The 64,094-nt window shown below is 43.3% G+C and overlaps 6 protein-coding genes, 1 long non-coding RNA gene and 1 pseudogene across 9 annotated transcripts; 3 read left to right on the forward strand and 5 right to left on the reverse strand.

Annotated features, from left to right (window-relative positions):
* Positions 1–9,517: 9,517 nt before the first annotated feature.
* LOC4348379 (uncharacterized) lies at positions 9,518–12,202 on the reverse strand. The gene is made up of 2 exons (XM_015758556.3): positions 12,107–12,202; positions 9,518–12,008 (listed from the first exon to the last, which is right to left on the reverse strand). Exon 2 carries the CDS (start codon positions 11,995–11,997, stop codon positions 9,814–9,816), a length of 2,184 nt encoding a protein of 727 aa, XP_015614042.1. The 5' UTR covers positions 11,998–12,008; positions 12,107–12,202; the 3' UTR covers positions 9,518–9,813.
* Positions 12,203–18,451: 6,249 nt separating this feature from the next.
* Positions 18,452–23,676, forward strand: LOC4348380 (uncharacterized). Of its 2 annotated transcripts, none has more exons than XR_010737130.1 (4): positions 18,452–19,122; positions 19,374–19,436; positions 22,362–22,463; positions 22,975–23,676. It is a non-coding gene; the product is annotated as an uncharacterized lncRNA (long non-coding RNA). The 2 variants fall into 2 exon arrangements; XR_010737129.1 differs by having other exon boundaries at positions 18,488–19,122; positions 23,364–23,676.
* A 3,478-nt stretch (positions 23,677–27,154) lies between these two features.
* On the forward strand, positions 27,155–29,947 carry LOC136353730 (uncharacterized; annotated as a pseudogene).
* Positions 29,948–32,844: 2,897 nt separating this feature from the next.
* Positions 32,845–36,062, forward strand: LOC112936611 (uncharacterized). Of its 2 annotated transcripts, none has more exons than XR_003238895.2 (7): positions 32,845–33,732; positions 33,824–34,900; positions 34,989–35,125; positions 35,212–35,280; positions 35,382–35,454; positions 35,550–35,648; positions 35,748–36,062. XR_003238895.2 is itself a non-coding variant. In XM_066304601.1 (7 exons), exons 2-7 carry the CDS (start codon positions 34,892–34,894, stop codon positions 35,925–35,927), a joined length of 567 nt encoding a protein of 188 aa, XP_066160698.1. In that variant the 5' UTR covers positions 33,253–33,732; positions 33,824–34,891; the 3' UTR covers positions 35,928–36,062. The 2 variants fall into 2 exon arrangements, 1 of the variants encoding a protein (XP_066160698.1); XM_066304601.1 differs by having other exon boundaries at positions 33,253–33,732.
* A 5,957-nt stretch (positions 36,063–42,019) lies between these two features.
* On the reverse strand, positions 42,020–42,750 carry LOC4348381 (cortical cell-delineating protein). The gene has a single exon (XM_015758400.3). It carries the CDS (start codon positions 42,667–42,669, stop codon positions 42,256–42,258), a length of 414 nt encoding a protein of 137 aa, XP_015613886.2. The 5' UTR covers positions 42,670–42,750; the 3' UTR covers positions 42,020–42,255.
* Positions 42,751–45,204: 2,454 nt separating this feature from the next.
* On the reverse strand, positions 45,205–46,168 carry LOC107275873 (cortical cell-delineating protein). The gene has a single exon (XM_015758459.3). It carries the CDS (start codon positions 45,807–45,809, stop codon positions 45,396–45,398), a length of 414 nt encoding a protein of 137 aa, XP_015613945.2. The 5' UTR covers positions 45,810–46,168; the 3' UTR covers positions 45,205–45,395.
* A 3,505-nt stretch (positions 46,169–49,673) lies between these two features.
* LOC107277678 (cortical cell-delineating protein) lies at positions 49,674–52,889 on the reverse strand. The gene is given in 3 exon segments (XM_066304530.1): positions 49,674–49,985; positions 49,988–50,222; positions 52,592–52,889. Coding segments are annotated over 3 exon segments (684 nt in total). The 5' UTR covers positions 52,838–52,889; the 3' UTR covers positions 49,674–49,782.
* Positions 52,890–57,243: 4,354 nt separating this feature from the next.
* On the reverse strand, positions 57,244–57,930 carry LOC107277753 (cortical cell-delineating protein). The gene has a single exon (XM_015758427.3). The coding sequence runs from the start codon at positions 57,861–57,863 to the stop codon at positions 57,471–57,473; it is 393 nt and encodes a 130-aa protein (XP_015613913.1). The 5' UTR covers positions 57,864–57,930; the 3' UTR covers positions 57,244–57,470.
* Positions 57,931–64,094: the final 6,164 nt, after the last annotated feature.

Raw genomic sequence — 64,094 nt, forward strand, 5'->3', positions numbered from 1 at the left:
TAAACCTGTGATTCACCTGTAAATCCAATCATCTCCAAAACCACTTCGTAAATAAACTCCAAATAACAAAACCAATAATCTCCTATGCCAATTGTTCATCACAGAATAATAATCAAAAACACCTTTGATTTTACACATGTGATTTAAAATACTCTGGATAATAATTGATAGTGGATGATATGTGACACATTTGCATGTTGAGTTTTAGAAGTTAGTGGGCATCAACTTTATAAGAAGATAATATCTACTACACGTTTTCTGCTAATGAGGCCACTTTAAGGACTTGTCCATCTTTCACATTCTAGTTTTGAGGAACTATCATATTGATAACATAAGGTTGCCTTTTTTATAAGATAACATGACAAGGTTGTTTTTTTAAAAAAAACAGGAATATTTCATAAAAAAATGAAATTAACCTAGTCTCTATGTTTACTAAGAATATACCAAAAAAATGAAACAAAAACAAAATAAATTAAGATAACAAGAACAAACCAGCTACCTTGGGGAAGCTCACTGATATGAACCCGTGAAGGTTTGTTCCCAATCTTTCGATGAGAGGTGGTGGATAACTCGATTGATGGATGGAGGCGACGTTCACCGATATACCTGTTGATATTTATACCTGTTGATATTTCTTAACGACATTACTAGGAATATGATCACCAACAATGGTGGCAGAAATATTAGACGGTATTCTTATGGTTACAGAAATAAATCCGCAAGCGCACGATATACCGCTATAGCATTTCACCCGTAAGTATTTCCAAGGTATCATATTTATTTAATTCCATGGGAAGATATGGTAAGAGAGTACTATGCTATAAATTCTTATCTTACTTATGTAAATCAAAGTCTTATGCATGGGTTAATCAGTTGAGGATAAGGATAGATTTGACACATAGAAGGTTCAGTTTAAAATACTCTTTCTAAAATATAAGTCTAGGTTAAGCAGAGAAGAAGTAATAAAAGCACCATTTATGTACTTCTAATATATATAGTCATTTTAGTATACACTTTCTATGGTACAACTATGTGGCTAATACCCCCTAACTATGCCCACCTGGTATATCAAGAAACCACCCCTGATTGCCGAGTTCCTTACGACAATCCATTATGGCTATTCAACCAATTAAAGATACAGAGGAATACCCGCACCATGAATCTTGCTTAGCCCTATATACACACGTCGACGAATACTCGTACTGAGCTGTCAACATCAGCGTCCTGCCTCTACAGATCCGTGGCATATAGAACCATTTAATGATACTTAGTAATCTAAGCACCATGCTTACATTACTAAGTACTATTCTACACCTCTGCAGATAACATAGAGCAATCAAATAAATGAACACTAAGCCAATACCATTGCATATCTCTGGTAAGCTAGCCGCATAATTAATACGAGATAAGTGTAAACCAAAGTTGGTACTCAAATAATTATGCAAATATAGTAAAGGACCAAATTATATAAAGAAGAATATTTCATTATCGGATAAAGAGGGAAGAGTTACTAGAACCATACTTGAATTCTCCAGAAGACTTGATGTGGACCCCCGATTTTGGAAATCGGAAATCATCTGTGTTTATCCGTACCAATCCCTGGATCAATAGTTGGTACACACATACATAGTTGAATCACAACATATCACGAATGAATTCAGGCTAAAAAAGTTAAATACTTACATTAGGGCCAGGTAGGCCAACAACTATCAGAGAACAACAGCGGAAGACAAAATAATATAAGGGCCCGGTTAACATGCCACAGGCAGTCGACTGGGGAACGAGACCTAGAACAAGACCGCACTCCGATCATCTTGTTGGATACGCAAGCGTACCGACAAGGGCTTTTCTTCAACACTCTCCTAAAAGATATATGAATAGCAAGGGTGAGTACCAACCGTACTCAGCAAGCCACCACAACAATGCATATGATAGAGGGTATTTCAAAGAATGGCTTCAGGTTCTTTTGCATAAAGCTAATTTTACAATTCTTTTCACAAGCCTAAAACCTAGCATAGACTGATCAAATTTTAGTACCAGTGTTCACTTTAAACAACGACGGTTCTGTCCACCATCCATTGTGATCCCAAGGATAGCTTCCCGCCATTGAATCGTCATGGTTTTCTGAGGATGTCCACCTTCCCTCCTCTCGGGATGTGGCTCCATCAGCATAAAATTCATCATGCAATATCCCATCCCCCACAAGTTAAGAATTTAGAGTCTAGCCAAGTGTAATACATGTCCCGGTGCTCAATAACCGCGAGCACGGCTATTCGAATAGATTTGGTTTACTCACACTGCAGTGGATGTACACTTTACCCGCACTCCGCGACTGCCCAACACATGAGCCTCGTCCCAACACATGAGACGCGTCACGGCAAAGCTTTTCGATAACCTCGCATTGCCAGTACCCGCTCCATGAACTTAAATCCTCATGCACTCTAGGCGTCCATGTTTCTAGCAGTGTGAGGAGTTCTGGCGCTCCCGAGAAAGAGAAATCTCACACATATTAAATTATGGTTCAAGTTAAGTTCTCTCTCTCACACACTCATGGCAGTCCTACCAATGGTGACACCGATGTAGGGCACGCCTCTCAGCCCTACCTCAACGGCTGTCCCATCATAGCGCACCTGCCTCACTCAGGGGTGAACCATCTATGCAGGGATACTGCCTCCGCTCGGCTATCTAATCCGCTAGGTCTATACCCATTTGAGAAGTACGGTTGTACGGGGGATCGTTTCATGCTTAACTTCATGGCTCGGTCCTTAATTGACCGGGGACGGTACTAGCCTTTCCCAGATACCACCCAAATCCTCCGTCCGCCCCAGTCGAAAACAATTGTTTAATTTTATTTCTCCTTTCACAAATCATGTCATCAACATCATGGCAATGTGGCGCTCATGTCTCCACATGCCGCATCTCAATTACCTTCCCAAAGGTAATTGCCCAAGCATATAGCATTTGATAAATATGAGTATGCATGATTCTAGAATAGCATTTCTAAGCAATTGTCATAGTTGACTAGGGACTCATACGTAAACATGGTTACAAAGATTTAAGGGTAAACAATAATCAAGGCATGGCATAATCACAAGTAGGATGTTCATCATTGCATGCAATTTTATTTGTAAACAAAATAATTTCGCAATTGGGATCAACATGTTCAAGGAATAGTGATGACTTGCCTTGCTCAGGATAATCCTTATTATTGATATAATCTTGATCAACCTTCACCTCCTGGAAGTTGCAGACGTTGCCTCACGACTAAGCGATACACAAGGTCTATAATACGCGAGAAAAACCAATATTCAAACAACAATCAAATATGCGCAACAAAATGTACTATTCGTGTTTGCTAATGGATCCCAATCATGCTAAGGCTAAAGTTTCGTAATTTTTCTATTGTCATCGTGGCCTATTTAGGAGTTAACCAACATAGCATTTATGGGATACATATATATTTGGCTAATCGGTGGTTTAGTCTATCAAATGGCTATGGAAGGATTATGGCTATGTATGCATCTATCTAAATAGGACGGTTATATACTAGAGGTTCTGTTGTTAGATGGATTTAGGATCAATCAAACAATTATAGTGAATTATTTGTATTATTATTTTATTGATGGAAGCTTTACTTTAATTATGAACATATTTTACTTGCCATTATAAATTATAAAAGGGCTAATAATTATCCATGCTCTATATGTTAAATTCGGGAAGTTTATAATATTATAGTTACAGATTATCTCTTAATGAACAATCCGGAGTTACAATTGAACTATGAACATATGAGGTCAAGATTTATAATTAGTACTTATCTACTATTCATGTTTCTTATATACTCCCTAGTTTAATATATGAAAAAGATAAATTAATTGTATAACTATAATGGGATGTACAATATATGTGTGCAACAACGTATAAGGTTTTGGTCGCCTACTGTACATGAGCTTATTTAGAAAGTGTACTACCCAATGCTCCAAGTGATTCCTGAATATATTGTAGTTTAATTATACATTAGCTAGTTTCTATGAGTGATATTGTATATGTGATGCGACAAGTTTAAGCACTGGTTCTATTGAGTTACTAATAAGTGGTAATCAATTTAGGCATATATATGCTATTCTATATGGTATTGCATCGATTAATTTACTTAGTGATTCCTCCACATCTAGCTCTGTTATTATTCTCCTAAACAGGTTAAAGATTCATCTATGTGTGTTTATATTTTAGTTACATAATCATAAGGCTATACTTGATTTAAATAACCTATAAGCCATGGATTTAATTATATGGCCATCGAATATTAAATAAGTACTAGTATTTTCCTATACATCCATTCATTTGAGACATCACATAAAATTAGTTTGTGTGGTTGTTACAGTGGCAAGACATGTTAGAGACAAATATTATTACATCCACTCTACTGTACAATACTAATTTTATTTATTAGCATATTTTTAAGTTGACTATTATGCATCATCTTGATATTAATTATTTAATATTTATAAATATATTTTATCAAATAGTGAATTATATATCATTGGAAAGCTTATGAATTTAGGTTCAAGTTTCACTCAAATCGGAGCTGAAATGAATAAGTTATGCTAGTGTAAAGATTCAAATTTGAATTAATTCTAATAATTGCGAAATGGTACTGTTCCTAATTCATTTATTTATAATACAACCTTATCCACAAGCTATAGTGACTGACAGGTGGGGTCAAGGTCTTGATTTTCTTTTCTACAGAATTATTTTTCTAAGGGAAATTGGATGGAATTAATGACAGGTGGGGCCCACTCTAACCTCTCTCCTCCATTCTCTTTTCTCTCTCTCCTCTCTGTTTTCTCCTCTCTCTCTCACGGCCTCGGCTAGAACCGGCGGGCGGCACGGCGCGACGGCAAGCGGTGGGGGAGGGGGAGGCTCACCGGTTCGGCGGCGTGGTCGACGGAGACGCGGCGGCGAGGTCGACGGCGGAGCACGGCGCGGCGACGAGGCACATCGCGGCGGCGGGGCGCATCGGCTCAGCGGCGGCGGCGGCGGCTTCCAATGAGGCGGCAACGCTGGGGATGGGAAAGAGAGGGAAAAGGGAGGGGAGGTGGTGGGGGTAGTGTGGGGAGCAATGGGCAGCCGGGGAAGGGCTTATATAGGCGCGGGGAGGGGTGGCCGGCTTTAAACGACGACGGGACGGCGCGGCGGCGTGGGGCTCGGGGCGTCGGCGACGCGCGGCGGCGGGACGGCGCGGCGCAACGGCGACAGTGCGCGGCGCGGGCGGGGCTCGAGGCGCTCATGGCGACGGCGGTGACGCGAAGGCGTGGTAGCGGCACGGGGCTCGGGGCGCGGCAGCGGCTCAGGGCGACGGCGACAGGACGGCCGTGCGGCGGGGCGCAGGCGCGAGGCAGCGAGAGGACGGGCGTGCGGCGGCTCGGGGTGCGAGGCCAACGGCGACGGCTCGCGGCGCATGGCGATGGCGACGCGACGGGCGACGCGACGGCGGCGACGGGAGTGGCGCGGGGCTCGGCGCGGCGCAGCCGACGGTGACAGGCGATCATGACGATACGACGGCGATGACGACGACGCGCGGCGCGGTGATGATGGCGACGTGACGGCGACGGCGACAGCGCGCGGGGCGCGAGGCGGCGCGACGGCGCGCGGCGGCGATAGCGGCGCGGGGCGCGAGGCGACGGCGACGGCGACGGCGGCGCGGGGCGCGAGGCGGCGCGCAGCAGTGGGCGGCAGCGGCGCGGCGCGGCGCGTGCAGGGGCACGGGGCGTGAGGGGGAGCGCGGCAGTGGAGGGGGGGAAGGGCTAGGGAACCACATCAAACACCTAGGCCATAATGAACAGTGACTTTTTCCTAATTATCCACTTTTGAGGCCTATTTCCTATTAAAACTTGTCCCATAATTTCTAGATTTCACACAATTAGAGTTTTACCCAATATATGTTTTATTTTAGATGAAATTTGACCAAAATTTAATATTACCCATATTTTATATATTTTCCTATTGTATTATTTAAATGAGTTTTAAATCTAAAATTAACCTAGATAATTTTGGAGGCTATGAGGGTTCTAAAATTAATTTAAAATATCCTAATGTGGCCATTATTATTACAATAGCACATTGAATGAACTTATTTGTATAACAATGCATTTTACGTGGGTCTACTCATTCTATAAATATAAATTGAGACTTAGTACAACATTAATCTAATTGTTTAATTAAACACTCACATATTCTTATTTATGTATAAAGCCTAATTTATTTATATGACCATTATTTTATATGAGTGATTTTCATGCTATGAGGAGCTTGATAAGGTGTTTCAAATATTAATTATATATTCTAGTGAGAAACTCTATTATAGATCGGGCCATTGATGTGATCATCATTTCATGTTTACTTATATTTCATGTGAGATTGGATTCAAGTGAATTATATTCAACTATGTTGTTTCCTTTTGTTAAATATGAAATCAGGCTATCAACATGGTTTGATTATTTAATATTTGATTTGTGATTTATACCACAGGGTTTAATAATTGACTTGTACTTTATTTGGCCTGGCTTTCATGTGCATAAATATTTATGGGATTGATAATAAATATCGTATCGTTGTAAATCGTAACTATTGCTCGGGTGTAAATCTTTAGATTGATTTTTTTCCATTGCGTCGATTTATGGTTTGGCAAGCAATAACAACCATAACTTCCAGCATGATGCAAAAAGTTTTAAAAAGTTCAAAATTTTAGTGATTTTTAATGTCAGGAATTTTCAGGATGTTACACTTGAAGAACTAAGGAGACTATTCTAATTCTAACTCTACTAGCACTAGAGCAAAGTGAGTAAACTAAGAGAGCTTCTTCTTCTTGAATCTTTCTTGGTGTGTATTGGAATAGTGGTTGAGAATGACGGTTGTGGGCGTTAATTCCGGTACAACTGCCATTGGCAAATCGGTTACAACCGTCATTGGTTTGGGCATGGGCCAACGGAGCCAGGCCGGGGTCGGCCGACCTTTGGCAGGCCTCCTGGCCCAGTCCTTCCTCTTGGACGTTGTTTGATGGATACTTGGCCAGTGGCATGTTGGTTGGGCCCATTTACAAATGTTTTAATGGGTTTGTGGGCCCATCCATCCATATGTCTACCACATGTCAGGCTCTGATTGATTGATCGGTGAATTTCCATCGTTTCTCCTCCATTTATGAAGTGATCTCCTATATACAATTACTTTACCAAGTACAAGTGGAACCAGATTATTTCTAAATAAAAATGCATGCAAGAATTGCTAGGTCTCCATTATTTCTAGAAGTATTGATGGTCGAAATTGGTCTATAACGACCGTCAACAATACTGTCTCTAGTGGTCGCCGCGATCTTGCGGTGCGCGTCAACCCGGTCACGAGGGCACTCATCCTATAAGCAATCGAAAAACAAGTAAGAACAAGTAGAACACACACCGAATTGGAAGAACAAATAGATATGAAGGTTTTACTCTGAAATAACAATATGGCGGGGTTCCAAAAACAAACAGACAAACGGTTTATCCAACACGTGCGCTACAAACAAGTAGCAAGTTGCTAAATCTAATCAACAAAACTCAAGAAACTCTGAAGGGGTACCTACCTATTTAAGGAGGTGGGAGGACGACCAAGGGGTCCCTAGGGTCATGCTCCACCATGTTGCGGCGCACCCCACATGAGAGCCCCACCTGGGCTAGGTCCAGATGAAGTTACAAGCCCATAGACCCATTATAGGTGATGCAACACATTGTTTCTGTGATTGCAGCCGACAGAAATGAATTTGGAGATGAGGCTAGATCTGTTGAAAAGATGACTTGACAAGTACTCACGGGCCAAAAATGGAGCTCGTATATGCACATTTGGTGACAGTTTGAAGTCAGCAATATAGCAGGTGGCCGAATCGGATTTCAGCACTTGGACGAATTGATCTTTATGTCTTTTTGTTAATCCATGATGTGAACAATAGTTTTATCCATAGTAGGAATGGTTCACATCACTCACTCTAGGTGTTCAACAAGGATTTGATGAGTGTGTTGTATTGCTGTTGCTATATGAAGATAGATCTAGATTTTCATCCAAAACCTGAAATAACACCTCTAATAAGAGGATGACATACGAGTGCGGTGTTGTCGAATCTCGATGAATGGATCAATCTTTTCACCTTGTAATCTTCGCCATTGTACTCACAATCGGTTCATCAAATGCTTGCCGGTAGCATCAAATGCACCTACCACACACCAAAAACAACCAAAGTGATGCACTCACAATCAGCCGAAATTTTGACAATTTGATCCTTTTAAAAAATTTATTGCAATAATAACTCGTATAAAAAGCTAATTGCAAAAATGAGCCGTTTACTCAACGCCAACCATGATGGCGCTGAGATGTTTACCATTGGTGCTAACATTCTACCTGAGATGGCACGACCTTAGTGTATGAATATATAGATAACTATATGAATACCTCGTCGCGTTGCTACGGGAAATTAAGGTGCCTAATATGTACAAATAAGATGTGATATGATTATTGAAACTAAAATAAATTTTGATACTTATGAATTTTGAGTCTAAAAATAATTGAGATTGTATGGTTTTATGAGAGAAGAAAGAAGAGACAATTTGAACTATAAATCTATCATTCAAATGCTAAAAATAATTAGGGTGATGTGGCTTAATGAGAGAAGATAGAAATAGTATTAACTAAACTTAGTGGGATGAACTATATAAGTATACAGAATCAAACTATAGTATTTAGATTTAAGGGTACAGCTCAGTTGTAAGTCCACTTTGCTGCTTCATCCATGTTCAAGGTTCGAACCCCATAGCCTCCTATTTTTTTCTCACTTACCCAGTGCTCAATTTATCATCTTTCTGCTTAAGTTTTTTTATTAAAAAATTGCATGGTTTCAAAATCCATTTTATTTTTGAAATTGAAAATTGAAATTCACTTATATAATATTTACCATTTTAGGTTTTTGTTCTCCATTTTTTTTAAAAGAAAACACATGTTTTGTTGTAAATTCGTAGTAGATATTAAGCTAAATATTTTACTAAGACAAATGCAATAATTTAAATCATCAAATCTGCTCATTCCAAATTCTTAAAAAGAAAAATAGGAGGGCAGGTAGGAAATAAAAAGTAGAACTAGGGATTTGAATGTGAAACCTGCCAGATGCAAAGCAAGGGCTCCACCACCAGGCTAGCAGCGTTGAGGTTTATACATGGCCTTTTTTTTATTTAAAATGTCAAGAGGTCCGCGCCAACTAAATTGGCACTGAGGCCTGATTACATGGCGAAATCATGCCACCTTGAATAAGATCTCAGCGCCAATGGTTATGCCGCTGAGATGTTTTATCACAGCGCCATTAAGGTTGGCGCTGAGCAAAAGGCTTATTTTTTAACTAGTTTTTTAAAAGAGCCAAATTGTAAAAATTTCGGTACAATAGGTTAACACAGTTGAACGACTTCAACTGCCATCAATCAATCTTCCCAATCCAGATGGTAGTAACAACCCACATAGTCGCCATCATCTACTTGATCCTCAATGGACACACCAAAAAAAAAAACCTAAGACAACAAGAACGAATCAAGCTGCCTCGCGGAAGGTCACTTGTAAGTGATGTACTCTCTCTAGCCTAATATATAACTACTTATAATGTGATTAGATCTGGGACTACGAATCTGAATAAATATATGTCGAGATTTGTAGTCCTAAAATGGATCTAATCCTATTTTAAGTTGCTACGAATTGAAATAGAGGGAGTATTAAAATATATGCGGCAGCAGGCATGCATGTCTACTGGTCAAGGACGACGAGCTTAGCGTTGGCGTCCCCCACCTGGGTCCTGTACATGTCGCCGATCCCCATGTGCGCCATGAGGAACCAGACCATGCTGATAAGCTCGCCGCCGCGGCTGAGCTGCCGAACGTGCGTGCTCCCATGGCACCTGCCAGCCGCGTGGACGAGCATCTCCCTCCACACTCCGGCCACCACCCTCCACATGGTGTCGTCCCCCAGCTGCAGCAGCGCCTTGGCCAGGATGCAGGCGTCGAACAGCACCGACTTGCTCTCGTCGCCCTTCACAACCGCCGGCTTCTTGGACGTGTTCACCTCGAGCAGCATCCTCTGGGCGTCGTGGTGGGTGGGGTCCCACGCCGCCGCCGACCGGAAGAGGCGGCGTGCCTCGGCGCGCGTGTCGCGGTACCGGAGCAGCCCGATGACGGCGGCCGTCGCCGTCGCTGCGGGCAGCATCTCCGGCCGCCTGGCGAGGAGGTACAGCATGTACTCCGACAGGGTCTCGCTGATGGACATCAAGCTCTGGATGTCGCCGTTCCGTGGCACTTCCATTTCGCGGCGGCGGTGGGAGCACAGGTCCGTGGCGACGTGCCACAGCAGCAGGCACTCGTCGAACTCCCTTCTCACGCTTTCGCGCACGACGTCGTTCACGTTGAGCTCCATCAGCTGGATGTCGCCGACGAGCTCATTGATTATCCCCTCGCCGCCGCGGTAGTCGCAGACCTCCTCCATCTCGTTGCCGCCGGAGTACCTTACTTCGTTGGCCGTCTTCCTGAGCCCATCGAACACGTAGTTGAGGACGTCGATGGACTTCTTCCCCTTGTTGGAATCCTTGATCTTCCTGCAGCTCACCGGCTCGTGCCGGATGAAGAAGAAGTCGTCCAAGATCTCCCTCACGCCCACCATGTCGGCTACCCAGGCGAGGCAGCGCACGACGCGCGGGATCGTCGTCCACCTGCAGCACCAGCACCGGCGGCCGGCGTCCTCCTCGGGCTTGCTTAGGCTGTACCTGATGAGGTTCATCTTCGTGATCCGCTCCGACCACCGCCTCGTCGGCAGCCGCACGGCCCTGGCCACCCGTGCAAGCCAAGCTAGCTTCGGCTTGCCGTCGAGGAATGCCAGCGTCCGGTCGGAGGAGAGGAGCATGAGGTACCCGGCCACGTCGATCGCCACCCCACCAAGCAGCAGCACGTAGGTGACGCCGCGGTCGACGTGGCGGACGCCGGCCTTGTCCATGAGCACGAAGAGGACGACGGCGACGACGAGGCACGCCGTGGCGACGAAGCGGAGGAGGCAGCCTCTCCTGGTGCTCGACACGGCCGCCTTGGTGTACGCCATGTCGTAGAGGAAGCCGAGCTCCACCTCGACCACCTCGAACGCCGCGGCGGCCGTCATCACGTCGCCGAGGTCGAGGAAGTAGGCCTGGCTGATCCTCCGCTCCTTGTAGCTGAGGACGAGGTTGACGAAGAGCACCCGGAACATGGCGAAGAGCTCGTACGCCATCGTCTCCACGCTCTTCCTGCCGTTCTTCATCACCTCCGCCTGCTCCAGCGCCTCCTTGTGCTCGCCGTCGACGACGATGATCTCGACCATCAGGCCGGCGTTCTTCTTGGACTCGAACTCCGTCATGAGCTTGGCATAGTTGGGGCCAGGATTAGGCTCGCCGAGCATCTTGTCGCGGAAACCTCTCACGCTTCCGGAGTAGAGCGAGTAGATTCTCTCGCCGTACTTGATGACGCCGGCGACGAAGACGAGGACGGTGGCCGTGACCATGGGGTTGCTCGTGACGGAGCTGAAGAAGACGACCAATGCGGCGAAGACCACGAACAGCATGCCGGCGAGGTGGCGCAGCCAGAGCTCGTTGTCATCGAGGGAGTAGGCGGTGATGGTGTCGGGGCCGCCGAGGTGGAGCAGCAGGAATGGCGTCCAGAAGGCGAAGATGGAGGAGGACCCATTGTTGCTGCCGCTGATGCTGAGGCTGTTGAGGAGGAGGCCGAGGCCGACGACGGCGACCCAGCCGGCGACGAGGTAGCTGGACCAGACGGCGAGGTGGGGAAGCGGGTGGCAGGAGCGCTTGCGCGTGGGCGCGACGAAGACGAGGATCACCTGCAGGGTGAAGCTCAGCAGCATCGCCGCCCTGATCAACCAGTCGCTGTCGTTCACCGGATGGAAATTGAAACCCATTGGTCAAAGACCTGAATTGACCGGCAAATTTGTTAGACAGGTATGATCCAATATATTATTTAAGATCAACAAACGAGTAATCAAATGAAGTGTGAGAGAAATATTTAACCTGAAAGCGTAGTATTGTTTGTTTGATTGATGCATCATATGGTAGCAATAGGATAAGCAACAATATATAGGCATTTGATCGATTCATATGCTATATACGTACTATAGGTACATGGTGTATTGTCTTGTACTCCCTTCTTTCAGGTTACAAGAAGGTGCTTTTCAGATTGTTGTCATTTTCAACTATACCATTTATTGGCAAAGTTGCTAAAAAAATATCTACGTTTAGTTTGTTGCCAAATTTAGTAATTACATAAGAAATCCTGCCAAAATTTCGGTATTGCCAAAATTTTGCTAGGATACCAAAATTTTGCTAGGATGGTAATATTGTCAAAATTTGGTAATGTTTATTTTGATTACAATCTGAACAGGCCTAAAGTTTTGAGTTTGATGTTTCAAGTTCGACTAAGTTAAAATCAAAATTAAAACAGTTTGATCTTGATCAACGTCTTATAACCTGAAACGGGGAGTACTAAATAGTACTATATTATTTTACTTGAGAGCCAAGCGATCCGCCAATGAATTTTCGGGAAAGAAGCGATCGGCGAATGATCATCGATGCATATGCATTCGATCGTTGCTGGCTCTACGTCACAGATCACAGATCGAATAACTACTCCTTTTGTTTTCGCAAAGGAAAAGAGAAAGGGAAAAGCGAAAGTAAAATTTGTTCCAGGAATGAATTCCGTGGCAAGTATACATACAGGGCACTCTTGTGCCGCACAAGATAGAAAATGGTCCGGGCCGTGCGGTGAGGAACGAGGCCCAAGCACGTACGGGACGAAAGCGCGATAAGGCCTCTATTCGTGGCGGGCCGTCACAGGCACGACCCAAGCCATGCCATCAGTCGCTGCCGCAATCAATCGGTCCACTCCACTCGACGCCGCCCGCCAGTGCCGCCGGGCGACGAGAAAGCGCTCTGCTACCGCCTGATCCGCGCGCGCTGGCGTGGACGCCATTCCGCCGCGATCGAGCCAATTCACGTGGCGGCCGGAGGCGACGAGATGCCGTTTTTCTCCAGGTCTCCACGTCTCCGCGGCACAGGAGCCGCGGCTGCCTTCGAGTTCGTGGTCCGAAATTTGAGAGATGACGCGGTGCGGCTGCTGCACGGGCACGGTGCCGGTCGTAAGCTAGCTAGCTAGGCTGCCTGTGGCAACATCTCGCCCCATATTGCAAACACATCTCTCGACCGCATTATTCATCGGTAGGCCACGTGCCAAGCAAACACATCTCTTGATCATTGCAACTTTCTCTGACGATGTCAACAACAATTAGAGATCCACAAGATCAACTACAAGCCTTCCAAAGACATGTTGTAACTATCAGAGTAACTAGCTAGTCTGAAAATTTAAGCACTATGGGAGATAACACATAGCCAACAACACTAAGTATACCTTAGCAGGTTCCTCATCGCAATCTTACCAGGTCATAAATGGGTCTTAATCCCTCCAAGGGATTATACAATATGGTGTGTTCAGACTTACTAATTATTTTGTATCTCAGAGAAAAATTCATCAATGAGGTCTCCCCTCAGAGAAAAATCCATCAATGAGATTTTCTCCCAACGGGAAATGGTACTCTTATCAGAATACCCATTGGTACGAGATTTGCATGCTGCAACTTCACTACGGAGTCTATTCAAGACCTCACGGATTTCCTAAATCCGTTAACTGCATATTTAATTTCATGCCATTTTGCCAATACCTTTATTTAGCGGAACATTCAACTTACGTGGGAGAGGTCTCATCAAGGACCTACTTGAACCATTGCACATCACCACCTCATTATCTCAATAATGACCCTAAAAATCCGAACAACATTCGCGACTTTTACTTAGTGATTCGGTTCAGCCTCAATTGCATTTCCATTTGACCCGATTTGAGCATCGCATGCTCATGCCATGGACTTTTTCCGGATCCGGGTTCTCTCACAGAGAATCATTAGCAAGAGGCGACACATTTATTCCCACTTACACATTTAACCAGATCTTCGTCATTTCCCAAAACGATCGATCCATGGTTGTTCCATATTCCTAGCACCATAATATGTGCGAATTGCTAGGAATGTCGTCTCCACGACGAACATCATTATGAGGTATATCACCTTCCGAAGGTGAATTCTCCACTAGGAGAATCAGAGGAGTATGCTCACATCCGGTGAGAACTCTTATGCTCTGACTAAGGCCCACGGATCGTGTTAGCAGGCGTCCTCACATAACATGATCAAATTCCATAAGTCTTATATGGATACGATATTATTCCCGGGTCTATCCACATTTACCATAATTGGGAGCATTACTCTTTTTAACAACTATCCAGTTGTTCCTCATATGATTTTGTTGGCAAAAACTCCGTGCACCAAGCAACCAGGAGTATGAACTAAACATACAAATTCAGCTCATTTAGTGCGTTCACTCAAAGAAATGTACATGCATTACAAAATGGGCAATTCTCTCCCCCTAATGCCGAGATATCTTACAATAGCATACTACCAATCCCCATATCGTGGCATAGGATTTAGGAATTTCACCTCGATCACAAATGTTCTCCCATGAATGTATGCTATGGTGGCGATATATTTGGGAAATATTACGCACTTTAATCGGAGAGATTTTTGCATTAAAGTGAGCCTGGATATATACCAATACAGTGGCATGACTACAGTGTTCTTCCTTCCTCCGAAGGGTTATCCTCAACCTCCTAGTTAGGATATACAAGTCTGCAAAAACCACTATTGCTACCAAATGTATATGCAACCAACATGCAAATACTTTAGCCATATGCAATCTCCATGGATTAATGCTCACCTTGTGCCATTCAAACTCACAATCGATTCCGGATCGACGTGCATTAGACATCCCATGTCATATGCTTAAGAAGGCAACCTATGGTGGCAAAACGCATTCCGATGCGCTCGACAAGGAGTATGATAGCAAAAATGCACGGCCACTAGCCTACGCTGCCAAGCAGATTTTTGTGGTGCAGAGTTGGGTTAATGTCCAGTTTGTTTAATGCCCAAGTTTGACCCCAATTACTCATACCAAACTCTAGAATTGGGTTATAGTTAAGCAGCATGTATTAGGTATGATGCACGAGCGAATTATCAAACCACATTTGCTAATATCCCCTAGACATAGCCATTGGGAGATAATCAATACCTCCAACAATGGTAATATTCACAAATAAAACCATTATATTCAGACATATCCACAAAAATAGTAGAATGTGTCGGTGCAACCGTCGTTGGCATAACAAGCTCAACGCATGCAACACGACGAACCTTTGCATGACTCGCACATGTCCACACGCGAAAAACGCCAGTGTGCGACAAGCATGGTCATCAACCCATGGGTGATCAACCAACACAACCAGGGAGTAGTCATCAACTACGAGAGCGCGATAAAACGCAATAGTGCATAGCCAACATTTGTTTGAAATACAGTTACGCTGAACTGTGTAAGTGGTTGTAACTCCTCGGATCATACACTAATTGTTCTTCTAAACTAAAGCATTTTATCAATTCCAGCATGAAGATAAGCTTTAGAATAGAACAGGAAAGACCAAGAACGCTATTTATCTGAGAAATATTGATCTAATACAAAGTTCCAAACTAAGCAAAAGATAAACTGCTTGGCAACAGTATAGTCGACCAATGTTCTCCTAGGACATGCTCTAAACTAGCAATACAACTCCCGTTGTCAGAACAACTTATTAGACAGACACCACCAACCATCGGCATCAACCAAAGGTGGTCATTAGCGCTAGATCCATGCGAGGACCAAGACTGGGTCAACACCCAAGTTTAGCTGTTGGCGCTATAGTGGAGTGGGAATCATGCCTATTCACAGCATCTACCCTCGGGCTTATTCCACTAGATTTGCATCCAATTTTCCGGTGTCCTCGCAAGACATCAGGTTCCAAATAATAGTGAGAAGATATGTGCACACCAAGGGCAACCATACGAACAGTGTCATTCCACCACCTGGAAAACACTTTACATCTTTCACTAGACCGAGTGAAAAATATCTCAAATTATTGAACCTCGCAACTCCACGTTGCTAGAGAATTGAGGTATAATCATTTATCTCCAAATCAGAAAAGCGTGCTCTCAACCATTGGGAAAGCAAAATGTCGACCGTAGTCCGACCATACTCTGATTGAGATGTTAAGCCAGTAGGGGAAAGGCACAATGAATCCCAAACACATTGTCTTATTCCACACATTTCAATGACTCAGAATCCCATTCTTGAGTGTGATCATAGGGATAGAGTGATCTATATTAATGCCCAAAGCCATACAATAGTCATTGAAGGCCTTTACATGAAATCACCCACACTATCATCCAAATCGTTTCATGCAGTTCTCAGAGAACGCAGCACGCAAGTGGATGATATGCGCAGTGAATTCGGCAAAAGCATGGATCTCAACAACAAGTATACGTGACTCCATCTTGTAGACACATCGATATCACCATTTATGTATGGAGGAGTGTATCAGTAAAGAGTGGTCTTATCCATAGCCATGGATATTTAATTTCCTAGAATTTCCATGCATTAAGTGATTTTCTATTATTTACTTGGTCTTATTTGGCATTATATTCCCAATATTTATACCACATAGAAAACCATCACACATAAATGCAGGAAAATAAACCCATCATAATGCTTCCAAGGGTTGAATTCTACACTATGTGAACACAATTTATGGAAGCATCATAACCTAGAAAACCATCTCCAGATTATTTAGTTGGAATTGCATCAATTTTAAAAGCAAAGCAATGCTTAAAAAACACCATTACATGGTTATTTACGAGTCCGGAGACCCACATGCAAAACCAAACTATACAGGGCCTAAGCAACAAGACATAGCCACACAAATAAAATTAATATAATCTCTTGTTAATTATAAGGTTCAAACTGTAAAATTCCATTAAACAGTGAACTATAGCGTAAAAACCCAGCACTCTGGGGGCTTAAACGCAAGTTGTCAATAAACCGAAATTAATCGGGCCGAATTACCGTTCAGGCCATGATCTTATTTGGGCTAGCAAGCACAGTGTAGCCCAAAATGCCTAATGGGCCGAATTTCCGAAACTCTAGGCCCATGAGGATTTTCAGGTTTATTATTTTTATTAATTTGTTTGGGCTGTCTCGTTACTGTTGGGCTTTATTCGGTCAGGCGGAGGTAGACCGGCCCAACTGGTAAGCCTAAATGACCGAGAAAGAGAAGGGGGGAATTTGGGTTTCCCCTTTCCCATTCATTGTTTGCAACGGTGTCCACCGCCCGGTGCACCGGCCCCTCGAGCACGGCGGCAGCATCGGAGGCCGTCGTCTGTCGACTTTGAAGGGAGTTAGGGCGGCACACGGCGAGGAGGTCATCGATGACCCGTCCACTACCTGATTGGCAGGACGGCGGCGACGACATCACTCCCGTGTGGCAATATGGTGCGGCGGCGGCTCGGTGGCACACGACGGAGCTCCGTGTCAACCCGCGCATCCTCATGACGGCGGCGAGGCGAACTCAACGACGGCAAGTGTAGCACCCATATTTTATTTTGCATTTATTTAAAAGTTTGCCATTTAAAAATTTGGAGTTAATTTGGTTCTTATTTGATTTTGTGCCAAAATAGATCTCAAATCATCCTCTATAGAAATCCTTTCAAATTCCTATGAAACCCTAGGTCAAATTCAAATTCGAGTTCCTTTCAAATCCTTCTCAAAATTCAACTCAAAATCCCTGGGAAAAATGTGAAAGCTCACCTATTCATGTTGGGCCTCCTCTCCTTTCCCTTCTCTCTCCCTCGGCCCAACTCCTCTCCACCCTCTCCTCTTCCTTTCTCCCGAAGTAGGCCGGCCCACTCGGCCCAGCCCAAACACTGTTCTTCTCCTTCCTCAGACCAGCCAGTGCACGCACACAAAGTGTTCGACGAAATGCCAACTCGAGTCGCCGCACCGTTCCACCCTCGTGTCCGTCTCGCATTGCACCAAAACACCCTCCTGTGCGCCGCGCGTCGTGCCAACACCCGCGCCACACCACCCCCGCACCGAGCCGGCACCCGCGCCGCGCCAAATCCGCGTCGCGCCAAGCCCGACCTCGCTCCGGTTTCTTTCCGGGAGACACGGAGCCACGTTGCCTCGTGTCACCCCGTCCCGTCGCCGTTAACTCCATCCATCGCGTCGCCTTCCCTTCGCTGTTGCGTCGACGCCAACGGATAACGGCCGCGACCTCACCCTTCGTCACCCCTAACCCTAGGCTGAGTCATTCTCTTATCCAATCGCCCTTGCTTATCCGTTCTCGTTTACTTCGACGCGAAGGAGCTTATCCGCTAAGATGTGGCTGCATCTCTCCCTCTCTCTCGCGTTCCATTGCCACCACTGCATGCGTCACCCCTCTCTATCCCTACCGCCCCAAATCCCGGCCCTAGTCGTCGTCGGCCATACGTCATCCACGTCTCGCAGCCGTTCCCGCTCTCCGCGCGTCACTTCATGTCGCGTCGCGGTCGTTTCGCCGTCGCATTGCCACCAGCGCATGACGCCATGTCGTCGCATCGCCGTCGCCTCACCATCTCATCCGTCTCGAAATCCCGCCCTAGCTGCTAGCCGTCTACGCCCGGAGCTCCGCGCCTAGACTGCCAGCTCGCCACCTCGTCGCCCGCCTATAAAAGGGGAAGCAGCCCGAGCTCCTTCTCCCCACACCATCACCATCTCTCTCTTCTATCTCTTTCTCACGATTTCACTCTATGTACCGCCGCCTAGAGCCGCTGCGCCGCGCCTCCTAGCGCCGCCGTTGCCGGCGGTGCCTCGCTGGAGTTCGCCGCCGCCTCCCCGACCGCCGGTCGCTGAGCCGGGACTCGCTGCCGCGGTGCGTCGCCATCCCAGACTGAGCCGAGCAAAAGAGCAAGAGGAGGAAGAAGAAGGCGGAGCCGAGCCGCTGACAGGCTGACCCCATGCCCCTTTTACCTCCATCCCCCACTGACAAGCCGGGCCCGCGCATCCTTCCTCCCATCCATCGCCGATAGGTGGGTCCCCTCTTCTGCCGTCCCAGCTAACGGAATATTCCAACGGAATATTCCCTTACCGTCCAATAATTGTTATTCCAGAAAATTCTTTTATTCTTTAGAAATTCGTAGAAAATCAACCGTAACTCCGATTGACCCCGTTCAAGTTCCTAAATTTTTCTAAAATTGAAATCTACACAGTGCCACTATTGTTTCTCTGATTTGAGCTAGATTTATTGGCTTTTCTTAATTAGCTTTGTTTCCACGTTTAGAGCCTAAGTACGAGGAAGCTTCGGACGCCGCTTTCGAGGGAGAAGACCCGCACCCTGTGCAAGGCAAGCCTCTTTGATCACATTACCCCTATATTTTCAATGATACATTGTTTGCAAAAATGCATTATTTAGTTTACACGATTAACATGTTAGGCCTCGGATTGTTTATTCAACCAATGGACCAACCTAGTAGTCGTACTTATATTTCATAGGTTGATGATTCCATACCTTTGATAGCTCCACAAATATTTGTGCCGGTATTGTTATACGATTACCGAGGTTTTGCCATGTGGGAAACTTGGGTTATTCCAAATACATGTTTAAAAATCCGGTACGTTGTACTGAGTAGTTGTGAAATAAAATGTGTTGTGAAAGTGGTGATGATGCGGAGTCATGCCTTTGTGGTTTGGCTACGTATGGTCGTTAAGGACCAATTCTTTTGGGAAATCCATCCAAACACGTTACAGTGCGACCACACGGGTATTTATGGGATGCCTCTGGCTAAGTAAATTGTTATCACATGGGAGTTGGTGTGCCAATGGTTGTGGGATGCCGAGGATGAGGAGACGAAGTGTTACACATTTTTGCCCATCATGGGTGTCTTTTTGCTTCTATTGTGGCGTGGTACCAGTAGGAGTAGGAGGCATCCTCAGTATTTCCTGAGTGGATGACGGCTATCATTGCCTGATACTCGGCTATGGATCTTAGCCCAACTAGGTGGCATGCGATTTTCATGGGTTAGCTTTGGAAAGGCCTTATCACGAACTTTCATTGCCGACGGGTAAACGATGTCAGTTTCGTCTCGTGTGGGTAAAGCGTGCAACCTCTGCAGAGATTAATGAACTGTTCGAACAGCCGTGCCCACAGTCAAGGGCAAGTGTAAGGTGTTTCTCATAGCGTAGATTTGTTTGACAAATGTTTGTGAAGAAGTGGTTATTGGGAAGGGTAACGTTTCCAGAGTCCGCCTGTGTGGCAGACGGCTAACCTGGGTGGTTAGCAACGGGTCTATGTGACCTGGGGTGTCGTCCGACACCGAGGTGTTGTTAGGGCCTTGATGGCGTTGTTGTGCTGAGATGTCTGTGTGGACTATGTGTTGTTGTGAAAGTGAGAAGAAGCTAATAGAAGAAACAAATTAATTGTTGTTCGTTAATCGTGACAAGTTGTTGCAAAGTAACTTGTGGAATGGGTCGAGGCGTGAGCCTCCTCCCGACAACTAAAACTTGACTCACTCATTAGGAGTTTTGTGAAATAAATCACTTTGCCAAAAAAGCAGCTTTCGCAAATAAAAGCCTAGCCTCCTTGTTAAACCGACATGTCATTCTTTCCCCTGGCTTGCTGAGTACGTTAAGTACTCACCCTTGCCCCTTATAATAATCTATAGTGTATGAAGATGAAGACATCGTCCCAACCGCCGAGGAGTATCTCCAGGAGTTAGTCGAGTATGAAGACTTTGTTGGTATTTCTTACGACCACAGAACAGGACTCTGGGGATTCCTTATGTGAGCATGAATCCTGGGGGGTTTTGAAAGAGAAACTTTCATGCTCATATGTGGAATGTTTTCTCTCGTCCTCCAGAGTCAATGTCTCAAGCTTGTCCGTGGCCTAAGGGTTTTCCTTCTCAAGAGATACATCGTGCAAGAATTGGGTTGTTTCATGATGATAAACGAGAACATCATTATGAGGGCCAGAGGGACAAGGCTTAGGCTTGATCGAGGGTGATGAGGGACGTTCGGTTTCATGAAGATGGGAAATAGATTCAGAAGAAACGAACGAAGATACAAACATCACCTTCTCGAACGGCTCATGCTTGGGATGAGCCTTCTATTCGCTGGAATAATTCAGGGTGTTCTCATAATTTTCATAAAGATCACCCCTGAATTGGAATGGAATTTTCGGAGGATGAATTTCTTCTTCCTCCGGCTCCAGCGACTGGAATGAGGATTCGACAGTTGAGTCGGGTTCCGACTCCACGTGCAGAGGATACTCATGGATAATCTCGATCTCCGGGCATGCTTCGCTTTGGCCGAAAGAATCGTTCTCTAAGATCAGATCTAAGAGTTCTTTTCCTTCGGCAGTTGTCTTGTGTGCGAACGATCCTCCAGCGAAAATATCGAGATTTGTAGCAGACTCCTTGTCTAACCCGTATCAAAAATGTTGTAACAACACATGGTCGGGTAAACACAAGTTTGGGCTAAGACTGAGTTAACAATGAGAACCTGGCCCAGGCTGCACCGAGAGATTCCTTCTCATTCTGTCGGAAAGAAAGGATGTCTAATCGAAGATTGATTACACGGGTTAATGGAAAGAAAGTAAGGCAGAAATTGCACTTAAGCTCCTCCCATTCACCGTGGAATTTCTTGACAGACATAGTGTACCATTGCTTCGCTTTATCTCTAAGAGAAAAAGGAAACAACTTCCACTTTAGAGTTTCATGTGTCATGCCTACGATGGATAGGCACGAACACACTAGCTCAAGATCCCGAAGATAGAGGTATGGGTTTTCACCGATACTACCAGAGAAGGTTTGCTCTCGAATCATGGCTATAAAGCCAGGACTGATTTCGTAGCCATCAGAAAGGATTGGTTTTGAAGAACAGGACGGCTCACAAAGATCAGCCCGAGGAGCAGAAAGGTTTTGAATTGTGGGTTGCTCCATCAAGGAAAAGAATAAAAGAAAAATAAATAAAAATAAAGATGTGAGGATGACCTAGACTCAGATAAATTAGCAACCGTTCCCCAGCAACGGTGCCAGAAATGCTTGTTGGTATTTCTTATGACCACAGATAAATCCGCAAGTGCACGGAATATCGCTGTAGCACTTCACCTTCGGGTGACCCCAAAAGGATATCGAACTCAGGGAACGTGTGTAATCTACCTAAGACTAAGACTGTCCAAGGACAACAACTGATGGTAGGTAGGCTAGGCTAGAGAGGACTTTCTATGTTTCTTAATTTTCTAAGCTAAGCAAAGGTAATTTCCTATCTATAGCTTTATGATGCATCCAAACGTGGAGGATTACTGGGACGGAATTCAGGGCTGTCACCACCTGCCGCCTACCTCGGACAAATCCATGGGATACACAAAACAAAGGTAATCTCTAACCTAGACACCACGTCTAAGTTATTAATTACTACTCTAATACTCTCTAACCTAGACACCACGTCTAAGTTATTAATTACTACTCTAATACTCGTACAGGAACTTCCTTCTTTATCCAGAGTCCTAGTACTAGAGCACTTAGTATGAATACTAAACAATGAACCCGCAAAGATGGAAATATATCTTACTCAGACTAAATAATTAAATAACATAAGAAAGGAACACGAATGCTTACTTAATAGAAGAAGGTTCTCCGAACCCGGAGCAGAGTGTACCGACAGCTCCGGTACTCCTCCAGAATTCCTCCTAGGAAGCTACACTCGTCAAGGTAGAAGTCGGATGAGCGCCAAACTTCCGGGCACTCCTCCAGAGCTTGCCCTCACTCTCTACCTTATTCTAATGTAGAAAAGATACAAAAGAGCCTCTTGTAATTCAGCTCAAAGTTGTGTGTTGTGAATGAATGAGAGGAGCTCTATTTATAGCCTCCATATGACGGTTACAGGTATGGGAAACGACCAAACTACCCTCCAACCATCATTAGGAAGAGATCAGGGCCATCCACATCGAATCTCACGATCAACGGCCACAAAAAGTGTTCGGGCCGAACTCGAGACGGCTCCGTTCGGCCCGTTTTTCATCGTGGACACTAATTTTGAGACCCTCAGCCTATTGGCATGATAGTTGGGCCCATTTGGAGTTGTTTACTTGACTTATGGGGCCTCCAATCCGTGTAAATGTATCCTGAATGCGCGGAGGTGCAGTTTGTTGCTTGACGGATGTGTTTTCTTCTCAAAATACCTGCATACACATATTTCACCAACACTAGTGGAAATGATTAGTAATAATACCTACCACTAAGTTGGATACCATATTTTATTTCATTATATGTAGGTAATGACGGTCAGATATTATGATTTAAGAACCGTCAACAGACTTCTAGATGTTTCGTGCCTAGCCCCAAAGCTCGCCTGTGGAATAAGTTAGTTGCCTAGGTTCTTTGCCTAGTGCATAGTCGCTTAGTCGCTTAGTTCTCCGCGTTGTTCGCTAGTCGCTTAGTTCTCCGCGCTGTTCGCTTCTGCGTCGTCGCTTTTATGGTTTTCTGTAATGTTGTGTTGCTCATCTATGGACCTGTCCATGGTGGCAACTTATGTAAGGACTACTACCCAGTGATGTAATAAAACAGTTTTCTTTGATTCCACAGTTATTCTGCGTGTAAAAGCTAGTGTATCCTGGGACTGGTACTATATCACAGGTAATGCATAACACCTCGGTGTGAATTAGCTGTGTTTATGGCTAACGAATGTCGGGGCGTTACAGCAACTGAGACCCCAACAACAGCAAACAAATTGCATCCGGCCATATCGTCTCGGCGGAGATTAATCCGATAGTAGGCAACCAATGACCCATCATCCTCCCACCATGGCTCGACGGCAGCGTCGATGGGAGGTCAACGGCGGCGGCGCCTCACTTCAGCATTAACTCCAGCGGCAACAACGACATGGGTTTAGGGCTTTTTCTGAGACGGCTGTTTCCCGCGACGGCATCGACGCAAGGCCGATGGCGTACCCAACAGCGACAGCGAACAATGGCCAACATGTCTCCAAGTCCGACTGCACAGACTGAGAATATGTCGCCGTGTTTCCGGCGTGGCGTCATCAGAGAAAGAGAGAAACAGATAGATGCGAGGGAGGGTGGGCGAGACGGTTGGTTCGGCCCAGCCGAATTTGGCACGTCTCCAGTCCAGGGTATCCCATCAATTTTAATGATTTCTCTCACACGGGTTTCTTCAGTTTTCATCAGATAAAATAGATGCATATAGATCAAAAGCAGGAAATTAATCTACCGCTAGATCAAGAGCATAATCAAATCTACTGCAAGCAAAGCATCCATAATATGATGAAAAACGAGAAAATATAATCAATTTATAAAAACACCGCATACCTTAATAGACGCATGCCCGGATGTATCTATGAATTAGTAAATTAGTTTAGAAACCAATCTTACTAATTACCGTGATTAGCGTGCTTGATGGAAGCACGTATTCATCTCCTGGTAGTATGTCTCGGGTGCACGTAACGATATGCAATCAAACCCTAGCATATGCATGCTAGGCTGCTCACTAGTGCATGCATCATGCATGTTGGCCGCTTGCCCGCTTGGTGCAGGCCCGTCCGACTCAGGCCATGCGTGGCATGGATGGGATCGTTCATGCGTGGCATGCATATAGATCGATCCTGCATGCCGCTACGTGCGGCACTGCCGGCACGGTAACACGCGGGCTGCCAACGCCGTACGTGAAGGCGGACGCGAGTCACAGGGTGATCGGCTGATCGCCCAGCGGCGCACGAGCATGCAGTTGTGGGGTTTGCCGACTGGATTGACGTGAAGTCTCGCAGACGACGGCGAGAATCGACGCCCACGGCGAAGGCAGGCGCGCACGGCTCGCGTCTTGCAGGGCTGGAACGCCGTCCTCCAACCACGTCCGCCGACCACGGACGTCCGCCGACCACGGACGGCAACTCCTCTTAGCATAGCGCAACGCGATGACCGACCAGTATCACGTCGGTAGCACCTCTCGCGGTAGTGCATGCAAACAACGAAAATATCAAGAGATTAATCAATCATTAAAATCCAATCTAATAATAATAACAGATTGGAGCAACAAACCAGTGAACGGAGAGCTGTTGATAACGTGTTGTAAACCAACGCGCCTATTAGCGGATCACCGGATCCGTTTCCTGTTACTCCCATAGCAGTAGAGGCGTGAGATGATGTAGAACACCCGCGCCCATCCCTTTACCCTTAAAAACATTGCAGAAATAGACAATGAACACAGATATAGGGTGGAGCTCTCTCTTCATTATAGATCTCATCTGAGTACAAGCCAACCTCATATGTCACACCCTGCCCCTGTATATATAGGGGTCTTAGGATGAGATATACCTTATCTCTACTCCGATTCAGATTGGTTCACAAGAAAGGATCTTTATCTCCCTGGGAGATAATATTCCGTAACACCCACGACCACGAACACGACATTTAGGCAATGTAGTCCACTTTTGAGTTTTGATATACAGGTAGGCCATATAGTATCAGTGGTGGAGAAACCATCTTTCGTCGGTCGGCCGAATTCCACAATAGTCCCGGTTACAATAAAAACCGGGACTAAAGATGATCTTTAGTCTCGGTTAAAAAGGGTAACGGGCATATTTGATCTTTAGTCCCGGTTGGTAACACCAACCTCTTTAGTCCCGGTTCAAATGCTATCAGGGCTTGTCAGGCCCCCCGGGATCTTTAGTCCCAGTTTGTAACACCAACCGGGACTAAAGATCATAACTTTAGTACCGGTTGGTGTTACCAACCGGGACTAAAGACCCGGCGATCTTTAGCCCCGGTTCATAACACCAACCGGGACTAAAGTCCCACCCCTATATATATATATATATGTCTTCTTCCTCCTCCAGCCCGAGCAAGCTTCAAAATTTCTTCAAAAAAGAGAAGAGGTCATGCCAAAATTTCGAGTGAATTTATTTTGGTGATTATATACAAATCGGAGGTGGCTAAAAGGTTAGCAACTTCATCCTCTAATGTTTTTTTTGTCATATTACATTTGGAGCTATGTTTTGTACACTTTTTTGTCTCCAAAATTTTGTTGTAAGTTGATGAGAGAGAAAATTTGTATGGGAAAGAAAGAATATATAGAAATTTAGTTTATTTGAAAGGTTTTATAAAATAGTTGAGAAGGAAAAAATAGTGAAAGTTAATCTTAAATAATAGAAAACAAACTAAAATGAAAATTAAAAGAACTACAACAAATTAATATTAGTTTAAAACTTTAGAAATAGTAAATAAGAATTATTTGATGTAATATTTTATAATTTTTGTATGAATAATGATATGTCATTATTTTATGACTGTTGACAGAGTTTGTAATTATTTTATCATTATTGTATGGCTGTCATTATTGTACGAATAATTATTTGTGTACGATTTGTTTTCATTTCATGTAGATGGATTGGCAATGGATGTACGCTGACCGGCGGTCCAAAGAGTTTATTGACGGCGTGCATTATTTTTTGAGAGTGGCCGAAGCTAACAGGCATAAGGGTTTTATTTGTTGTCCATGCAATAAGTGTAAGAATCAGAAGGAGTATTCTACATCCAGGACTATTCATTTTCACTTGTTTGAGTCAGGGTTCATGCCAAGCTATATTTGTTGGACATCTCACAGAGAGCAAGGGGTTGAAATGGAAGAAGATGAAGTGGAAAACGACAATATTCCGGACTTTGCTCAGTACGCTGGATTTGAAGGAAATCAAACGGGCGAGGAGGAAAGGGATGCTGATGGTAATGACGTTGCGAATGATCTTGGTCAGATGTTGCAGGACGCCAAGGAGGACTGTGAAAGTTAAAAGGGGGCCCATAAATTGGACAAGATGTTAGAGGACCACAGATCGTCGTTGTACCCAGGTTGCGAGCAGGGGCACAAAAAGTTGGATACCACTCTGGAGTTCTTGTAATGGAAGGCAAAAAATGGTATTAGTGACAAGGAATTTGGCGATTTATTGAAACTCATCAAGAACATTCTTCCGGAGGGAAACAAGTTGCCCGAGACAATGTACGAGGCTAAGAAGATAGTCTGCCCTCTAGGACTGGAAGTTCAGAAGATTCACGCATGTCCGAATGATTGTATCCTATATCGCGGTGAGGAGTACGAGAACCTAGAAGCATGCCCTGTTTGTAAAGCACTACGATACAAGATTAGATGAGATGATCCAGGAGAAGTTGACGGGCAGCTAACGAAGAAGAGAATTCCTGCTAAGGTGATGTGGTATTTCCCTATAATACCACGGCTAAGGTATTTGTTCAGGAAAAAGGGGAATGCTAGAATGATGGTTGGCACGCTGAAGAGCGTCAACAGGACAGGATGCTGAGACACGCCGCCAATGGTTCGCAGTGGCGAAACATCGACAGAAAATTTAAACACTTTGGAAAGGACGCACGAAACATACGGTTTGGTTTAAGTACGGATGGCATGAATCCTTTTGGACAGATGAGCAGCGGCCATAGCACTTGGCCCGTTACGATGTGTATCTACAACCTCCCCCCTTGGCTATGCATGAAGAGGAAGTACATAATGATGCCGATTATTATTCAAGGCCCCAAGCAACCTGGTAACGACATCAATGTGTACCTAAAACCACTGGTCGAAGAACTTAAACTGTTGTGGAAGAAGGAAGGTGTCCCCGTGTGGGACGATGACAAACAGGAGGAGTTTAACCTACGAGCGCTGCTGTTCATAACCATCAACGATTGGCCTACACTTAGCAACCTATCCGGGCAGTCCAACAAGGGGTACAAGGCTTGCACTCACTGTATGGATGAAACAGAAAGTACGTATCTTAAGCACTGTAGGAAGGTTGTGTACATGGGTCATCGTCGATTCCTTGCAGCAAACCACCTAGTACGGAAGAAAGGCAAGCACTTTGAACATACGGCGGACCGCCGTACGAAGCCAAAACATCACAGCGGTAAAACAGTGTTTGCTATGGTGAAAGATCTTAAAGTAGTGTTTGGAAAGGGGCCTGGCAGCCAGCCTATAGAGAGCGAAGATGGTCACACGGCGATGTGGAAAAAAAACTCCATATTTTGGGAGTTACCCTATTGAGAATTCTTGGACGTCCGCCACGCAATCGACATGATGCACGTCACTAAGAACCTTTGTGTAAACCTTCTTGGCTTCCTAGGTGTATATGGAAAGTCGAAAGATACACTGGAAGCATGTAATGATCTGAAGCATATGGAACAACGCGGCGACCTTCACCCGGAACCAAAGGAGAAAAGAAGCCATTACTTGAGTCCAGCCAGCTACACTCTTAGCAAGGCAAAGAAGGAAAGTATGTTTGAATGCTTGGAGAGCATCAAGGTAATGTCAGGATACTCCACAAATATAAAGCGAATAATAAGCACGAAGGAGAAGAAGTTCGCAAACCTAAAGTCTCATGATTGTCACATGTTGATGACATAGCTGTTACCAATTATAATAAGGGGTATCCTCCCAGACAATGTCCGGGCAACAATAACAAAACTATGTGCTTTCATGAATGCAATTTCGCAGAAGGTCATCGATCCGGATAGATTAGAAGCCCTTCAGAATGATGTGGTGCAATGTCTTGTCACCTTTGAGTTGATATTTCCACCTTCATTTTTTAATATAATGACGTATCTGCTTTGTCACCTTGTCAAAGAGATCGGTATTCTCGGCCCTGTGTACCTACACAACATGTTTCCTTTCGAGAGGTACATGGGCGTTCTGAAGAAATATGTTTGTAACCGTGCTCGTCCAGAGGCAAGCATCGCCAAGGGGTATGGAACAAAGGAGGTCATTGAATTCTGGGTAGAATTTATTGAAGTCCTTCGCCCAATCGGGGTACATGAATCACGCCATGAAGGGAGACTACGGGGAAAGGGGACTCTCAGAAGGAAAGCAATAATGACGGTAGACAACAATTTATTCCGTAAAGCCCATTTCATGATTCTGCAACAATCTTCATTGGTGGCTCCTTACATCGAGGAGCACTTGGCTCTAGTTCGTGCTAGAAACATCGGTAAGTCCGATGCATGGATTACACGGTATCACATTGATACTTTCTCCGCGTGGTTGTGACAACATCTCATGGGTAATGAGACGATTAACCAACAACTGGCCTTCCTGGCGAGGGGACCATCTGGCTCGATCGCGACATTCCAGGGATATGAAATCAATGGGTACACATTCTACACGAGAGCCCAAGACATGAAGAGCACGAGCCAGAACAGTGTTGTTCGTATCGATGCCATGGGACACGATGGTACAACTGGCACGTATTACGGTGCCATCGAGGACATATGGGAACTTGACTATGGACCTCTCAAGGTCCCTCTGTTCCGGTGCCAATGGGTTAGGTTGACTGGTGGAGGCGTAACGATTGATGACAGTGGGATGACAACGGTTGACCTTAACAAGGTTGGATACTCGGACGAACCTTTTGTCCTTGCCAATGATGTAACGCAAGTTTTTTACATCAAGGACATGTCTAGCAAAGGAAAAAAGGGCAAAGAGCCTGACGAGCCGAAGCGCCACGTGGTTCTCCCAGGAAAAAGAAAAATTGTCGGAGTAGAGGACAAGACTGACGAGGATTACGATCAGTTTGATGGGCAACCCCCTTTCACGGTGACGATTGACCCTAGCATCCTCCTATCAAATGAAGACACCCCTTACTCACGTAGCGATCACAAGGAAGGAACAATAGTGAGGAGAAAGTACGTGCGGTCAACCGTCACCGCCGATGTATTGCCGTAATTGTTGTGTACACGATGTAAACTATTTTGGATGTATTGAATATCCATACAAATCAATTGTTGTATGGCATATGTTAATTATGTATGATTATTAGAATTTTTATCAAATTGAAATCATCCATATACTAGTTATATATGATTATTAGAAATTTTAAATCATGCACGTGGTATTTACATATGTTAATTAGAATTTTCAACAATTTAATATCATGACATGCTAATTATATATGATTATTAGAATTTTTATTAATTTTAAATCATGCATGTGGTATTTACATATGTTAATTAGAAGTTTTAACAATTTAATATCATGCATATGCTAATTATATATGATTATTAGAATTTTTATTAGTTTTAAATCATGCATGTGGTATTTACATATGTTAATTAGAATTTTTAACAATTTAATATCATGCATATGCTAATTATATATGATTATTAAAATTTTTAACAATTTTAAATCATTCATGTGCTTATTATATATTATCCACTTAGTTTACTACAGACAACAATAATTTTTCGAAGGTTTTGTCATTAATTTTTTGACTTTAAATAATTGTAATGCATTATTTACTATTTTAGAAACACATATGTAATGAAATTCAAAATTCAGTGCTATTATCTTTAGTCCCGGTTCTTAACCCTAATCGGGTTTAAAAAGAATTTGGAAATAGCGGGAAAATATCTTTAGTCCCGGATGTTCTCACCAACCGGGACTAAAGATCTAGGGGTATATATATTCCCGGTGCGCCCTCGTCTTCTCCACCAACACTTAGAAGTTTTTCCTCTAATCGATCTCGGCTTCTCCTTCGCCGCCACTGCCTAGGGCAACCCCACGCCGACGCCGCCGTCGTCTCTCGCTGTCGTCTTGCGGTCCTCGCCGCCTCCGCCGCTGAAGCCGCCGCCACATCTCTTGGGTGAGAGCCGCCGCTGCCTCTCTCTCTCTCGATCTCTCTTTCTCTCTCTCTCTCTCCAAACTGCCGCCGCCTAGCTCGTTGCCGATGCCGCCGCCGACGTCGACGCGCGCGGCTGACCCCGACCCCGACTCCGCCTCCTGCAGATGCCGACTCCGACTTCGACGCGGCCACCACCGCCGACGACGTAACGTCCATGCGGCCGCCACGGCGACGTCGCCGACGCCCCCGCCTCGAGCTCGCCACGCTGCCGCGACATGACGCCGCCGCCGCGCCCCCACGCCGCCGGGCCGCCCCACGCCGCCGGACCACGCCACGCCGCCGAGACGCCCCGACGCCGCCACGAAACGCCGCCGCCGCGCCGCCACGCCAGCGCTCCGCTGCCGCCACTGCTGCGCGCCCCGACATTGCCGAACGTGAACGAACGTGATTGAAACATGAACGTAACGTGAACGAACGCGAACGAACGTGAACGAAACGTGAACGAACGTGAATGAACGCTTAACGAACGTGAACGAAACGTTAACGAACGCGAATGAACGTGAACGAAACACGAACGAACGTGAATGCACTTGTACTAAAAATGTGAGAACGAACGGGAGCGAAACGTGTACGAACGAGATAATTAAACGATTATTAAACCTAGCATATATATATATATATATATACGATTATATATATAGTTGAAAACGTGAAATACGATATATGTTCCTTTGCGTTTAGACTAATACATTTTCCTAGTAATGTTATAGAAAAGACATCGTCGTCGTCCCTCAAGCCGAAGTGGTAGCTAGCCATCGAAGGAATTCGCGCAGGCAAGTGATGTAAATAAGTGATTGTTAGAGATTTAATATAAGATTATTAGAGTTTTAATATAAGATTATTAGATTATTAGCATATGTGAGTGTTAGATTATTAGACTTAGCATATGTGAATGTTAGAGATTCGTGATAGACTTAGCATATTGTATTAGACTTAGCAAATGTGAGTGTCAGAGATTATTAGATTATTAGACTTAGCAAATGTGAGTATTAGAGATTATTAGATTATTAGACTTATCATATTGTATTAGAGATTTAATATAAGATTGTTAGACTTAGCATATATGATTATTACAATTTTAATATAAGATTAGTAGAGATTTAATATAAGATTGTTAGACTTAGCATATATGATTATTACAATTTTAATATAAGATTAGTAGAGATTTAATATAAGATTGTTAGACTTAGCACATATGATTATTACAATTTTAATATAAGATTAATAGAGATTTAATATAAGATTGTTAGACTTAGCATATATGATTATTACAATTTTAATATAAGATTAGTAAAGATTTAGTATAAGATTGTTAGACTTAGCATATAGATTATTACAATTTTAATATAAGATTAGTAGAGATTTAATATAAGATTGTTAGACTTAGCATATATGATTATTACAATTTTAATATAAGTTTAGTAGAGATTTAATATAAGATTGTTAGACTTAGCATATATGATTATTACAATTTTAATATAAGATTATTAGAGATTTAATATAAGATTAGTAGAGTTTTAATATTACGCTTAGCAAATATGACCTATAGACTTAGCAAATATTTCTTGTACGAACAGATGGCTGATCGCAATGAGGAACAGATACTATATGATATAATCGCAGAGGGAAGCAGCCAGTACTGGATTGAAGAAGAGGGGAACAAGGTTCCAAACCAGTACTTGAATGAGGAGGGGAACGGGGAGAGGGATGCGGAGGGGAATGAGGAGGAGGAGGCTAGTGGAAGTCATCCCTCCGCTGGACAGAAGAGGGCACGCGGACAACGAGGTGCCGTGAAGAAGATAGAGGGTCGGCACATCATAACTGAGGTGGACGAAGACGGTTGACCTAGTGCCCCGGCAGAAGCAGCCAAGAATTTTGTACGCCACAGCGGTTGGGTTGTGAGGGATAACGTGCCTGTCAGCACGGTGTACTGGCGTAGAACAAGGGCACGCGGGGATAATGACAGCTTTGTCCCGGAATCAGAGAAAGAGATGATGTGGACCACAATGCTCGAGACGTTCACGCTCCCTGCGGGTACGGAGAACATAGTGAAACAGTGGACTCTTAAGAAAATGGCAGAATAGTTCCAGAGCTTCAAGGGATATCTCTACAAGAAATACATCCTGAAGGGACTAACACCGAACTTCGACGTATTCCCAAAGCTAAGGGATCATTGGGACGAGTTCGTTGCTTACAAGACAGAGTAACAAGGGTAAGCGATGATGGTTAGAAACAAAGAAAATACCGCCAAGAAGAAGTACCATCACCACTTAGGGTCAGGCGGCTATAGCGTCGCAATGCCGAAGTGGGAGGAGATGGAGGCAAGATTGATTGAGAGGAGTATCGAACCGGCCACCGCTAAATGGCCGAATCGATCGATGTTCTGGTACTATGCTCACGGTGGAACGCTTAACCCAGTTGATGGCTCCCTTGTCTTTAGCGATCTGATATGCGAGGCTACCAGTCAACTAACGGACGCAGTGGAAGCCTCTTCTCAGGGCACATTCCGACACGACAGAGAGAAGGACGAGCTGTCACTCGCCCTACAGACTCCCGAGCATCCAGGACGAACACGAGGGAAAGGCGTGATTCCCTGGAAGATTAGATTCAAGGAGGACATCCACACGTACAGGAGTTGGATGAGGAGTAAGAGAGATATCGAGGCGAAGATTGCAAATCTTGAGTACAGGGTATCGAGCTACGAGCTCAGCATGCAAGAGGAGGTGGCAAGGAAGGTGGATGAATGCATGGCCGCACATCGGTCCCAGGACCCCCAGCCGTACATTCCTCCTGCAATGGTTAGCCCATCAGGCAATCGTAGCAGTTGCGCCTCAACGGGGCAGGTAGGATCACAGAGCATGGACGCCATGCAAACCCAGGATGAAACCACTTGCCCCGTTGATGACATCACTCAGCGGACACCATGTGAGCTGCATATTCCCTTCAAGAACTTATCAATCAAGGTATGCTCGTAGTTTTATGATTTTTGACTTGTACATTCCGCAAGTTGCTGCTTAGGTTGATTACTAATAGATAACCTCTCATCACGTGAAGGTGGCGTCGGAAATAGCCATCCCAACGGACATTTCAGGGACTTACCACTGCAGGTCGATTCCAGCAGGATACTCGAGGGTCGAGGTTGAGCTGGTGGAAGCCGCGTACGACGATCTCGAGTTGGACTACCCAGGAGGAGACGGTGAGACGCATCTACGAGACACAAGCCATGCCATTATACTATGGCGCAAGCAGTACATCATCCTCCCTGGGCGACAAGCGGCGTCTCATGCACAATCTCCTCCGGCTCCGCCATCTCCTCCTGCACCATCTCCTCCGGTTCCTCCGCCAGCTCCTCCTACACCATCTCCTCCGGCTCCTCCGCCAGCTCCTCCTGCACCATCTCCTCCGGCTCCTCCATCTCCACCGTGTCCGCCTGCACCTCCCAAGACAAGGTCTCGCTAAGCTCCACCGCATGCCCGCACAAGGGCAACGAAGAAGGCGAAAGTTGACGCCACCAAAAACAGGGAGCCGCCGTACGATTGCAGTCAAGAGGAGCTTGATGCTTATGTGGCAGGAGAAGTAAAGAGGCAACTCAAGCCTCGGAGTCCTGAAAAGAAGATAACTATTGACCCGAGCGTGAAAAACTTCTTCAAGGGAATGTCCACAACAAACAAGGAGGCCTTAAAGCTATCGGACTATGACCGAACACTTCAGAAAGCCTATCACAAGAAGTCCAAACCAGTCCCTCAGCTTGGAGAACAACCAAACCAAGAGGTCGAGCCGTTGGTGACAGGTGAAGATTTTGGCATAACGGATTTCATTTCAGACACCGGTCTAACTATGGATCAGCTGATTGGGAATCGCACCAATCCCGAAGGCGGAAGTGGCATACAAGTTTGAACTCGGTAAACCGCTTGTCACGCCTGAGCAGCTGCAGTCCCTACCGACACAGATGTACAAATTCCATGAATGGTACATGGAAATGAACGCCAAGGGTAAAGAGATGTTCGGAGCGAGGATCAGAAACCCCGACTTCTTGCAAGGAGAAGATGTTCTCTGGATCCATTTCAAGGATGTCTTCGATCTGTACCATCTGGACGCCCTTGACGTCTCTCTTCTGAGCGCATGGATTTTGTAAGTATCTTTGAGTTCGATTTGTTTCGTACAATAACTAGCTCCTTGCATATATGTAAACAATAATAATTTCATTTTATCATTGTAGAATGGAGATTCACAGGGCCCGATGGCGGGGGGTTTACGATACTGGGTTCATCGACCCTCGGAAAATCAACACCGAAATGATCGACAAGTACGAGAAAGACACAGAGGACAATCTCATCCATCTCCTAACGCAGCAGAGTGAGTTTTTATTGTCGTTCGAACAAATTTCGTTCCCATACATATAGCATGTATATTTTCATATATATCTCATCTCACGCATGCAGAGTCACTGTGTACGACTCAATGAATAAAGAGGAGAAGATTTTTGACAAGGTCTTCCAACTGATAGACAGGTAATATAATGCCATCTATTCCAAAGTCGCGGGGATTCTATTGCTATTATGTTGATCTCGGGTAATAATTAATTAATCATAGCTTACAACTGCATATGTAGGGCTTGGGATCGGTTCCGTCAATTGGTCCGCGGGACTTGGAAAGAAAAAATTGGACGGAGGTTTCATTTTCCAGTGAGTACATGCATGATACAAAATTATATTATATTGAATCTCTAATTACAGTTAATATAAAGAGTATATTAAATCTCTCATCGTTTCTCATGTAGTGTGCAAAGCAGGACCAGGGAACTTACTTATGCGGCTACAACGTATGCGAGTATGCCCACTACCTATCAAACCAAATATGCACCACACGAGAGCTCGATGTACGTATACATAAACCATTCAAAATTTCATTGCGTATCGATTTGTTAAGTTGTTTATTAATTTCATATATTGATATGTCATTATTTTTCGAATGATAGCGTATTCACATGAGGGATAATCTCCCACACAAGGATTTTATCACGGCTGTTCAAGAACAACTGATGGGATTCATCAACGAAGAAGTCCTCAATCCTGATGGTGAATTCTACTATGACGGATCGATAATCCATAACGTCGGTCCTTCCTCTTCTGACATAACACCGGCGTCGAAATCGTAGCTATAGCTAGCAAGCAAATGAATTGTACTATATATGCATGTATATATATATTTATATATGTACACATTTACTTTAGTGTTAATATATATTTTGGTAACATATATGCACATAAAATGTTAAGTGCTTTAAATTATACATATGTGTGTAATATATGTATTTATACATATACACATATGCACATATATATATATATATATATACACATACATATATATATATATGTATATACATACATATATATACATACATGTAGATATATATATGTATATACATATAGATATATATATACATACATATAGATATATATATGTATATACATATAGATATATATACCATGCAGAAAACAGCGCCATGCAAATAAAAAAAATGGTACACCGATCTTTAGTCCTGGTTATTTTACTCGGGACTAAAGATAGCTATATTTAGTCCCGGATTCGTAGTCCCGATTGGACAACTGGGATTAAAGGGGGTTACGAACCGGGACTACAAATAGTTTCTCCACCAGTGTATTTTAACTGGGATTAAAGATCGTCATCTTTAGTTCCGGATGCTTGATCCCGGTTTGCATCCTGGAACTATATGAGGTTACAAATCGGGATAAAAGATGGTTTCTTCACCCGTGATCTTTTGTTAATCGGGATAAAAGATGGTTTCTTCATCCGTATCTTTTGTTTGTTACAGATGGGCGAGCTGTTACAGATGATACTTGAGCCGTTACAAATAGACAGGTTTGTGTTAGTGGCTGCTAGTTGCATGCATGCACGATGTATCTGCACGCACTGGTTTGTCCCCGGATGGAAGATTTGGATTTGCTGCGGAATGGGCTAGTTGCTTGCGACAAGTACGATACGATTTTTCCATGGAGGACATAGGCACATATATAGCTAGTTGCTAAATTGATTAATTAATTTTAGCCGCCATGCATTCGTACGTGCAGAGCAGCAAGCCAACAATCAAGTCCGGTAGTTCATTTTACGCAATATCAATCGCTCCATCGATCGACTATTATTGTCTTTTTCAACAAAGAGTTCGGTTTTCTTTGCTGTCTATGTATATATGTTTATTCCGGTTGGTATATATGTTCGTAAGCACGATGTGTTTTTTTCAAAACATTTCGATAGCAAATAAAGTTGTTTTAAAAAATTATATTAATCTAGTTTTAAAATTTATTTTAGTTAATTAATACATAATTAGTCACCCCGTTTGACATGTGCTGGGAGAAGTTCCTAACCTCTTCCTACCCGAAGTTAATTCAATTCTTGGAAAAAAAAAGCTTAATTGATTGGCCCAAAGTAATTAAATTCAGCTAAGTCGTAGATCAAGCACCTTATATTTATCTATTATATTATTAAACGAATAGAAAAAGGAGCCTTTATGTTCGCTCTCATGGCCTAGAAATTCTCACATTAATCGGAGAAAAAGAAAAGACAGAGTCCATATAGAAATACAATTTAAAAATAGCTGAAATTCGGAATTAAAAAATAAGGAATATTAGAAGAGGAGACTAGAGTCCATATGGAAATACAATTTAGAAATAACTGAAATTCGAAATTAAAAAATAAGGAATATTAGAAGAGGAGACTAGAGTACATATAGAAATATAATTAGGAAATAGCTGAAATTCAGAATTAAAAATAAGGAATATTAGAAGTAGAGGATAGACTCCATATAGAAATACAATTAGGAAATAGCTGAAATTCGGAATTAAAAATAAGGAATATTAGAAGTAGAGTATAGAGTACATATAGAAATACAATTAGGAAATAGCTGAAATTTGGAATTAAAAATAAGGATTATTAGAAGTAGAGTATAGAGTCCATATAGAAATAAAATTAGGAAATAGCTGAAATTTGGAATTAAAAATAAGGATTATTAGAAGTAGAGTATAGAGTCCATATAGAAATAAAATTAGAAAATAATAGAAATTCGGAATTAAAAGTAAGGAATACTAGAAGTAGCTATTATATTATTAAAAGAGTTTAAAGTCAATATAGGAATACAATTTAGAAGTAACTGAAATTCGAAATTAAAAATAAATAATATTGAAAGATGAGTTTAGAGTGAGCCTCCACGTTCGCTCTCATGGCCTAGAAATTCTCACATTAATCGGAGAAAAAGAAAAGGCAGAGTTCATATGGAAATACAATTTAGAAATAACTGAAATTCGGAATTAAATAATAGGAAATATTAGAAGAGGAGCATGGAGTCCATATAAAAATACAATTAGGAAATAACTGAAATTTGAAAATAAAAATAAGGAATATTAGAAGCAGAGTATGGAGTCCATATATAAATACAATTAGGAAATAACTGAAATTCAGAATTAAAAATAAGGAACATTAGAAGTAGAGTATAGAGTCCATATAGAAATACAATTAGGAAATAACTGAAATTCAGAATTAAAAATAAGGAACATTAGAAGTAGAGTATAGAGTCCATATAGAAATACAATTAGGAAATAACTGAAATTCAGAATTAAAAATAAGGAACATTAGAAGTAGAGTATAGAGTCCATATAGGAATTTAAAACTAACTAAAATTTGAAATAAATATAATAAAATTAAAATTAGAGTTTAGAGCCCGTATAAAAATACAATTTACAAATAACTAAAATTTGAAATTAAGAAAAACATGGGAAGAAGAATTTAAAGTCAATATAGGAAATTCGAAATTAAAAATTAAAGAATATTGAAATATGAGTTTAGAGTTCACATAGAAATACAATTAGAAATAATAAAAATTCAGAAATAAAAATAAATAATGTTGGAAGAAGAGTATAGAGTCTATATAGAAATACAATTTACAGAAAATTCGAAATTAAAAAAAAAGAAATATTAAAAGACGAGTCTACAGTCCATATAGGAATATATATAATTTACAAATAACTAAAATTTGATATTAAAAATAATTAATAACTAACACGTATATAAAATACAATATGAATATTACACATTAGTAGTTTTGTAAAGTTATTGCAAAATTTAAAATTATGTTGTCATTTTAATATATTTGAATAATATAATAAGAACATATATGCTATTATATGAGAGAAAATATAATGATACTAGCCGCGCAATCTGCGCGGGCCACCATGCTAGTTAGAGTAAAGTATATGGTCGGTCCTTAAACTTGAGAGCTAATGTCACTTAGGTAAATAAACTTGAAAAATTACATATTTATGTCCACGATCTTGGTTTAATGTATCACAACAGGTCCAAATGACATTTGACTGTATCTGACCGCCAACGTGGCACTCCACGTAGACACCAAATTTACATCCACCCCCTCCGCAACACAAAATAGTGGTAAACTTTCACTTAGGCCATTCAACATGTGTATGCAAGTGCAGAAGACGCTGCAGGTTGGCAGCGAATGCGCGAAGGGCGGTCTTGGAGAGGGCCTTGTTGATGCTGGCACCGAGGAGTCCGTCGTCATCCTCTTGCTGCAGATGCAGGAGTAAGCATCGTCGCTTGCCAGTGCCGCGGTGGTGGCGCGCACCAGGCGACGGAGTTCCATCTTGGCGCGACAACGTGTGATCGTCGCTGCTGAGCAGCACGGCCGTGCTGCCGCATCGGAATAGGCACTGCAACAACATCATAGTCCTCTCCTTGCCGGCGTGCTAGTGCGGCGCCAGTGACTCCGTCGAGACTACGAGCGCTACCACCGGTCGCAGCAACCGCGCACACATGGCATTTTGGCCTTTGGGCGATGTCCAACGGGACCAGCCTGGCGCTGCAACCCCATCCCGGAGAGGTTTGACGCCGTGACGTCCTCGCGCATGCGGTACCACCTCACACAGTCCTGGAGTGTTAGCCCAAAACCGGAAAACGTTGGCTCAACGGGGAGAAAGCCTTGCTACACCCCAAAAGTTAGCTCAAGAGGTGGGGGTTGGCTCAACGGGGAGAAAGCCTTGCTACACCCCAAAAGTTAGCTCAAGAGGTGAGGGGCTCCCCCCACCTTTAAGTTGGTTCAACTCCCCCTAGATTAGAGATGTAGGACTATTCCCAACAATCTCCCCCGTCACAACATAAAGTTGGTTCAACTCCCCCTAGATTAGGGATGTGGGACTATTCCCAACAATCTCCCCCGTCACAACATTGGTGCCCCTTAGCCCTGACCGGTCCAACACACAGGCACATACGGGCCTCACACCCGCGGTCCACTGACCAGCCCCACACACGGGCACATACGGGCCTCACACCTGCGGTCCACTGGGCTTTGGGCTTACACCGCCTTGAGTGTGCACAAGCACTAGAGATTGTTGGATTGGCCCTGGTACCACTTGTTAGCCCCAAACCGGAAGACGTTGGCCCAACCGGGAGAAAGCCTTGCTACATCCTAAAAGCTAGCTCAAGAGGTGAGGAGCTCCCTCTACTTTTAAGTTGGTTCAACTCCCTCTAGATTAGGGATGTGGGACTATTCCCAACATGGACGAGAGGCATGGCTCCAGGAAGAAGCTAGCTGATAATGTTGATGATGAGCACGTTGGCAATGGGGTAGAACCCAGTCCTACCGAGGAGCTCCCGGATGGCGCTGTCGTAGAAAGCGTCCATCTCATCGACCGCGTCCCGCTGTGCAGCGAGCTCTTCGTGACCGTCGACGAAGCTCCGCAGCTCGTAGGTCCAGCAGCCGAGGCCTACGCCGGAGATGAGGCGGAGGAGGAAGCGAACCTCCACCATTCCAAGCCGCTTGTTGTGTTAGACAATCGCGCCGGCCAGCTCCATCAGTTATTCGTCTTCACCATGAGGCCATCCGCTTGCTTATATTACAACGATGTACTTCGAAGGGTCTAAGTGTAAGTTTACTGCCACTCTGTGTTGTGGAGGGGGCCGGATGTAAATTTGGTGTCTACATGAAGCGCCACGTTAGGACAGTCCCAACTCATAACACTAGACATGATTTCCATAAACTCCACATCATCAAGAAACTAGTACTAAACACTACTCTTCCAATGCAAACACCACTATTCCATACTTCAATTTAATGCTATGTCTTGGATGTTGTGTAGAAACCATGTCTCATGCAAGACATGGTTTCCTTCTCTTTCCTCATTTATTCACTTGCAACATCATTTTTTGTCCTAGGTGGCAACTTATTTAATGCTATGGACACCATCCTAGTTATTGGGTTGGGAATGACCTTAGCAGTCAGACACAGTCAAATGTCGTTTGGACCTGCTGTAATACATTAAACCAAGATCATGGACCTAAATATGCAATTTTTAAGTTTACGGACCTAAGTGACACCACCTCTCAAGTTTAAGGACCGGCATGTATTTTTCTATATTTATTAACTACCATAGTTGAGTTGACACACATCATATAACATTAGATAAAGAAAATTAAGTACATGCATGCTCCCTCTGTTCCAAGATATATAAATACTTCAGTAATTTCTTTCATGAAAATTCAGGGGAGGGGAAAATCTAGATTACCTTTCATTATCCTCTTGCTGAGACCTGGGTGGGGTTGTCGACATGGGGAGATATCTTGTACATTTTATCACTGCAAATACCTCTTAATATTCTAAATAGAATATATTTGAAGACAAAATTTAAATGCTTGAAATAACTAGCCTACAAATGTACATTCATTCCGCTAATTAATTATCTAGATAATTGAATCACACTGCAGAACACATTGGAGCAGAGTTTGCAATTTCGGATCTGAATTTCTAAAATACACCGATAAATTAGTCGGTGTATACAATATAATATAATCTTATGATTATGTGCCTTGTTGTTTGTTTGGTTATAAAGGAAAGGATGATCTTATAGTAGATCTAGTGGTTGCAATGCAGTGTGGACCATCTTATTCTCAGGGCTAAGTTTTAGTAACCCCTTCACGCTGGGCTGGAATGGCAATCCAACCAACGGGATTGCATAGTTCGGCCTAAACGAGAGTACATAGTTTGGCCCATGTACTGTGGGCCATTTTGACTAAATTCAATCGGTCATATTACATTTCAAGAATTTCAGCGTCGCCATTGCTTAGGTGCAAGGTCCATATTGGTATACGTGACACAATTTGAGGACATCATCATATCAAATACAGATCTATTTTCATGCTTTCGTGGGTGACATAGCAAACATATAAGCCACAATTATCTCCAGATAACAATATATATAATGGGTTTTACATATTACAATCTCAAAAAAAAATCAACTTACAACAATTGAATTAAAGTAATTTAATGGATGATAGATCCGCACATCAATTTGCCAAAAGAAACAAGACTTATTCACGCGGAATCATGAAAAAAAGGCTCAATCGACAACCAAAAATCACACGAAATTAAACTCCAGAACATTATAATCATGCAGCTCAGCTCAGCAAGTGAAATCGGACGGGCAGGTCTTGCCGCACTTGTTGAGCATGATGCTGAGATCGACGGGGAGGTTCACCCTAATGCCAAGCACATTCGCTTTAACGGCCGTGCAGAGGCAGACGGCAGCGTCGAGATCGGCGATCCCAGATAGCAGCGAGCAGCAATCGTTGGTGCCATGTCCGATCTTCGCATCGACCAGCCCGTTTAGCACGTTGGCGCACACTCTAAGCTTCAAGGTGTTGATCGGGCAACGGCCGTGCTCACCGTGCCCACCATGGTGTGATGGCGTCGGGACTGCAATGGGTGGAGTCGGGACGACCTGCTCGCCGGAGCAGTTGGGTGTGCAACCCTGCACAATGACGGCGAAGAGGAGGAGGCTAAGGGCAAGGAAGGGAGCGATGACCTTGGAAGCCATTGGTGTCTGGGATCGAATGAGCTAGTGTTACTCAGTGAATAAGTGTTCTTGGCTGCTATCTAGCTTGTGTCGCTTTGGGTTGATTTTTGCTTGGGGTGTCATCTGCTATTTATAGCTGAACTATAGTACGCTTGCTTGGTATAGATAGTTGCGTGCATGATGCATGGGTGATAATTGCTTGGTTTTCATGGATGGATTTGCATGCAAGCATGGGCCAGTAGTTGGCGAGAGATATGCAAGTTGAATTCTTAATTTCGATGAATAGAGCTATGCAGTCATGCACAGCACCAATCAAACAATCATGTCCAGTTGTACAATTTACACGATACTAGCAAGCTAGGTGAGTACCCATGCTTTTCTATGAATAGAAATTACATTATAATATCACCTAAAAAATAATATCAGCATCCTAGTCAAGGTATTCTACTTAATCAGTTTGTATCGTTGCGAAGGCATAACATCCCTCTATATATACAGTCCGCAAAATTTGTTACAGGACATCCAAAAAAGTGTAATTAACTAGGGACACCGCAAAAACGCGTTTATGCTATAGTATACTGTAAAAAGGTGGTAATTAGCTGTTAGACACCCATGGGACTATTTTATTATATTCAGAAGAATTGGAGAAAGAAACAACTATGAAAGTATAGTTTTACCCCATGAACCCAATCGAGCCTCACTCCCATGCTAGGATCCACCTGTCAGGGAATATTTTTTTCCTATTCTCTCTCCTTCTCTACTCATTCTTTTTTCTTCTTCCATGAAACAAGAGGAGGGCACTGGTGCTCCGATGATCAGGAGACGGCAACGTCAGCGATTGAACGTGTTCATTTTTTCTTTGCATCCGAGGAAAGTGGTGGCAAGTAGAGGGACTTTGAGAGGAGGCCAGAACAACGAAGGGAAAACCTCAGCTCTAGCTGGCAAGGGAGGTGACGGTGGCAGCTTGATATGGTGGCTAAAGGAAAGAGGAAACTAGGGGAATAGAGTCACCTCGACGAGGCAAAGCTGGTGGCGCGAGGGTTTTGCCGGCAAGGCTCCGGTGACGGAGATCGACCGACAGCCAGCATGGCGAAGATGGAGTTGTTGCAATGTCCAGCGGCGGCGTTGTTGCGCCCCGTGGAGGTCGAGATACCGGCGTGCTGCATCTGTTGGAAATGGAGTCGCCATGTTCGGCAATGGCGCCGACGGTTCCCGACGACCGCGGGCCTAGAGCCATTTCGTCTGGCGGCGGTGGTGGCGATGCTGTGTCCTATGGAGGTGCAGATACTGGCGTGCCGTGTCCGTCAGAGATGGGGTCGCCATGTCCGACGGCACTGACGGTTCGCGACGACAACGAACCTGAGGCATTGTGTTTGGCGGTGGTGCTAGGAATCTACGTCCCGATGACGATTTTTTTGTATTATTTTGAAATTATGAAAAAAAGGGATATGTATCAGAGTGTATCTAATATGTGTCTTTATCGGAGTACGTATCTGATACTGATACGTGAGGTTTGTGATGTATCCGTGCTTCACATACATTTAGTTGAGCCATGTGCAAACTTCTCTTTAATCTATGTTTCTCTCTATTTTTTCTGAAAATAATAAAATAATGTCATGAGAGACCAGCAGCTAATTATGAGTTTTTTGTGGTGCCCTACGGCAGATGTGTGGTCTTACGGTGTCCCTCAGCTAATTATATGCTTTTTACATGTCCTGCAACAAATTTGCCTACACATTCACTGCGTCAGTGCATCCCTCTCCGGAAAAGGTTGACTTGTAATCTCGCGTGTGTACCCTTTCATTGTATGTACTTACGTAATCATGATGAAGCCGAGACACCAGAAAACTTAGGTGGTGGCATAGGGCTGCTCGGGGATGGTGACTTGGTGGTCTTCTCGTGGGTGCGCAGAACTGATGGACTGGCTGCATAAGACCTAATTTGAGGCTTTCTTGTAAGATGGGACCTACTCTTAGTCTATGTTTGGCATCAGACGTTTCTAACCTCCACTCCTTGGTTTTCACGCAAATACCATATTATTTTGCAAAAATGATACTTTTTTTGGCAAAAATGTTCTATAAGAAACTTGCTTTAAAAATACCATATTAATCTATTTTCAAGATTATTTTGGTTAATTCTTAATTAATCATACACTAATGGATCACTTTATTTTGCGTGCGGGTTGGTGGAGTTCTCAATTTCCATCTCGGAACGCAACCTTAGTCTACTCAGGAACAACCATGTGTTCTACAGTCTACAACATAGCTAACTACACCGGGCAAGTCACCTATTCCCGGAACCATCTTCTTCTACGGGCTAGCTTCAGTAACCGGTCGAATTTTATATAACCGGGCAACGCCCTGAAGCCAGATCAACGCCCTGAAACTCTGATGCAAGGTCTATATTGGTGTGCGTGACACAGTTTGAGGACATGATCATCTTAGATACAGATATATGGATTGGTCTATTTTTTTGGCTCATGGATGAGAGAAAGCGAAAATGTAAACCATTAAAATATCTTCCGCATAACAATATATCTATATAGATAATGCAATGGGTTTTGAAGATTTGCATTCTCTCAACAAAAAGATCAACTTACAACAATCAAATTAAAGTGATTTAAGGATGATACAACCGCACATCAATCTGAAACAAAAAGGAGACTTATTCACGAGGGATCATGCAAACAAACCTCGACACCCAACAATCACACCAAAATAAACTCATGAGCATTATAAATGTGCAGCTCAGCAGGTGAAGTCAGACGGGCAGGACTTGCCACACTTGTTGAGGATTAGGCTGAGATCGACGGGAAGGTTGATCCTAATGCCAAGGACGTTGGCCTTCACGGCAGTGCAGAGGCAGACGGCGGCATCGAGATCGGCGATTCCAGACAGCAGCGAGCAGCAATCATCGGGGCCATGCCCGATCTTCACATCGACCAGCCTGTTGAGCACATTAGCGCACACTCTCAGCTTCAGGGCGTTGATCGGGCAACGCCCGTGCTCACCATGCCCGCCGTGGTGCAATGGCGTCGGCACTGCAATGGGTGGCGTCGGGACGACCTGCTCGCCGGAGCAGTTTGGTGTGCAGCCGCGCACAATGACGGCGAAGAGGAGGAGGCTAAGGGCAAGGATGGGAGCGACAACCGTGGAAGCCATTGGTATATCCGAGAGATCGAGTGAGCTATTGGTACTCAGTGACTCAGTGTTCTAGGCTGCTCTGGCTTGCGTCGCTTTTGGATGATTTGCTTGTGGTGTCGCCTGTCGCCTGGTATTTATAGATGAGCTCGCTTCGTATATGTAGTTGCATGCATGATGCATGTGTGAGATACCGAGATATGATAATTGCCAGTAGTTGTTGGCGAGAGACATGACACGTTAAATTCTTACTCCGTAATTATTTCGATGAATAGAGCTATGCAGTCATGCAGAGCACCAATTATAATCAAACAATCATGCCCGGTTGTACATTTTTCACGATATCATAATTTCTGGATCTATCAATATAATATTGTTCTTTCAGAGTTTCTTGGGTCTCGGATGTTATTCTCTCTTACTTATACTTGCACACTACGGGCCTGTTTGACACAGCTCCAGCTCTAGCTCCACCCCTCCTAGAGCTGGAGCTCAGCCAAACAGTTTCAGCTCCACCAAAATTGGGAGTGAAGCTGAGTGGAGTTCTCTCACAAAATGAATTAGAGTTGTAGAGTTGGGTTTAGGCAGCTCCACAACTCCACTCCAGACCCAACTTCTGGAGTTAAATTTAGGAGTTGGAGCTGTACCAAACAGGTAAGAAAGCTTATTTCTTCGTCCTAGGGAGTAATTAATAACTTCAGGGAGTATATATTTCTCCGTCCTTGGATACATTATTTCTCCGTCCTAGGGAGTATACTCCCTCCAGTTATAATAAATAGGAGTATATATAATGCATCCAAGCGTGTGCGACTTGCTGATCAGCTGGCTGGAAATTTAAATAAGGCATGCAAGTCATGACTGGTCTGAAGTCTGAACAAATCTGAAACGATTTTGTTATATATTTATCAATAAATTTTCTCCTAAAATTTATCAAACATACTATATAATTATAATAAAATCATGTAACTACAATTTTTTCATGATTTTAAACCATTGAATTTTTTTCAAGATTTGTGCAACTAGGAAGAAAAAAACATACAGCACGGGCATAGGTGAGGTGATTCGATCCGGTGACCTCCACTTTGTAAAAACAGCATGTTACCATGGGACTTTTTAAAGTTACATATACTTGCATTATATTTAAATGCAAGATACACTATATATAATGTTATATGATTATATTATATTTATACCTGTCAAATTATTGACAGAAAATTTATCAACAAATGTGTATAAACAGCCCCAATATGCTGAGACAATATGATTTATATGTCCACAATATAATGTGCTGACCATGCCCATTAATCTCTTTAATCATCCCGGTCTAGCCCATTAATTACCCACCAGTATTTGTTCAACAAAGTTACCTACCAGTAATTTATACCTACACTGTCTAATTTATTATCCTAAGAGAGTTTTGACGTAACCAAAAGTATCCGGCCGACCTGGCTACGTGGCTTATATTAGCGTGGTCATATATGTTGTATTGAGAAGCATTAAGTAAAACATGCACCATGAACTCTTTGCATGTTGTGTTTACAAATTCAAAATTAATAAATATGATGCTGTAGCAGTCTTGGACTTTCAATTTAGCACTTATTAAATTTAATTCCAAAATTCAAAACTAGTAATTAGAAAAATGTTCTTCATATGTACTTTGCGTTCAATCGTGTCCACTATCATAAATAAATCCAGAAGTAATGCAATGCCTCGATTTTCGTTCAACCGTTAAAACTATTTTAATGAAAATCATATGCTCAATAATTTGATTCTTTAAGTGTATCTAGGATCTAGTGCCATGATCTCAATTAAAAACTAATCTTTTTGAACCAAAATCTCAATTCTCAAGTAATTGATATGAAAAAAAAACTTATGGATGTTGAATTCAAATTCCCTTCGTAAGCTAGCTTTGTGTGCGTTTATTACTCTTTGATATTAAAGTCTTTTAGATAGCTAGACGTTGCCAGTGAGCATCCAAGGTTGTGTAGGCTTCGATTTCACCTCTGTGTTGGAAGAAAGCAAGAGTAAAATCGAGTAGTGTATTTGTGTAACCACGTAAGGTAATGGGTTGAAAGAGACCCAGCCTTTGTAGCCCCTCAATAGAGACGTAGGATTGGTAGATCCAAACTTCGGTAAATAAATCACGTGTCTCCTCTCTTGGTTTGTCCGTTATTGCCTTGTTCATATTGTGCTTAGATATATTTGAATGCTTAATTAATCTACTTGGTGATTTTATATCTTTCTTATATATCTTGTTTGTTACCTTTTGATTCATGTACATATTGTTTGTTTGAGCTAAAATTTCATAATTATTGTTTTACTCTCAGCTGTCGGACTTTCCGGTTCATATCGGCAACTTCGATTTGAATATAAAATTCCGATTGCTTATTATTACACTTCAAAGTTGTGATAACTTTTAGAAATGACTATTCAACCCCTCCTCTAAGTGAAAACAAGGTCCTTTTAAGAAAATGTTGCATAAAACTAAAATTTGACTTTCCTGCTTGAGTTGTTGGATCGCAACTCGTGGGTGAATCGAGATGGTATGTTGTATAATAACCCACACTTAGAACTTTCAAAAGTGTTTAAAATAAATGAATTGCCAAACAAACCCAACCTTCCTTTCAAGCTTGCATTTTACACATATTCCAGTAGTTCGCTGAGTACGAATGTACTCAATTCCCAATTGTTGTTGTTTGTCGTCCATTCTGAGTCGAGGTTGAAGATAACGAAGATTAGGGTATCATCCCTAGACTAAAGTCTTTGCCGTGGATTGGTAATCTAGCTACGCTAAGTTTCACATTTGTTGTTTTTGATTGAGGGTTGTATTTCAGGAGAAATTTGTATATGTACCAACATAAAAAACAGCTTCACTAAAATGCCATCACTGGAACGGGCTTGGATAAAATTCCACCCTTAAGCAGAGCGTCTTCACCATCCTGTGGACTATTTTGCCATTAGGATGCATGCTTCTTCCTCACTCCAACGCCTCTTCTTTTTGCCCTTCCAGTGCTCACCAGTGACCATGGTGTTTGCCCATTGTAGGAGACGCAACATTTCTGAGGTGGCTACTGGTGAGACATGTAGTTGGGATCCATCGGCAGCAGCAATGGCAAGGCGAGGGATGGCGTCCGTGCCGGGATGTGCAGCGGCGAGGCAAGGGATGGGTCTGACATCCGCAGTGGCGGCCACAAAGCAGTGCTGGCACCAAGATGGATACTGATTGTGAATATTTTGTGTTCTTGTTGTTCATCTTCTATAATGGGGATTAGGGGAGCATGATCTCAGAGGGGACCGCTCAAAGCATGGGCTCAATTCATCAAGCCAATGCTTTGAGCAGCTCCCTTTTTTTTGGACTTGGGGGAACATACCAGTTCTTGTTCTAAACTTCAGCACTAGTGAGTCCCCGTCATCCATGCTGAAAATCCAGAGCTGGTTGGGGACCCTCCATTGGGCCCTTCCTAACCGGGATTGACCCTCTTTGTAGCTTATAGACATATGATCATATCAGATAAAGATTTGCAGATCGATCTATTTTTATGCATGCATGGTGAGAGAAAGTGGACACGTAGTAAACCAATAAAATATATTCTCGATAACAATATATATAGCAGGTTTTACATATTACAATCTCACAAAAAAACCAGCTTAATTACAATAATCATGTGATTCAAGGTTGATACAAATGCAGATCGATTAGCAAACAGACATGATCATATCAAATACGAATCTATAAATCGATCTTTTTTATGCGTGCAGGGCTGAGAGAAAACGAACATGTAAGCCATTAAAATTATCTCGAGATAACAATATATATAATGGATTTTAGAAAGAAAAAACGACTTACAACAATGAAATTAAAGTGATTCAAGGATGATAAAACCGCACATCAATCTGCAAACCCGACAAGAGACTTACTCACGGGGAACAATAGCCAACAACCACAATAGCGAACAACCACACCAAATTAAACTCTGGAATATTATAACTGTGCCGCTTAGCAGGTGAAATCGGTCGGATAGGTCTTGCCACACTTGTTGAGGATGAGTCCGAGATCAACTGGGAGGTTGACCCTAATGCCAAGCACATTGGCCTTCACGGCGGTGCAAAGGCAGATGGCAGCATCGAGATCGGCGATCCCTGACAGCAACGAGCAGCAGTCATCGGGGCCGTACCCAATCTTCACATCGACCAGCCCTTTAGCACGTTGGCGCACACTCTCAGCTTCAGGGCGTTGATCGGGCAACGCCCGTGATCACTGTGCCCACCAGGGTGCAATGGCGCCGGCACTGCTTCGGGTGGCGTAGGGATGACCTTCTCACTAGAGCAGTTGGGTGTGCAGCCGTGTGCGGTGACAGCAAAGAGGAAAGGGCAAGGAAAGAAGCAACGACCTTGGAAGCCATAATTTTGTCTGAAATCGAATGAGCCGGTGGTAATCAGTCACTCAGTGTTCTAGACTGCTCTAGCTTGTGTCAGTTTGGGATGGTTTGCTTGTGGGTTTTCGTCTGATATTTATAGGTGAGCTATAGCTTGCTATAGTTTAGTTGCACGCAAGTTGCTTGTGTAATAGTTCCTTTGTTTTCCTGGATGGATTTGCATGCAAGCATGGACCAGTAGTTGGTGGGATATATGACAAGTTAAATTCTTAATTCGATGAAATGAATTATGCAGTCATGCAGAGCACCAATCGAACAATCATGTCCAGTAGTACATTTTACGCGATACTAGCTAGTTGAGTATTCGTGCTTTGCTATGGATAAAAAATATATTATAATATCACCTGAAATAAAGAATATCTACATTCTAGCCAAAGGTCTCTATTTAGCCAGTTTGCTTCATTGTGAAGGCATAGCATCGCTCTATACAGTCTCCATTTAATGACCTGTAATCCCACGGGAAGGTCCATGCACTCTCTCGCTGCATGACTCACGGAACCACAATGAAGCCGATACACTCGAAAACCTAGGCGGTGGCACAGGGTTGCTTGGGGACGGTGACTTGGTCTACTCGTGGGTGTGTGGAACTGATGGCCTAGCTGCACGGGAACTGATTCAAGGCTCTGTTGTAAGATGGGCCCAAATGTTAGTCTTCTTGGGAACAACCATGTGTATTGTGTTCTATAGCATAGCTAAGGTGGTGTTTGGATTCAGGGACTTAACTTTAGTCCCTATATTTAAACACTAATTTAGAGTATTAAATATAGACTACTTACAAAATTAATTACATAAATAAAAGCTAATTTGCGAGATAAATTTTTTAAGCCTAATTAATCTATAATTAGAGAATATTTACTGTAGCATCACATAGGCTAATCATGAATTAATTAGGCTCAATAGATTCGTCTCGCGAATTAGTTCAAGATTATGGATGGGTTTCATTAATAGTCTACGTTTAATATTTATTATTAGTGTCCAAACATCCGATGTTTGATACGTGGTCTATTCCGAGAAGTGACACGAAGTCACATTCTAAGTGGTCGGCTGTGGAAACTCCTCGATAGCCCGGGAAAGGCTATTGTGGCATTTTTATAGGCCTGAGGGAGGAGACATGTCCCATGGGCCTTATGTCCTCGTCCGACGCGGTGCACTGCCAAGCCTGACAATCGCATTTGTTACGAATTACCTCGAGATGTCCCGTTGCTACAGTCCTTTTCTAAAAGTCATATTTTCACACTAGCTCAGCAGGAATAACAAGACTTGGCAAGTGAGCCCGGCGTAACGTCCCACATATAGTTGCCTCATCGGCTATACCGATGCGGGGCTCAAAGGGCAAAAAGAGTACTCATGATTGTAAATAGTAGATTATGTCATGCAGCGGAGAAATCAAGAGGGCAACAGGAGGTATATAAGCCTCACCGAAGCTTGATACATAGGTTAGACTCCAGATCCAGAAGGAACTAAATTTCTCCAGGTAGAGAACTTTGTAATGCTTGATCGACATAGTGATACAAACATGAATAGGATTGTTATTCTCCAAGAGGTCTAAGCCTGTAAACATTTTCTGTGTTGACTTAGCTCCGGAGCAGGTCCAAGCATACCAAGGATCCCAAAACCCCTCCTCGACCGGGATCGTTTGTTTCCCATGTTTGTCAAATTAGTTTGTTTTTCCGACAAATAATAATATATATTTTCCATAAAATGTCTTACCTATAATTTTACTGCAGAGATTATTCATATTAAATAGATTTTATATGTGGCAATCTATTTCTATTTCATTGATTTTTTAATAATAAGTTTAATGGGTAATTTGCACAACTCCAATAGGAATAGGTGGTGTAGGATATTTTCTGTTACAACCATTACCTTCCAATAGGAGTAGGAGTATTTTTTTTTTCGTGACCAGCATTGTGTTAATATTATTATTCTTTTCACGTGCACCGTACCCTCTAAATTTTAATCCTGTTTTCACTACTGCTGCTTGTCTGGTTGTAGCGTAAGGGATGACCTTATGGCCGAACTACTGCTCGCAAAGCTGCAATGCATCCATCTGAACCATCTTTTTCTGAGGGCTAGCTTGAGGGAATGGGAATGCCACCAACGGGCTGGACATACTTGTGCCGAAACGACTACGTAGTTAGGCCTGAACCGCTGTGATAAAATTCGACCGGTCATATACATTACAACAATAATTGCAGGACCGTCTATACTTGGGTGCAAGGTCGACATTGGTGTGCACGACACAGTTTGAAGACATGATCATATCATATACAGATCTACATATCAATCTATTTTTTTCATGCATGGGTCAACATATTTTAGTTGCTTACATTTCATCTTTATCTCACCCATGTGGACCTATTAATTTGATCTGTTGATCTTTATCTTCATATCGACCAGCCCGTTTAGCACGTTGATGCACACTCTCAGCTTCAGGGCGTTGATCGGGCAACGGCCATGCTCATCGTGCTGGCCATGGTGCGACTGCACTGGCACTGCAACGGGTGTTGCCGGGACAGCCTGCTCGCCGGGGCAGTTGGGTGTGCAACCGTGTGCTACCACAGCAAAGAGGAGGAGGCTAAGGGCCAGAAAGGGAGCGACGACCGTGGAAGCCATTGAGCTGGGATCGAGTGAGCTACTAGTAGTCAGTGATCACTCAAGAGCTGGCTTATGGCTGCTCTATCTTGTGTGGCTTAGGAACGGTTTGCTTCTGGTGTTTGGGTGTGCGTCTGCTATTTATAGATGAGCTAGCTTGCTATAGGTAGTTGCTTGCATGATGCATGCATGTGTGACATGACAGTACGTTGCTTGGTTTTCCTGGATGGATTTGCATGCATCTGCCTGCATGGGTCGGTTGGTTCTTCGAGTTGGCAAGATAATTTCTTAATTGCAACGTTGAATTTTGGCATGCAGTCATGCAGAGCACCAATTAACCAATCATCTCCAATTCACCAGTTGTCCATTTTATCACAATTTCTTAATATATTACATGATTACATAGTAATATACTCCCTTCATTCCAAATTGATCTGCTTATAGTTTTTTTTGAGATTATTACTAAATGATCTATATATTTGTGTTCATTTATTAAGTCTATTCGTTATTTGTGCATTAGAGTAAATGGACATTGATGCATGCATCCATGCACACAAGTATTTATAACCCACATGTAATATCTTGATTTGCTATTGGCTAGGAAATAGTGGGGATGGTGCATATATGGAGTTTGTTGCTAAAGTAAATATAGTATAAGAGAGTTATTAGCTTTTCTTGGTCTTTGTGTACCTGTGAAATATTTAGATCAATTTGGAATGGAGGGAGTATTAGCTAGTAGTATTTATTTTCCGTAGTTACATGGATTACATAGAAGTTGAACCAAACTGCGATGTATTATGCTGACGAGAGTCTACTGATTACGCAGCAACTTATCTGGCTTCCAAGAGATGAGCTACCCAGCCAAACCTCGTTTCAATATGAATATCCTATATGTCGGTAAACTTATTTTGTCCACTTTCAGACTCAATAAAAGACACCTCGTTTCGACTTTCGAGCTAAGAGTAATTGATATTTTATTGGAAGCTGCACAGGTATCAGATGTTGCATAAGAATCAGAAAAGACTCCATAAATGCTCCACCAAGATAACCTCACTAAGGCCTACCTATGATGGGCAGAAGTACCTCGCCTCTAACGGGCTAAACTAAAGCCCACTCTAGATAAGGCCCCACGGGCACAGCTCGTCACAGCTAAGAACTTAATTGTGACGGGCCCATTTGTGAACCCGATAAAGAACACCTCTAACAAGCCCACATATAGGCCATCATAGGTGACAACACACCTGTAGGGGTTTATAGACATAATCCGTCGAAGATGAGGACAGTCATCTCTAACGGTTCCCTTTTTTACCCATCACAGATGAAAACCACCGAACAATACCCATATCACTCTCCCACCCACTCATTTTCTTCTCTCTTTCACTCTCTCTCTCTCTCCCTCTCTCCCTCTCTCTCTCATTTCCTTCCACCAAGATCGGATCCAATGCACCGGCCTTAGCCTCCAACCCCGAGCTCCTGTCGCCACCGCGACCTCCACCTCCCCCTCCCCGAGCACGGGTCCTCATTGCTTCCATCCACGAGCGCCCGTCACTGTCGCCTCCACCTCTGCCCCCAACTTCTATTGATTGCCGCCTCAATCCACGAGCACCCACCACCGCGGACTCCACCTCCATTCCCAAGCTCGGGCTGCCTCCGCCTCCATACACGAGCACCTACCACCATGGCCTTCACTTCTGCCCTCGAGCTCCGGTCATTTCCACTTCCATCAATGATCGTCCGCCACTAAGGCCTAGACCTCTTCCCCCAAGATCAGGTGACCGTCGCCTCCATCCACAAGTGCCAACCCCCTCTGCCTCTGCCTCCACCCCCACATCCATCCACAAGCACCCACCACCGTGCCCTCACTACAACAAAACAACCCAAAGGAGACATCTTATTTGTAAGATAGAGACGTTTTATTTCGTCTCCCACAGATAACTGAGACGCTTTTATAAAGCGTCGTAGGATCGTCTCTGTTTGCACCGTCTCAAAATTATGGAGACGCTTTTTAAAGCGTACCTATATTATTTAAGACGTTGCTAGAGACGTGTAAATTGCATCTCTATAAAATATAGAGACGCTTTTATATAGGCACGCACATCTTAATATATTTGATATTAATGCTTTCATCTGGGCTCGAACACAACACCTGCAGGTTACAAAGTTCATGCACTAACCAAGTCATTAACGTGACAATCTTGAAGGTAAATAGATAGTTTTTTTTATATTGCAACTCTGCAAACATGCGTCCTGTAGCAGTTCTCTTCTTTTTTAATCTAAGACTGAATATTAAATATTTATTTTTTTTGGTCCAAATAATTATAATATTATTATAATGGTATTTGATGATGACGATTAGGATCAGTGTGTTTATTTTCTTCTTTCTCTATATAAATAATTATATATTATCTAATAACGATGACACGGATATAATAAAAACGTCTCAAAACTCATTTCTACACATGAGATGTTCCAAAAACGTCTCAATATTCATCTCTAAACGATTTAATTTTGTGCTAACCTGTAAAGCGTCTTAAACTATGTCCTCAACTAATAAAGTGTCTCAAACATCGTCCCTATTTTAATTTCATTTATAAAAAAGAGACGACTTATAGAATGACTTAAGTGAAACGTCTTAAAACAATGGTTTTGTTGTAGTGCCTCCCCCTCCATCCCTGAGCTCAGGTCATCGCCGCCTCCATCCACAAGTGCACACCATCGAGCCATAGTCATTGCCCCCCTCTGGTCCGAGCGTCTACCGCTGTCTCTTCATCTCCTCCGCAACCGCGCCAGTCACCGCCTCAAGGACAAGCATGACAAGCATGGTGGAAGGCGACTCACCACCATGGCAATGGCACTAAGATCCATTGCTTGCAAGTTCTTTTTCACCCAAGTACTTTTGCATGTAGTTCACTTGCTGCTTCATGTAGTTCATGTTGTTCACATTGTTGCCGCAGTGATGATTCCAATCCCTGTGGTTCTATTTGATTGTGGTGATTGAGATTCAAGGTTTTGTTTTTTAATTGGGACAAATGCGATGGGGACGAGAGGGATTGTGATGATTTTTGTGATTTGTGAATGCCTAATGTGATCTGTGATATCCTGAATGAGTGTGATAGCATCCTAGGTGGATGATATTTTCTTTTCCCATTTTCCACACTAGTGATGGGTCCTTACTATAACCTATTATAGATAAAGGTACCAGTAACAGGTTAAAATATATAGCCGTTAGAAATGACTCTCACATATGACGGGTTTTGGTTGGGGCCCGTTAAAGGTAACTCCTAAGTCCGAGAGATCTTCACCTATAACAGGTGACTCAGTCATGACTAACCACTAATCTCTTACTAGGGCTAAGCATGTCAGAGGTGATGATATGAGCCCAATGGTGACCTGACCTGTTGCATGTGTGCTTGTTTTCACACCCAACTAGGAGCGTTATTCTTAGTAGAACTACCATTATACTCTATCCATTAGAGAATATTTGTTCAATTGAAAAACTCATGTACGAGAGAATGCTAAAGACTGCATATTGTCTTACATCCTCTTGGGCCTCCTAGTTAATGCATTTGCTTGGGCTTGTTGTGTGGATTAGTTAAATATTATGGTTCTGTGATTGCTCGTGTGATGGATCGTAGTTCAGGACGCTTTGGGTCGTTCTCACCCTCACCACTTGGTTTACGCCAGTGCTCCTTTCTTACACTTGCTTTAAACCTACTATCGTGGAGATCGGGCCACCCCTTGTGAGTGAGTTCGTGTTGTCTTTTGACAGGTCTACTGGTTGCGATATAGCCATGTGGACCATCTTCTTTTGAGGGCTATCGTGAGTAACTCATTCTGGATAGGGTGGAATGGGAATCTCACCAATAGGCTGCACATACTTGTGTCAAAATGACTTTTTTGTTAGGCCCGTATGTGGGCCAGTTTGATGAAATTCGATCGGTCACCTCGTAGAATTTCAACATCGTCTTTTCTCCCAGTACCAGTAACTGGATTAGCCCTGCCAGCTAAAAACTGTATGGAATAAATGAAATACAGTCAGAAAAATGGCTCCTAATGTGTCAACGATAGGAAATTTCCATCATAACTAGCTCGTCGGAGAAAAGGAAATTTGCCTGGTGCGTACACGTCAAGGAAATAATTGTCCTGACGTGGAATGGACAGTCTGCGATAGTTGCATATCACTGATAGGTTTGGCGGTCAGAGATATTGGAATATTTTTTTATGGGTACGACCATCAGGAAAATAAGACACCACACCTCGCTAGATAGCTGTATCCATGTCACTAAAAGCAGCGGTCGTCAGGGCAAATCTAGTTTCTGATACTGTGATCAGGTGCATGGTCCATATCAATGTGCGTAATGCAGTTTAATTTGAAGATCGATCAATTTTTATGCTTGCATGTGTGAGAGAAAACGAACATGTAAGCCATTAAAATATCTCAGGGTAACAATATATAACGTGTTTTACATATTACAATCTCTGAAAAAGTAATCAACTTACAACAATCAAATTAAAGTGATTCATGTGGATGATAAAACAACCGCATATCAATCTGCAAAACAGACAGGAGACTTATTCACGAGGAATCGTACAAACGGCCACAATAACCAACAACCACACCAAATTAAACTCTGGAACATTATAACTGTGTAGCTTAGCAGGTGAAATCGGACGGGCATGTCTTGCCACACTTGTTAAGGATGAGGCTGAGGTCGACTGGTAGGTTGACCCTAATACCAAGTACGTTGGCCTTCACGGCGGTGCAGAGGCAGACGGCAGCGTCGATATCGGCGATCCCTGATAGCAGCGAGCAGCAGTCGTCGGGGCCGTGCCCGATCTCCACATCGACCAGCCCCTTGAGCACGTTGGCGCACACTCTCAGCTTCAAAGCGTCCATCGGGCAACGGCCATGCCCACCGTTCTTGCCATGATGCGTGGGCGTCGGGACAACCTGCTCGCCGGGGCAGTTGGGTGTGCAACCGTTAGCTATGACAGCAAGGAGGAGGAGGCTAAGGGCAATGAAGGGAGCGACCACCTTGGAAGCCATTGATCTGAGATCGAGTGAGCTGCTAGTAGTTAGTGATTGCACTCAAGTTGCCTTGGACAATTTGCTTGGGCTGTTTGGACGCGCGCCTGCTAGTTATAGGTGAGACAGTATAGTTGCTTAGCTTGGTATAGGTAGTTGCATGCATGATGCATGTGCGATAGTTTGCTTGGTTTTCCTGGATGGAATTGCATGCATTAGCATGCTAGCTGCATAGGCCAGTTGTTCAGAGTTGACAAGATAATTTCTTAATTCCAACGTTGAATTGGGTCATGCAGAGCACCAATCAACAAATCTTGCCCGGTTCACAAGTTGTCCATTTTACGCGATATCACAATTTCTCAACCAATTAGTATTGTTTTTTCAGTGTTTTCTGGATCCTCAGAGTTTAATCTCCATTGGTTATATACTCACACACTACGAGGACGTTTTGGAACGATTTATATAATTTTATACTCCCTCAGTCATGCATGCAAGCGTGTGCGACGAGTTGATCAGCTGGCTGGAAAATTTATACATAATGCATGCAAGTCATGACCGATCTGAACTGTTTACTCTGAGCAAATCTGACGTCTGAAAGGGAGAAATGAGAACAAGCTGCCAGATAGCTGGAACTCCCCACCGCGGCATTAGACAAACATGGCAAGCGAGCAATATGATTTTATCTCCATGTTATAATGCGCTGAGCATGCCTTTGAATCAAAGGATTTATGTAAGGAATTTCATAAGATTCAAATCCTATAGGAAAATTTTCTATTTGGCCCATTGATTCAAAGGATTAAAACTTTCCAAATCATATGAAATTCCTATGGAATGACACATTGCATGTATATTTTGGAGGAAACTTAGCAAGAGGTCTAACCTCTTGAAAAATTTCCTTTGAGTCTATCTCTCTTATCCGATTCCTGTGTTTTTCCTATGGTCCAATCAAACGATCATTCCTGTGTTTTTTCCTATGTTTTGCAATCATCTATTTTATACTTTAATTCATGTCAGAATCATGTATTTTTCCTATTTCTCCACTTTTTTTAACCCTGGGATTCAAAAGGGCCCTAATGATGAGACATAGTCCTGATCTTTCGATAGATACTGATAAGTCGTTTGTGGAGAACTCATCATTGATGTAGGATCGAACAACAAGAACTAAGGTCCTGTTTGTTTCAGCTTAGGATTATTATAATCTGGATTATTAAGAGTAAGCTGAAACAAACAAGTAGATTATTATGATAGATTATTATAATCTATAAGCCATATTACTATAATCTAATAATCTCCTCTGGAGGAGCTTTTTTCAGATTATTGGGTGGCTAAAGTCCAACTACCATTAGATGCCTTCAATAATCCAGAGAAACAAATAGCTCACAGCTTATTCTATGTCAGCTTATTATAATCCAACTTAGAGTAATCTGATTTAATAATCTAGATTACAATAATCTTAAGCTGAAACAAACGGGGCCTAAGCCAACCATAAGAGGGTGAATAGTTGTAGTACCCAAAACCAAAACTTTTAGTGGAATTAAAGATACCCTCGAATCCAATGTAGATCGGTCTGACCGGGGTTAATCCGCCGTGCCTATGCTGCCGGTCTAACCGGTGTTGATCGCCCGGTCTAACCGCCCTACAATTGCCTCTACCTCCTGTCGCCGCCGTCGGTCTGACCACCGTATACCTACCGGTTTGACCGGTGCGATGCCATCGGTCTGACCACCGGTGTCCCGCCGGTTGGACCGTCGAACCCGAGCAAACACAAATCAAAGATCTCATAAAGTAGATTGAAACTTTATTACTTCTCTCTATGTTTACAAAGTGCAACAACAGCACTCCTCACGAAAATATTGACTAAACATGAAACCCAAACTTTTCTCTCAACTCAACTCTCTCTAAAACGATATCGGGAGGCCGCACCCTCTCTCTCTATTTATACCCAAACTTGTACAAGAAGTCCAATTGTACCAAATTTGGACTCCCTCCAAATTCGACTCCGTATCCCATACTCACACAATATCTCCATCGTATGACAAATGGAATCTTCACCAACCACGTGCATTAATATTTAGCCTAAGCATCCCGCACGATATCCTGATCGTCCGGACGTCATATTCTCATAAATTGACTCCCGATCCATCACCGGCAACACTCTCCCAAGGCATGAAGACCACCTACACATGCATCAACCAAGAAACCATATCCGAGCACAAGTTCTCACCAACTTGACTCATTGTTAATAAACAACAATACTACATACACATAGTATCCATATAGAAGTCATAAACATGAATTATCTACGGATATCCAACAAATCAACCCGAATCCGAAACCGACATAGAGTTGGCCAGTCAGACCACGTGCTGGCCGATCTGACCACACGATACATGCCGGTCTGACCGGCAACCACTACCCGGTCTGACCGGACCCGCTCAATCAGTAGTCTTTGTTCATCACCTGCAAATCCAATCATCTCCAAAACCACTTTGCCAATAATCTCCAAATATCAAAACCAATAATCTCATATGCCAATTATTCATCACAAAATAAGCATTAGCAGGGTCCTTTATGTATACAAAGTTTCGTTAGAATCACCGCTATTTAGTTCGATCTTTTTTACCTTGTACTCCCTCCGTCCCAAAATATAAGAACGTAGGATCGGATAGGACATTTCCTAGTAGTACGAATTTGGACAGACATCTGGTCCTAGATTCTTATACTTCGGGACGAAGGGAGTATTTTTTTTTCAATGCTTTTCATTAGTTAAATGACATGTAAGAAAATGAGTAAACATTCCCTCCGTGGGAAAAAAATCCATATCCTCTTTTAATGGGCCTATATATATATATGTCCTTTTCCTTTGGCGTCGTTAGTGTCTATGATTTCTCTTTTGCCCTCCTTCTATACCAAATCTAGGTAATTCATTTGGCCATTTTCATTCTTAGTGGAAAATATAAAACATTTATAAGGCACACCTTTTGGGTTTAGCCTATGATATAATTACGAAGTCCAATACCTAAAAACTGACTTTGACGTGGTTTGTTTAGAAAATTCCAAACAGCTTAGGAGGAAGACCGAAGTGTTCTTCTTAATCAGCAGCTAAGTCTGTTTGAAGTTAATGTTGTCAGGAGACCCGAATCTGACTCCAAACCATGTATCTCTTGCCTTCTATGGCTCAATAATGGCATGGTGGTGTTGGAGTAGACTTGAGGAAGGCCGTGATTTGGTCCCCAACCAACTTCACTGATCATAAATGTAAATGTATTCCATGAAGACGCTCCCCATTTCTTCACCCATGCAAGGGTTTCTTCAAATGACAAAACATAAAATTCATGGTGTACATAGTATGTTTTGTTCGAATATTGTCAGCGTTCTGGATATTGGATACCCTATATATAGTATTTACCTCGCAAGACCACTGTAGACCAAGTCCAATACAGAAACAAACCTAGATAAAGTCTGGAATAGATAAGGAAGGATTCCTAGATAATAAATGAAATACATAGGCCTACTTGCGCTGCTTGGACTACTCGGATCATACTTTTTTCCCTAGTTCTACTTGGACAAACGGGCAACTGAGGGTATAAATACCAGGCACGTAAGTGAGGAGTAGGACAAGTCAAAACCCATGAGAGAAACTAAGACAACATATAACACCTCCGATCTCGTCGAGTCAACACCCAAAGAAGTCGATAACAACTAGTCGCCAACCACTATGCCCAAGCTCTGCACCGATATACTAGCATACTAGATTAGGTTTTTTTTCCTCCTCATTATTCTCATGAGGATGATATATATAATACACTAGCTCCGGTCACCAAAAGTTGGGCTATTACCCATCTTGGTGTGCTGGATCAGTATAAAAATCCTTGTTGCCTTGCGTTCCATTATCTAAACTAAATTGGATAGAGAATTTTGCATCATAATTAGGGTTCCAAAGAATGATTTATTTGAGACCGTCGCACAAGATCATAGATACACGCACAGAACCAGAAAAATTTTGACACTAGGGTATTATTTTGTAAAATAGTTTTTGACAACTAAGCTAAAACCTGGTGTTACAAACTCATTAATATTGTTTTTTAAAAAAATAGACAATAAGGTTCTATAAATATCATAGTATTTATTGGGTTGTCTTTTCGTTTTTTTCCTCAATAACACCGAATTTCATGGCAGAAAACTAATGTGATAACGAGCGGGTAGTAATTAAGGTCGTTTTTTTTTAAAAAAAAGAACTTTAAGGATGTTCTAACAAAATATCGGCTCATTCTGTCTCGACGATGTTCACAGCTAGGGGTGGAGATAGTCACTACAAAACCGTTTTTACTCCTAGTTGGGAACCCCTATAGTCCCGATTTTCCAACCGGTGTTGAAATTATTAACACATAATAATTTAATTTATTCCATAAATAAATCATGACATTGCATATGTAAACTAGCATGAACATATCATAAGATCTACATATGTAAACTAGATAGTATAGCATGAACAGATCAAATATGCGTAACATAGTGAGCACGTACCAAGGGTACCGGAAGACCAGTTGCACAGCAGGAATTACTCGCGGTTGCGGGCGTTGACAAAGGCGTGCATCACGCGAGCAAACAGAAAGACGAGCCGTCGTGAACGAATAGGGAGCAGTCGTGCGAAGCGCTTCCCAAAAACCTTATTGCCGCCTTCTCCCGGTGCAGGACGTGGAAGGCAGAGGTTCCGGAGACATGCTATCCCGATCGCCGCTGCATGCCGGCGAGCGGAATGGAGTAGTCTACAAGCGACGGCGCAGTACAGAGTAGGAGGCAAACCCTAGATTGATTTCACGTGTGTTGCGTGGAGGCGGCGGCTCGGTTTATATAGAGAAAGGTCGCTTGATCTCCACTCCGCGTAACCGAACCGGATAAGTCACGCGTAACTTATTCGAACTCCACGCCGTTTTCACGCAACGGATTTTTCTAAATTTCCCGCAGCAAAACAAAACTGCAAAAGAAGGCCGCATCTGCGCAAGGGTGAGGAACCAATTTTGTGGACCATTCGACGCGTACGTTGTGCCGCCCGCCCCGCCAGGCGAGGCGAGCGAGCACGCGTGTATTCCCCCTGTTCTCTCCACCTCACATGCTTCAAGTGGCTAGGAGGGCATCCTCCCTTTTAAGGAGGTCCTCCTCTCCTAGAATAAGCAAGGTGATACTAAACTCCCATGCATGCCATCCCATGAGGTGGGCTTTTGTGATTTTCAAAATAATTAATCTTCGAGTGGGATAAGGCCCATCTATTAATTCCAACAACCGGGACTACGAATCTGGGACTAAAAATGCGCATCTTTAGTCCGGGGTGAAATAACCGGGAGTAAAGTTCAATCTTTAGTCCCGGTTGGTGTTACCAACCGGGACTAAAGAGAGCATAGGCAGTCCCCGTCGGTCCCCATTTCTTTTTTTTTTCATTGTTTCTTTGCTAATTGAAAGAGTTAATCCCTTTATTTTCTCCCAAATCGAGTGCCATGCATATCCTCAAAGCAAACCCCAAATCCCCAAATCAAAGTAATATCCCAAATCATTCACATCACAAATCCAAAGTTACTTTATACACATAAATCAAATACATCACAAATCCTAAAAAAATTACACACAAATCAAATACATCTAAGATCCATGCAATGAATCACAAGTTGTACAAAAAAAGAAATTATACATCTTAGGGAATCACAAATTATCAAAAAAAAAAAGAATGGACGCTGTCGGCTGCCACGGCCGCCGCCTGCGGCCCCGTCGCCGCCGCCGGGCATGACCCCGCTTGCCGCCACTCGCCACACCTGACCGCGGCCCCACCTGCCCGCCGCTGCCGATCGCCGGATGGGAGGGGAGGAGGGGGAGGAGAAGGGAGGAGGAATGGGAGGAGGGGGGAGGAGGAGGAAGGGGATCTGAGGGGTTAGGAGCAGAGGGGATGAGATCGATCCAATCTTATCTAAATATCTCGGTGAGGAAGAAAGCCCGTCTGGGACTTAACCGATCAGAGATGGGAGAGAAATATTTACTCCCGGTTGGTAACTTCAACCGGGACTAAAGATAGATTTTTAGTCCTGGTTGGTATTACTAACTGAAAATAAAGATCTAAATGATCTTTACTCTCGGTTGGTACTACCAGCCAGGACTAAAGTGGTAATCTTTAGTCCCGGTTAGTAGTATCAACCAGGATTAAAGATCCTCAGCCCCCTGACACAAGCCTCTGACAGGGGATGAACCGGTACTAAAAAAAAA

This window comes from Oryza sativa, chromosome 10, assembly GCF_034140825.1.
Source record: "Oryza sativa Japonica Group chromosome 10, ASM3414082v1".
NCBI lineage: Eukaryota > Viridiplantae > Streptophyta > Magnoliopsida > Poales > Poaceae > Oryza > Oryza sativa.

Bases quoted from the DNA above. Each gene is read 5' to 3' on its own strand.
- LOC112936611 (XM_066304601.1), top strand. The intron at 35,281-35,381 runs GTAATATAATGC...CTGCATATGTAG, and splicing joins GTCTTCCAACTGATAGACAG to GGCTTGGGATCGGTTCCGTC. The intron at 35,455-35,549 runs GTGAGTACATGC...TTTCTCATGTAG, and splicing joins GACGGAGGTTTCATTTTCCA to TGTGCAAAGCAGGACCAGGG.
- LOC107275873 (XM_015758459.3), bottom strand. From the start codon at position 45,809: ATGGCTTCCACGGTTGTCGCTCCCATCCTTGCCCTTAGCCTCCTCCTC.
- LOC107277753 (XM_015758427.3), bottom strand. From the start codon at position 57,863: ATGGCTTCCAAGGTGGTCGCTCCCTTCATTGCCCTTAGCCTCCTCCTC.
- LOC4348381 (XM_015758400.3), bottom strand. From the start codon at position 42,669: ATGGCTTCCAAGGTCATCGCTCCCTTCCTTGCCCTTAGCCTCCTCCTC.
- LOC4348379 (XM_015758556.3), bottom strand. From the start codon at position 11,997: ATGGGTTTCAATTTCCATCCGGTGAACGACAGCGACTGGTTGATCAGG.